We start from the raw sequence: 72,089 nt of genomic DNA, 5'->3' as shown, positions 1-72,089 counted from the left end.
CACCCACTTCTCTCGTCAGCCTCACCACTACGGAACCCAACATTACATTCCAGATAACTGAGACGCTCACACCGCCCACGCCCACCTCCGAAGTGGACACCACGACTGGACCTGGTGAGCGTGACTACACTGCCAGTTTCAGTGTCAAGGACCCTGTGTTTGACACCACGTCGCAGACACCAATTCAGCTTCCCAAGACTACCACCAGTATGACCCCTACGACCACCAGTATGACCCCCACGACCACCAGTATGACCCCCACGACCACCAGTATGACCCCCACGACCCCCAGTATGACACCTACGAGCCCCAGAGACCTACACACTGTAACACAGCCGGGTGCGACCATCGTTACGCCTGTCACGCCCACGGAGACTCAAAGTGATCAGCCGACAGCTGTGGCGTGTGGGACCGGCTTCTGCCGCAACCGGGGCGTGTGCGTCCTCCGCGACGGTAACTACACTGTGAGTATAGCCGCCGCCCTTACCACCTGCAGGGTATCTGTAGCTCAGAATAGATACAAGTAAATTGAATGACTCACGACTCAGCTAAGTGTTCACACTGAATTAATATGTTGTTGGGAATGATTGTGACTTAAGAATTCATTTTGTATACTGTTAATTAAAGCAAGTTAATTAGTGTTTTTAGTTTAACAACTTTATTGGTAGAACTTGGAGTACAGTTTACCTATTCTGAATAATTCAGTCAGGATTTAACACTGCGGGTGATATCACTGTTCACTGCCACGCAGGACAGAGGTTCATATACATTAGAAGTCATATTCTGTTTGAGGACTAATAAGTGTGGACCAGCAGCAATTTTGGATAAACCACAAGAATGTCCTCAAGCACTCCTGATTCAATGTAGTAATTACATAGTTAATTAAGCACGTTATTGCTGTCGTAGCTGTCTTGTCTTTCTACACATTTCGTCTCTCTCTCTCTCTCTCTTGATCCTCCGCACACAGACATGAAAGAGAATTCCAGATAATTCAAACAGAGACTTACTGAGCCCCGCTAGCTACTCTTCTAAAGTATTTTTTGGGGTCGAGTCAGTCAGTGAGTGAGTGAGAGTTGTGAACTCTTGAAAAAATCTGCCGGAAACCGTTGTGACGGCACCGAGTGTGAGAGTGTGAGTTCTTTCAAGACCAGACTTGACCAACACTGACGCAAGTACAGATATATTCAGGAGCCAGTACATGTCCAGTACATGTCAACAGTACGTAACAGAGACGTGGCCGACCATCCAAGCCGCTAACGAGCCGATCAGTGGCGAAGAAAATAAACCATAAGAACACACCTCCCAGGTATCGTTAAGATGTTTAATCATCAGGTGAAATAACCTTGGGTGCCTAATCTTCACGTGATCTGACCATCTGTATAAATATCTTGCCTGAGAATGTATTTGGTTGTCAAGATGAAGTTTGATCTTGTAGACAACGAGATGCTGTATACAGAGACTTAAAATGAAGACTGGTGGGTAGCACTATAGGTAGAGACGAGGAACGGGAGATAGGGCCTTGTAGGACACCAGGAATCATTCAGTTCCGGGCGTCACTAAAACTGTCTTTAAACTGAATCATCTTAACTGAATATATAACAAAAAATGCGGACTTCACTGGCTGCCTTAAGCTACAACACAGATGGATTCTCAATAGTTCGTAGGTTGATTTTTTCCTCGTAATTGGTAATTAAAGAACGCAGCTGACTGACTCGCTAACAGATACCGCTTGAATGACATCCGAATTACACTGGGACTCTACTTGATAGCGTCCTACATAGAACCAATAAAAGACAGAAAAGAGACAGGAATAAGGGAGAGAATAAAGAGAAAAGACAAGAGAGGGAGAGAGAGAGTGAATTTAAAACAGACAGAAATAAATAGACTTAATTCCTATAAGAGTAGAGAGTGTGTGTGGTGACTGCACAGTTGGAATGGCACCTGGAGGAAACCCATCCTGTGTGGTAATAGCCTCGCTTATCACCATCCCGACTCAAGGTACGACTGCATCTCAACTCTTTCTTATCCATGAAAGATAGATAACGTGACCAGGAAATAAGATATCTAATAACTTTTCTTAGATATCTTTGCTCGAATCTGTTTTAGTTTGTTTGCCTGTACTGTCTCTCTTGGTTTGTTGTTTGATCTGAAGATGGCTCGTGGTGGTGGTGATTGATGGTGGTGATAATAATGGTGGTGGTAGTGGTTGATGGTGGCGTTGATAGTGGTGGTGGTGGAAATGTAACCTCTTAGCCATACTTACAAACTTTAATACTATTATTATTTTTTTCTTGTGATCTACGATTTATTTTCTTCTTTTTTTAATTAGAAGGATAACATCGGGAGCCTTGTTAAATAAGGCAGATGTTAAAAACGCGTCTTATTTATCCCAAAACTACGTGAAGATTAGACACCCGAGCTTATTCCACCCTAACGTTACCTGAAGGGAATGGGTTAGATTAGGTTAGGTTAGTAGCGTTTGGGTGTTTTAATCATTAGGTGAAATAACAAGGGTGTCTAATCTTCAGGTGATCCATCCCCCCCCCCCTCCCTATACACTCAACACATTGACTCTTGTTCGTCCGTCTCTTGAGGGGGGGGGGTGTATTGGGGTCAGGGGTGTATTGGGGTCAGGGGAAAGGGTGACAGCTATTCCACTGATAAGCTCTATTGACTCACTGATGATTCATACAGGTTATCGAGGTGTTGAATCTGTGATATTGGTGATCTGTCAGGTGTTACGATTGTCCCAGGTGATGGTGGTGATAGTGGCCCCCTTTGAATAGGTTTTACTGATAGGCTTATAATAACATCAGTAAATTAGCTGATCCACAGGTTAATTGATTGACTCCGAGTGACCTGAATGACCTGAGCCATCAACTGAATGACCGCCATCCTCTCACCCCCCAGTGTCAGTGTCCCTTCAACTACCGAGGAGCCTCCTGTGAAGTCTACGTGTACATCAATAAACCTTACTTCGTCGGGGCCTCCTTCCTCGGGATCAACGTTGGCAATATGTCCTTATATCAAGGTGCTCAGGTAAGTAAGGGAGGGGGAGGGTGGTTAGTGGGAGGGGGGGTGATGAGAGGTAAGTTAGGTTAGGTTGGGTTAAGTTAAGTAATCTAGAGCCTTTAATTATTCCGAGTCAATTGTTATCTAAATATGCCTTTATTGTTTTAAGTCAATTGTTACCTAAATTACATCAGGATTTTAATATTTAAAGTAAATTATCACCCCAAAAATATTTCCTGGGGTGTGAAGTGTCCAGGCTCTAATGGGAGTACCTCTGGGTTCCTTCTTCAGGTATACGTGCAGTTCACCTCCCAGGAACCCAATGGCTTAGTGGCTTACAGCGAGGGCCCCAGCGACGCCTTCTTCATGCTACTCCTCAGAAACTCTCTCCTGCAGTTCGTCTTCTCCTGTGGCCTCCAGACAGTATCTTTCCTACAGGGCAACGAGAAGCTCGCCAGTAACCATAGAACTGATGTCTCCGTCAGGTAGGTAATATAAGTGGTATAGGGCGAGTGTTTTGAGGGGGTAGTTTTGTGTGTGTGTGAACTCAATGTCCTCGTGCACCCATAATTTAAACCAAACCTAACCAAACCTAATCTGACCTGACCTAACCTAACCTGACGGAGTGTATTTGTGTCTCTACAGGATGTGGTGGACGCCCTACAGACTCGACGCTCCCTGGGGCCCTGGCAAGTGTAGTGCTTCGATGCAGGTGAGGTTTAACTCTACCAAACAGGGCCGGATTAAGCTTAATAGGGGCCTGAGGGACAGATCAACTTCGGGCCCCCTACCCTCAAGGTATATATATATATATATATATATATATATATATATATATATATATATATATATATATATATATATATATATATATATATATATATATATATATATATATATATATATAACAAAATTTATCAATGATTTCATCAATATTAAGCTTCTGCAAAATAACACATCCAATGTTCATAAGAGACAAATAATTGAGACGTTGCTAGGACATCGTTGAACGAAGTTCATGTTTTATATGCTTCAACTTCGAGAATGTTTGGATTTGGGAGCCCCTTAGAGTCGGGGGGCCTGAGGCCAGTGACTCAAGTGCCTCATGGTTCATCCGGCACTGTAGCCAACTATGGGTTTCCCAGGTGAGATTTTGGTGTTTTTGTGTTATTCTGGAAGTAATAAATTGGTTAAACCCCTCAAATTCCAATTCCGAGAGAAAAGTCTATTTTGGTCAAAATTTACTAAGGTGTAAGACTTGTGTTTTTGGCCAAAAATTTGATTTTGCTGAAAATCTCAGTATATGTACTCCTGAGCATGCTGATTGCAAATCTATGATCCTCGACCACTTGATATATCCACTGTATACTTTACCTAAGTACTGAAGCTTGGTATGTATACTCTCCTTGATATGTACAGTATATAGTGTTTTCAGACTAGACTTAACTACGTGATTATATAAGACTCATAACTACGTAATTAGCTTCCATTGTATACAAATTAGACTCATAACTACGCCATTTTTCGTCTCTCAGGTGAACGGGTCAGCTCCTATCTACAGTGAACAGAGAGCCTCAAGTCGCTGGGTACGGCTGGGTTTGCTATACCTTGGGGGTCTACCTTCCTCCTATTCCTCCCCCCTCGTGGTCAAGGCTGGCTTTCTCCCAAGGCTTAAAGGCTGCGTCTCCTTACTCGAGGTATAAGTCACACGAGTTTAGACGTTTTTTTTCTTTCTTTCCTTTAGACCTTTTGTGTTCCTGTGTTTTATCTCCCCCCACAATCAGTCAATATTTCATCCCCTTCTCGTGTGTGTGTGTGTGTGTGTGTGTGTGTGTGTGTGTCCCCTCAATCTACTCTCTTCCCTCACCTATGTTTTATCGACAGGTAAACGGGCGGGAGATCGACATATGGTTATCGAGTGTGTCAGGGGAGCGTGTGGAGGAGTGTGGGACGGCCCCGTGTCCTCCAGGGTCCTGTTACAACGGTGGATCCTGCGTGCCTGGTCCTGCCCTGTGGTCCTGTAGGTGTCCCCCGGGGTAAGTCCTCCTCATTACAGCAGCTTATTGTCACTTCCTCCTTCTCATTTCCTTCACAGCGGGTTTTGGGGTATTAGTTGGTCTCTCTCTCTCTCTCTCTCTCTCTCAAGTGTTGATTGTGGTGTTGCAGGTACCAGGGAGAATTGTGTGAGCAGGCTGATTGTGGTAGTGGTGAGAGAGACCCATGCCACAGTGGGCAGTGCATTCCTCCTACCCACCACACACACCCACTCTGCCTTTGTCCAACCCATCGTCATGGGCTCTACTGTGAACTAGGTGAGTTGATTATATAAATGACTCATACAACCTCAGCATGGATGATCTACGATGTTATACTGTTATAGATGTTCATGGGTCGTATCATCAAATAGGTTTAATCTTTCTTCCTTATCGTGTGTGTGTCAGAGCGGGTTGTGGAAAGACCTTCATACTCTGGTACCATCGAGGGTTACAGCTCATACTCTGTGTACCGCCTTCACTATGATGTCACCCACACCACGGCGCTCAGGTACCCCCAAATACTCCCTTTATCATGGAAATACACTTAAACTTGTATTTATTTATTACCCAAACTTGTAGTATATCGTCTATCATTTGTTTTCCCTCACATGCGCATTGGGACACTCATTTGTTTTTTTGTGTGTTGGGTCAGGTTGCACTTCACGACGCAGGCGCTGCAGCAGGTGGGATTGATAGCCTATCTAGGTAATAACGTCAGGAGTGCTCGCCAGGACTTCCTCGCCCTTAGCCTCGTCAGGGGACACCTTATGCTCACCTGGGATCTGGGAGCCGGTAAATATATACTCTCTCTCTCTCTCTCTCTCTCTCTCTCTCTCTCTCTCTCTCTCTTATTACTGTATTATCGTTGTTATTGTTTATCACTATTATTATTTCTTCAGGTCCACGAAGGATACTGACGTCAGAAGCCCTAGACACAACATTACACACACACTCGGCGCTGATTGGTCGAAGAGGGCGGGAAGCTTGGCTATTGGTGGACTCCCAGAAAAACATCTCGGCCAAGGCACCCGGTTATCTCTCCTCCCTTAACACCAACAACATGCTATATATCGGTAATAGTCTCAGTGTCTGTCTGTCATACATGTATCACCTCAGGCAGGTTGCTAATTGATATATGTTTAATCCACAAATTATATAGCGGGTGAACAGGTTAGGTCAGGTCAGGTCAGGTCAGCATTAGAGTGTTTAATCATCAAGTGAAATAAACTGAAGTGCAGGTGACCCAAAAATTAAGCTGTGTTGGGGTGGGGGGGGGGGATATAAACAAGTCACTGTTACCTTTGCTGTCTTGTGACCTCTTGACCTCTGTTGGTTGCGGCAGGAGGTCACCCATCGTGGAACATGAGTCATCTCCCGGCGGACATGTGGCGCCATGAAGGATTCCGGGGGTGTGTGTTTGACCTGCGTGTGGCGAGTAGTCCTGCGGGGCCCTGGACGGCACTCAGGATCTCCGGAGGTGCCAATGTGAAGGAGTGTGGCCAGGACGAGTGCCACCATGACTCTTGCTTCAATGGTGGCACTTGCCTTCCCCTCGGTGCCACCATCAGGTATGTTGGCACTTAGTCATTCACCTCCACCACACAACCCTCCACCACCCACCACACAACCCACCACCACACAACCCACCACCACACAACCCACCACCACCCACCACACAGTTCCTCATCTCGAAAAACTAATGATATTCTAAGCTATAATTATTTTGTTTTTATAGGCCTATTAATATATATATATTTTTTAATTAGACAACAACATGGCCGACTGTTTTCGGAGTACAATTCTAAAATCTGAAGGCCTAAAATTGAGGTATTCAAACCTTAACAGGAAGTGGGTAATTAACAGGTACCCAATTAAATCCTTTACCTGCCTAATTAGTACCTGAACATAGAGCCTAATTAGTACCTGACTGCCTGTACACATCCAGTAACTTAGACGAATAAAACTCCTAAGTAAATCACATGTTTCTCTCCTACAGGTGTGAGTGTTCTGTCGGGTGGAAAGGGCTGAGGTGTGAGGTAGCGAGCCACTTGTGTGAGGGCGGAGGGTCGTGTGTCCCCGGCTCGTCGTGTCTGTCAGGCGGGTCACTAGGGACTCAACCCACATGTCTCTGTCAGCTGGGCAGGACGGGGCCGCTGTGTGAGAGAGGTAAATATACTGTGTACACTGATTACTACCTGAACCTCACCTAACCTAACCTAACCTAACCTAACCTAACCCTCTCTCCTACAGTCATCAACATCACAGACCCTCAGTTCTCGGGTAAAGAGTCCTACTTGAGCGTGAGAGCCAGGAACCTTCGTCGGGAATCCCATATAGAGATCTCCTTCAGGCCCTCTCGTCTCGACGGTATCCTCCTTTTGGCATTGCCCAGGACACCCCCGGGAGATTTCATGGCCCTGGCAATTGTCAACGGCACTATGCAGTTCACCTATCACCTGGGTAAGACTGAGGGAGAGAATGGCGGGGTAAGAGAGAGAGAGAGTGAGTCAGATATATAGATAGGCCATGTGCATATGGGGTGCGGAGAGAGAGAGAGAGAGAGAGAGGGAGAGATCCATCACTAACCCCTTCAACATTCCCCCTATATCTTGTGATCAGGATGGCGGGCGCCTGGTCTGGTGGTGGTTCGATCCGAGGGCGTGGTGAAGCTGCAGGAGTGGCAGACGGTGAAGGCATGGCGGCGGGGCGGGGATGGAGCCATTACCTTCAAGGGCACCACCACAAGGGCTCACTCCCCCGCCCCTACACTCACCCTCCTTGATGTACACACCGAATTGTTCCTTGGTCAGTTGTACACGTCATTTTCTATATAAGATCCCTCTGCATATACGTAGTCATGCTTGAGTCTTTTATGCGCATCATCCCTCCTTATATAACGAACCCTTTACCCACCTAGTAATAGTCTATAAAAAAACTAAATTACAAATAATCTTATATTTTTTTTAAGTTTTTAAGTTTTACCCAGGATGAACAACGCACGTTTAGTCAGCTCAGATTCCCATATTTGGTAAACTAAACTGAACTAAGAGAATTTAACCTCCATAATAGCGAGAAATTTAAACAAACGAAACGTAAATTAACTCATATTCTAAAGTTATCTGGCTGTGTCTTTCATCCTGTGAGGAAAAAAATACTCGGGAATTGAGCAGTATTTCTGGGTGAGTTTGTTGACATTTCCTATTGTGTTCGTTGTGTGAGAGATAGTGACTGTTATTGATTTATTTTTGTCTTTTACATTAAAGAATTCATTAACGACGTTTTGATATCATGTGTAAATACAAAGTTGGTTGTGGATAAAATTTATAAATAATATATGATAATAATACAAATAGCAGCTTTACTAATAATAACAATAATAATTTTAATATTAATAAATTCGATAATAATAATAATAATTTTTATAATATAATAATAATAAAAGTAATAATAATGATAATCATAATAATATATTTTATTGAAATATTAATTACTGTACGGTCAACAGTATTTTAGTATTTTAATCTCGATAATTAATATATCCGCTATCTTAGTATTCCGATATATTGTAACCTAACCACACTAACGGGGGTTAGGTTAGGCTGGGTTTGGTTAAGTTGGGTCAGATTAGACCAGTTGTTTTGGTTGGGTTAGGTTAGCGTCAGGTGGTTTAATCATCCCATGAAGTAAGCTTGGGTGCCTAATGTTCAGGTGATTTCCACTAAAGTTGTGTTGTGTGACGCAGGTGGTGTGCCAGACGCTTCCCTTGTGCCTCCTGCTGTGGCTCCTTCAGGCAGTCGGGTTCCCTTCCATGGCTGCTTCAGACAGGTAGGCTCTCTCTCTCTCTCTCTCTCTTTTTCTCTCTCTCTCTCTCTCTCTCTCTCTCTCTCTCTGAACACCTGTAGAGTCACCTTTCCCTTGTAGGTGAAAATCAACGGTGTGGAACGCGACCTGCGGGTGCCTGGTGGGGAGGTGGTGAGGGGTGCCGGGTTGAGCGACTGTGATGGCACCGCGTGTGGCAGTCAGGTGTGTCTCCACGGTGGCACCTGTACCCCCGCCGGTGATACCTTCGTCTGCACTTGCACCGAGGTAAACCACACTCCAGCTGTTTGATCTGAATTAACCTAACCTAACCATAACAGTCTGTGGGTTGAAAATGAAATATCCGTATTAATCACTTCCTTCAGGAATACACAGGAGCGAGGTGCCAACTCTCCCGGGTTTGTCTCGACAACCTGTGTGTCAACGGAGCGACTTGTGTGCCCTCCCAGACCTCCTTCGGTAATAAGAAGAAACGTCGCCACTCTGTGTCTGGCGAAGAGGGAGCAGCCGGGGTAGACACACAGGTCGTAGGACAAGGAGTCGTGAAGGAGGAACACTTTATATGGGAAGATGGAGAAGAAAGTGTGGACAAGAGAGAAGGCGCTGAGTGGGAAGAACTTGTAAGGGAGAACGGAGACTTCATCAGTAAAGATGGAGGCTTAGCTGTTAGCAAGAAAGAAGGGATCGAGAAAGAGGAATTTATCACAATGGAGGACGATTTCCATAAGGAAGAACTTGTCAAAAAGGAAAAGAGCGCCATTTGGAAAGACGGAGACGTTGTTATAAGCAAGAAAGGAGGCATTGAGAGGGACCAGCCTTTGAGGAGACAAGAGGGAATCGTCATACAGGAGGAAGAAGCTGTCCACGTGGATGAAGTGTGGAAGAGGGAAGTGGGAGATGGCAGCTACTACTGTGTCTGTCCTCCCGGGTACTATGGCAGTCGCTGTCAGACAGGTCAGTCTCTCTCTCTCTCTCTCTCTCTCTCTCTCTCTCTCTCTAGAATAATTACTTAGACATGTCAGTTTGTACAGCTGCTTTATATCCGAAACTTTGAAACTTACTTATTCAAAGAGACAGACTGATCAATACTAGCATGAACACACATAGAAGACACTAATCCGGCCATAGAGTACTAGATACTGTTGTCGCCTGCAGGAGGGGAGGTGGGATCTGTCAAGTTCTCTGGCGGGAGCTTTGCCTTAGTGCCTGAGGGACCTTACGGCAGCCCCGCACCGGACACTGACTCCCTGGCACTCAACTTCTCCACCACCGCCACACACGGCCTCCTGCTCTGGCGAGGACAGGTGAGCTCTCATGTGCGAAATATTTTTTTTACCATGATATACGAGGAAGGTTAAGGTAAATAACACTGCGTCTTCCTTCGTCGTGTTGCATTGATTCCCTCCTTCTGATTGCTCACCACATGTCTTACCATGGTTCTCCCATTGTATTAAACTTTATTACAAATTCCAATGTGAATGTTTACACTGTAGCCTTTTGTCGTTGTGCTGCAGGTTGACGTGCCTGGGGAGGACTTCCTGGGCGTGGGCATGTATGGTGGGCGTGTGAAAGTAGTGTGGCATCTAGGTGGGGGCACCCTCGGTCACCTCACCACATCTAGTGAGTCACCTATCTACCTGTGCCCTTGTCAGTCTGCTATCCACACAAGATTGCACAAAAGTCATGTCATCAATGCAGAGGAATATTTTAATTAATCTTATCCCCGAATTGTTGTTAAGAGACTCGAGTTACATTACAGATGCATTGTATTTTTTATTGCCATTTAGAATGATTATGTATTTTAGCTTAATTAATCCCCTGGGTTTTATTATGGACATCGAGTTAACCCTTGAGAATCTGGCCCCAGTACCTTCACCACTATCTCTCAACGCGGAGTGTGTAAGATACTTCTGTTTATGTGTTGTGGTATTTTTGCATCAACTTCCTCTTAAAGTTTCTGGTAGTTAGTTTGGTAACATACTATACTGAAGGAAGTCAAGTGACATCAAGCCTTGTGACATCTCTCTTAAAGTTTGGAGGTGTTTCCATGCGACAATTTTAGAACATTTCTTAAGTAGGTTCCTTCAGTATATCCATGTGTCAGCAGGACCTCCCAGCAAGATAGAGACTAAACACATCCACCCTCATGTTATAATGAATCCCTGGAGGGCCCTTACCTTCCCTTAACGCCCTGAAGAACTTCCTCATAGTCTCCTCCAATATGACATCTTCCATAAGTCAGCGTTTCCCTCAGGGAGTGTGAGGGATGGGAAGTGGCACAGCCTGGTGGTGTCGCGGACGGGTGCCGTGGTTACCGTCTTCCTCGATGGCCGCCCAGATAAGGCCTCGTCGCCCGGCACTTACACACAGATCAATGAGTCTCAAGGTCTTTACGTCGGTAAGTTCTTTATAATAATGATCCTAATAATAAAATAATATATTAACTTCTATAATGACAATAATAGTTTCAATTTTTTATTTTTCATATACATCTACATATGAATGAATGACACAGAAGTACATAGTTTAATAAAGTTACATTACAGGTGGCTTCCCCGCTGACGTGTCTGTCTCCTACGGTACAGAGGGACACTTCGATAGGGCCTTCGTCGGATGTCTAAAGGACCTTTTTGTTCACCAAGGCTCTTCACCTATTAGGTTCTCTTCACTATCCCAGGGTCGAGACCTTCAACCTTGTTCATGAAGAAGTTATCCAAGTGTTGTTAAGGAAACCAATATATACTTGGGTGAAATTTCCATGTACTGTACTGTACTGTCCTGTGGTACAAACAGATGTGTGCGTCACCTTAGCGAAGTTTACTTAATTGTAAAAAGTTCTTTATTGACATTTAATTTTTTCCGTGTTACTGCAACTATTGAAAGATTTATTTAAAAAAGATGACTATCTTAGGCTTTCTTCTATATGTAATAAAGATACTGTTTAAGGAAATATATTTTATCAGCAATAAGTGAACTATGCAACCAATTAACCGTACGCTGTGTTCCAGTGAAAGGTACAGTGCCTATTTCAATGTTACCTACCGTCCATATGTCGGAGACCAAATTATAGAAGCATGTTTATTTCCTGCTTACCTTATTCTAAATGAAATGGAGGAATATTTTGAAAACTTACCATTAAATTAATATTCATAACATCAGAGATATTAAGTTATTGTTAAATGTTCATCACTATAATGCTCTCGACTTGTTGATGAATGCACTTGTCTCATAAAAAGGCATAAATCAAAGCATCAGCAATCCATGTACTGTACAGTGAATTAATGTTAAGACTAATGGTTGTCAACAATGAATTTGCGGTATACCGTATGTACACGTAGCTAAAACAACTATCTGTAAAATTTCGGAGCATATCGACCCCCACCTGCACAGATAGTTGTTTTAGTTACTACAGTACATAAATATAAGGTCATAAATAATGGAACCTCGACTGTTGTGAGGTGGGGAGAAGCTGTCCTGAGAGACTTGAAGCAGGGAGACGCCTCGATATTTTCAGTAAATAGTCAAGGAAGTGTTGACGAGGTGTTGTGGCGGGGAAACCAATAGCAACTGCTGTGAGTTACCATCTATACGCCTAACTTTCTGTCTGGGACACCTATAAAAGGCTTAAGTGTTTAAATATGCGTAGAATGCACTCGAGAATTTGTAGCAGTACACTGATTTCTGCTGCTAGTGCTGGCCGCCATTTGTCACCTCAAGCAGTAGGTGACAAACTGAGTCTCCCCCCTCCATGTCTCTGGTAGCCTAGTCTCCAGCCGGGCGGGACCAATTACTGTGTTCACCCATGTTAAATGACCTGTATCTTAGATAAATTTTTATATTCTGAACAATTCTCTGATTCCCGAAATCAGTCTTTCAGATTTGTTTGGTCTTAACTTTATGGAGTAGCTCTTTAATAGTCTGAGGGTACAATGGACCTATTCCACTGTATCAGGAGTCGGTCTGTCAAATGATTGACGATTGATTACATTAATATAGTTACGTCTTTGGAGACATTACTTCAAAGAATTTTTAGGCAGATATTTCAATCGTAGTTCATGGAACCTGAACTAAACTTGGTTCCAGCGTCAATAATTTAGGAATGGCAGCAGACACACTTGGGTCCGGCTCGCAATTTACACGAGTATTTCGTAACCTGAGTATAAAATAAATGGCCTTCACATAAATGAGATCAAATTCATTAAAGTACACGCACTACGTGAAGAGTAGTTTACAATATACAGTAGTTAAATTTAGGACCGGGCCTGGGCGCTAGCCACAGTCCTGACAATTTATCGTTGAGATACAAAATATTGTATATTTTATAACATTATGTAGCGTTATACTATTAGAATAGATTGCAGGTCTTCATGCAACGATTTTTTATAGCATTGTTACGATCTTTTATAGCTTTATATCCCAGGAGCTGGAGACAGTCTGACTCTTGTCCGTAAAGTTCAAAACATCACTGCCATCTGAGCCTATACGTGTATAGTGATCATTCGTGTTATGACTTTTGTTGTTGTGTTAAATTGCTGTGATAGATGAAATTATTTAATGCAGTTATACTTTGTTAAATTTGTAAAGTTGTTTGTCCGTTACATGAAACAAATACATAACTGATGTAGTACTTTTAAGGTGTTCAACTTTACTGTATATTTCGCCACCATTCGACCTTCAGCCCTACAGTGTCTAATAGTCCCTAACAGAAGTTGATAAAAACAATGTAAGTCATCATGGTGTCCATACAGCATATGGTTGTGTTTTTTTGTGGTAATGAGGTATCAGACATTTACTGTTACAATAATAATAATAATAATAATAATAATCAGTAAAATTGTCATACAGGTTTACAATTGCATCAGTTTTTTATATAAACTATGCAGTTGTACAGTGCAGCTTGAATATAGACAGTACAGGTATACGGTGGAGGTAAGCCGTGGGGGTATACAGTTTCCTGTGTGCCGAGACAGTTCAATTAAACAATGGTAAACAGTAAGGCATATGACTAAGGATAGCCAACAAAGCTGCCAGGTGCTTATTCCCCATAACAAACTCTGTAATGTGTATTGAGTTATAAGTAACAAAAGGATGAATTTTAAGGTTTTTATAAGAATTTGTTATGAATTATTACATGTAGTGTTATAAACAGTGGCTATTACCTTTAATACGCTTTTTATATAAGGTACACAAATGTGGAGGAAACATTCTTACCTTACGGTGCCCTGTATGAGTGATTGAGTGAATACACAAATTAGACAATGAACATGACGAAAGTTAACTTAACCACACCTTTGTTTGGGCACCGAATTAGCTAAGCACCATTGCAATCCAAAGGCAACGGGAACAAATTCATTTCAACGTTTTAATCGTCCATTTTGGTACATAGATTTATGTCAACGTTTATATCATCAAGCGGTATCTCTTGTGTTGACGTAGATGATCTAGGGATAATCAACATGCTTTTAAACTTTACCTTCCTAGTGAAAGAATTATCCTAGTGTATGACTTTTTTTTAGATTTTAATGTTACTGAAGAAAGTTTTCCAAATGTGTTCCATCTGAAAAGTTAATTTCCAAAACATGAGAGGCGGCATTTTTATCTGTTAATAACAATATTAGGAATATATATTGTTTTCCGACATAACGGATTAATTCCTGTCTTGATGATATGAAACGCATATCCTATCATGGTGAACCGCATCTTGGAAATTAACTCTTCGGTTTATAACCTGACAATCATAACACCTGAGGATGAGTATGACGTCATTAGAGGAGGGGGTCTGGGGTGTCAATCAAGGGGTCTGGTTGTGACGTCTAAAAGGAAGGTCATGACATAACACGTGAAAATACAATTATGACGTCACAAGCCTTGGGGCCTTTTATTTAGTATAACTTGTGCCAAACTTTTCTTTTACCCTAATAAAACTAAATAAAAATGGCTTACGAATTTTATTAAACAGATTAAATACTGCTTGTATTTTTAATAAACGAGGATTTTTTGTGCTTTGGCTTTTCAAGATCCTCTTCTCCCCCGCAGTGTGAAAGATAAGTTTATTGTATATATATATATATATATATATATATATATATATATATATATATATATATATATATATATATATATATATATATATATATGTGTGTGTATAACCTAGAGTCCTAGACTATATCAACCCAATTTATAAACTATCAGTCCCCAGACATAATTCAGTACACAGCTACCAAACTCAATCACTAGCAACTCAACCATTATCACAAACAGTCAACTACAAATGCACAAAAAAGCCTACATTACAAAAACAGAAAAGCTGCACGAGGGTGCCTGAACGTTTGCCTGCCAACACAACAAGTTAGACGATAAAGCACATCCAGTGTCGTAATGTAGAGATAACATTGACGGGTTCTTTCTCACCCAACAAGCCTCGTTGAGAAAATAGTGTCATTCAAGATTTGCATCCACAAAGTAAGCTTATTTTGAAAGGAATAATAAAAAAGTGCAAATCCTAGTTGCTATTCAGATGACCTAATAACATGTTATTAGTTGTTGACAGTATTTTTCTAAGTGAACAGCAAAAGGGCACATAGGCTTGAGACGAAGGGCCATCCCTCCCCCCTCCCGTTCAGTCACTGGTTTTACGTGTAACTATGTAATCTTAAATACCAAAGGAATGTCTTCTTTACCGAGAATCTAGTAAATGTCCTGTCAACTTACCAAAGGAGGATGGACTTATTACAAGTAAATTTATCAACAGTTGAGGATGAAAATACGATTCTGCTGAGGCATGATGGAATTTTAGTACAATACTATTTTGACCGCTGCCCTTGTTAGCCAAAGTTAGCCAGACAGTTATATCCGATCACACATCTATGTATCAGGACTTTATTGTCACTTAATAAACACTCATTAAGTTTATAGTGTGGTTGCCGCTGTTGGCAGATTGTGTATTCATAATTTAAAGAATTAGGTTTCACAATACAGATAGTGTACTGCTTTTATTTATTGTCCATTCAGTGTGGGAGATAAGAAAATGCATGCAACAACTAGAATGATGCTTGCACTAAACACATCAATGTAAGTTAACTTTTAAATTGTTTCTTGTATGATGTAAATAATTTATCCCATAATTCAAGTGTCCAATTCCCATAGGTTCATAAACTGAAGTCGCCTTTCAAGTGGATATATAAGACTGTAGCTGGATAACTCGACCTAAAGCTTAGCAAAAACTATCTAAAATGCCTTAAAAACTGCATAGTTTTTAAATCATTTTGAAGTGAAGCCAGTAAGTAGCCCTCACGTTGTAGTATCAGGTACTGTTCTATAATATGACATGAATGGGGGAATATGTGGACATGCAAGGATTATAGCTTACAAAGTAAAGGAAATATATGACCTGGCTCTATGATCTTGGCCTTCCTCCAAAATAAATTCAGTTCCATTTACGTTACAAACCAATCTGTCAAATTTCAACAATCAGTCGCTCTCTATCCATCCAGCTCTCACTTAAGGTCCCCAAGTTTTATGCCTATCTCCTCTTCATCCTTCATACGTTTACTTTTGTTCAAACATATCTATTGCATCATTTCTTTCTTTTTATTCAACTAATTTTCTTCACTCTGGTGGGAGGAAGGGCTCCATACCGAAGCTCCTTTGTCTATAACCCTACAAGCCTAAATATGTTAGTAAAATGTTCCTTGTCTTATATACAGGAATATTGAGGTGTATTTCATTTACAATACTTCGAAATAGAAACGTCAAATAATCCGATCTAAATATTGAAGATAAAAATTCATATGCACGTAAGTGGTGTTCCAGTTTCTTTAATTACCTTAATTGTAAATGGTGTCTTTTGCAAAACTCCCTAAATCATGATCTATTTTTTATACAGAAAACTTTTCCATATATATATATATATTTATGTATTTATTTATTTATTTATTAATATTTTTTTAAATCGATAAGAGAATACAATTTCTCAGCACAGGAAAGTTTTTTAAATTGCTATGTGTTAAAAATATTCTTGTAGATATGTAGCAGTTTATAAATATTAAAAACTATTTTTGTGCATTTACTATAAATATTTGTGTATATTTTACAAGTTTTTCTCACAAGTAAAGTAAACAGTCCAACAGGTTTAGGGTCGTACTCGTTGTTCCTCTAGAGCCTGTCAACATGTCGTCCGGGCGTGCCAAGAGAGAAGCCGACAATGGCCGTTGTAATATCAATGTGGTGCAGCTGGAAGGCTTGGTGAGTCAACTTATAATTATCTTAAAAGGCTGTGTGACGATTTGAATGAGAAATAAGTCCACAAAAATGTAATGGTAAGGTCAATATGTGTCGTAGCCATAGGTGATCGTCCAGATGGCATTTAATTTTGTATTTTCAGAATTGTTCTCTTTAAATTAAGGACGGCGGCCAAATTAAGGAACATTGTCATGAAGGATGAGGGAGATTGCGGGGTAAAAACACGGTGAACAGTGATCTTATGGCTTTATAATGCCACAAAACATTTTCTTACCTTTAATCTGTCCTGCTTCACAATTTCCCTGCCTTCACCATAGTTCATTGTTATCAACCTGAATAAATTCTGTTCCATTACTCCTGATCCTTTTAATAAAATAAATACGCATCTTTAATAAGTTTAGAATATGTTAATACCTGTTAATTCTTCTTTTGTGTTTTTATTTAATGCATTCTGTCTTCTTTTCATATCATCTACATATAAGCAATAAATGATGTAACTGTGCCATACTTATACTTTTACAGGATCTTTTACTTTTACTTATTTACTTTTATCCTCTTCACCACTGATCTGCTCATTAGCCGCTTGGGCAATCGGTCACGTCTCTGTCACCCACTGTTGGCAAGTACTGGGCATGTACTGGCTCTCTGTTACGCACTGTTGGCAAATACTGGGCATGCACCGGCTCCTGAATGTACCTGAACCTGCTCCAGTGTTGGTCAAGTCTTGTCTTGAAAGAGCTCACACTCGGTGCCGTCACAACACTTTCTGGTAGATTGTTCCAAGAGTTTACAACCCTCACTCCGAAAAAGTTTGCCCTCACAGTTTTCTGGACTTGCGGCTTCATCAATCTTGAGCTGTGACCCCTTGTGGGGCGAGCGTCCGCCGGCTCCAAGTAAGGACACTCGACTGAGTAGTGCCCCTTGAGATGCTTATACACTTCAATTAGGTCGCCCCTTGCCCGTCAGTAGTATAAGCTAGGCAAGTTCAGGCGCTCCAATCTCTCAGGGTAGTTGAGGTGCCGAAGTGCAGGCACCAGTCTGGTGGCCCTCCTTTGAACATTCTCTTTTAATGGTTTTCAATACCGTTAACATTCGTCACAATTCTCTATTAACTGTGTCTCCTCGTACTTATACGCCCCAAGGAAAGGGATGGTACAGTCAGCCAAAGATGCACCGACCCAACCCTGGGTCTCGTGCTCACAATTTTACCTGGCAATACTTGGTAAAGGAAGGCTGTATGTAAAGGTGATTGGTGGATCTGTTTTCGGCTGTATCACTGTCAGGATAATTATTAAACAAACAAAACGTAACTTCTTTATAAAAATAAACTATTCATTGCTATTTAAGGTCATGAGAAGTTCCAAATGTTTGTATATTTGCTTAAATAATGAAGAAAATTATATTATGGCTTGGCAACTCAACTACAACCACAGCTGCCACAAGATTCTCACATCAAATTTTCTTCATTATTTAACCTGGGACTTGGTCACAATTGTTGGTGTGATTCATTTGAATTTGACCTTCATTTCCATCAGAAATGAGTCATTTTGAACTTGTCAACCCCCCCTTCCTCCATAGCCATGACCTAACCTACCTAAACCCCCTCCCGTCTCAGTAACAGTAAGTTCGCCCATGGCAGGTGTTAAGTTATGCTAGGTTTGGTTAGGTAAGTTAAGGTTAATTTAACTTTTAACTTGAACTTTTAAATAAGCAATTTTTAACACATGTAGTAGGCACTTATCAAACAGGGAGGCACTACCGCCTGGGAAGATATTGGAAGCATAATGTGTTGTCTAATGGTAGACCCTGCTGCCATATGGCATCACAAAAATTGTGACCAAGTCCCAAGTTGCTGATCTGACTTTCTGCCTCATTTACACACAATTGCCAGGTCTCAATTGTCTCTCTTACTTTTGACAACACAACATACATACAGTATATTGTTTCTCACTTTTGATTTTTTTTTTTTTTTTGTCTTTCTTTATGGTTCTTTATTTATTTATGTTAGCCGGATCAAACCCGAAACTCCGAGCCGAAATTGAAATTATCTTGGTTTCCCAAAACCGGTATTTTCGAAAAATTACGGCTTTGGGATTTAGAAATTCGGAGGATGGGGGAGTTTTATCCGGGTTTGAGAGATGAAAACTGGGCACATTTTCCTTAAATTCTGAGAAAATTTTTCCGTTACCTAGAAAATTCTGGGAATGGGGGATATTTTTCGGGTTCAAGAGATGATGTAATGGGCAATTTCTAGAACTTCCAAGAACATTTTTCCGTTACCCGGAAAATTCTGGGGATGAGGGATTTTTTCCATCTTTGAGAGAGTCGTCTTGTTACCCGGAAATCTCATTCCAGAAGTGCTCTGCACCAATTGTTCCAGCTAACAGAGATTTCACTGTATTATTATTATTATCAGTGTTATTATTATTATTATTATTGTTATTATTTTATTTTTAATTTATCATTTTTTATTATAAATTTTATTTACTATGAACTAATTATTATTATTATTATTGTTTTTATTATTACATTTTCGCCCCCCAGGCCCCAATGTGGGTCAGTGACCTGTGTCTGGGTGGGATAATCCCTGTGAAAAAATAATAATTCGACAGTGTTCACTATAAAACATGGTGATGCTGATGCATTTTTTAATTTGTTTTTTGTGAAAAATCAGCAGCTGTGAAGTTGTAAATAATTACCCCAAACCTCACCTAACTTCTTAGCCGTCCCCATTATATTAAACAGAAAGTACAGTACTTATATTGATATTTGGTACCAATGAAAGCAACTTTGTTGAATCATTATTGTGTAATTTAAAAGAAAATTTTGGACGTGAGAGTAAGCTCAGACTCAACAGGTCGGTTGTAAACACGCGGTGACTGCAGATTTACGTTAATTTCTCATGTGACTTTACTTTCTCAGTTAATATCTATTTGCTTTTTTTATCAAAACCTTAAAACTCCATTTGGATATTTTAAATATACGCTGAGCAATCAACCAGCCTCTTCCGTATATGTATGCTGCCTTACAATTTTTATAATTAAAAATTCTGAATAATTACTGTTACCCTGTATTTGATGACCCTCGATTTAATTAAGCACATTTAGACAATGTAAAACATCAATTATGCTGAGCCCTTAAGTTTTAAATCACCTTTATATACATCTTCTCAAGATTGTAGACTAACTTCACCATGTAAACACATTAGTACTTTTCACTTTCCAGAAAAAATGGATATTTGCTGTTCAGAAAATCACCTTACTTATTACAGTATATTGTGATTAAACGCAGGTGGCTAAAATTTTGATTACCTACCAAATGTTCAATCTGTGTAGCCTATCAAATTATGGTAATTTGTCTGTGAAGATCCCCCAAATAAATAACAGGGCATAAACTGGTGTCTACTTCATATTTGCTTTCCTCTTCCTGTTAGAGAAGGTTTTGTGTCTAGTCACTGCTATGCTCACGGTTGCAACATTGAGGTGTGATTATAAATTTCTGTTCTTTTCATTTTTTAGGCTTTAATGAAGATCATTAAACACTGCCATGAAGAAGGTGCAGGAAACACAGAGGTGGCACAGGGTGTACTTCTTGGCCTTGTGGTGGATGAGAGGCTGGAGATCACCAACTGCTTCCCCTTTCCACGTCATGCTGATGATGTAGATGAAGGTAAGTGTCCCCTTCACTATGGGGATTCCACTTTTAATATTTTATTTGGCCTACCCGGACAATTTTATTCAGCAGAGAGGGGACCTTGTATGCTGTATCTACAAGTGGTTAACCATTAAATTTGGACCCCAATCCTAATGGTGATATTGGACCCAGTTTGGCTGGGACTGGTGCACATTTAGCTGGCAATCCTTTCTTTGATATACGGGTAACATATTATTCTTTAACTCTCCCAAGTCTTCTTGCCAAAATATATCCACGTGATTTTTTTATTTAATTTTTTTTAACCCATACCATAGTTGTTGTCATTCAATTAAGTGTGTCATGTAGTGCAAGTTGTGTTTGAATGAATAAAAATGTCACATGAATACAGACAGTAAGTGCTATTGAAGTGACTACTGATAATTGATATGCAAGCATCCTCCTCATTATGGAAATTCGTGCTTAGGGATTTTAGAAACTATGACCAAACTATAAAGTTTGTTCATGTGGATTTCTTGGTGGTTGCTACAGTACGGTGGAGGAAAGCGCACCCACGCCAACGGTGCTCAGTTTAATTTCAAACTCTAGCTTGTTCGGCTTTGCATCGTGTTCAGATGAAAGCAGTGGTACTAAAAGATCACTTGAAGGAATTATGTTGGACACTAAACTTAATTTTTTCTGGAGGTAACTCCGATCGCACCACCTCATACAACACTCAATATTGTTTATAGTGAGTTAAATACAAGGGTTGTGTGCATTTATTATAATGTTACGTCATGAAGTAATCAATGTATGTGCTTAAAGATGTTTATTTTCATGTGTGCTTCTATTACATATTTTTGCCAAAAATATTTCCTTGGAACGTATCTCCAATTATATAATGGAAGTCAATGGGAAAATTGGTCCCACATTACGGAAATCCGGGCTATGAAAACATTTTCAAAGACACATCCCTTTCATAACCTGGGGGATGCCAGTACGAGCTAGAGCAGAAGAGGGTACCGTAATGATAATTTTTTATACTGTATGTTATTTTTATTGAAGAAAATTAAATAGTATGACATGAATATTTGATCATTGGTTTCATGAAGTGTTTTGGTACTTTACAAAAAGAATGAACACTGCTTAAACTACTGGTAGATATTGTGACTTTAATATAATGTTTATTTTAGATGTCCTTGAGGCTAACAGGAGACCATGCACAGGGAAGAATTGCATACAATAATGGAGGTCTGTGTTGGTTAGTCAACTTCTTAAACAAAGGGAATACTCTACCTGTACTTATATAAAGACCACTCAAGCCTTGTAGAAATCTTGAGGTGGGGTTGATTTACAGTATTGTAACTGTAGATGTACATTTGGTAAGATCGCTTGAAAGTACAAAAGATAGTAAATTAACGGAAAGTGGTGGCATACTGCTTCCTACTGGGTGTCCATCTTGGACTTTTCTAGTGGATATTTGCCTCTCTTTCTTACCATCTAAATCTGAATTACTGTATACACATTTTACTATTTCACATCACAATCTAGCAATTGTTTTATTATTTTTCTATTATTTTTCTCTTGGCAGAGGATTATCAGCTTGAAATGATGCGTCATTTGCGAAAGGTAAATGTGGATCACCTAAGTGTTGGCTGGTACCAGAGTACTCAGCTTGGCAACTTCATCACCACGCAACTCCTCGAGTCACAGTTCTCTTATCAGACTAGCATTGAGGAGTCTGTCGTCCTGATTTATGGTAAGTTTGTCTCCTGCATCTATCTTAAATCAATCCCCAATTCTTTCCTGCACTTTCTTTGAGGTTTAGTATCCCCAAATCTGCCTCACAATTATAGGTGGAGAGTTCATTATATTTTTTTTTAAACAAATACAATTACTTAGATTGCAATCAGACTGAAACGCTGTACAGTAATAAGATTACAGAACTGGGCCCACTACGATTCTTGATTATTACATCTCATAGTTTTTTATGTTTGACAAGGTGCAACTGTGTTTGTTTTATTTCAGTGGGTGATATTAAGATAATTTGGTTAGGTTAAAATAAGAAAACTAAATCAGTATCTTGCATTTTACCATGGGTGGACTGTTACAGTCGGCAAATCTTAATATTCCAATCTTATTCGGCACATTGCAACTACATTTCACATGCTCTTTATATGTTCTCGGTCATCCATTTTGAATTCGTCTCAGAGTGGGGAAGGGTGTTTAATTTTCCATCAATTCCAGATCCCATCAAGACAGCACGAGGGTTCCTGTCTATTAAAGCTTATCGTCTCACTCCGGAAGCCATCAACACAGTTCAGGAACGTGACTACACCCCTGAGGCCCTTAAAAAGATGCGTCTGGGATTTGAATCTCTGTTTCAGGAGATCCGTTTGGTCGTCAAGAATTCACACCTGGTCAATACGCTCTTGAGTGAATTGTATGAGGTGGGTATGTTTTTTTGTCTGTTTTAGGCACTTAACATCTTTTGAAGGGGTAAATGAGCATTGAGCAAGGCCTTTTACTTTTTCAGCCTTATTAATTTATCTTGACTTTTCCTTTGTTCTTTGTAGGGATCTCGGACTATTGCCCCGCATTGCCAGTGAATCTATATTGACATTTATTGTTTATTGTGGGGAAAAGAATGATTTCACCAATAATTGGCATAAAATATGGAAGACTGAATAGACTGGAAAATATAGCACTCTTATGAATTAATGTTTTATTTTTTATGTATGATAGTGATTATATATACAAAATGCTCCAGTCACACAAAAGTTAATTTTTAACTACAAACCTCCAAGAAAACTAGAATTAGTACAACGCTGATAAAAAGTTGTGGATAAGTGTAAAAAATTGTGGATCAGTCAAAATCAATATTTAGAAAATTCACTGGCATACATCACACACTTAAATGCAAGCTGTGGGCTATTCCCCTCAAAAGGCTCAACACATGGTGTTTCTCAAAGTCTCGTACGATGGATGCTATTCTGGCTGTCGAATCTTTATAGCGTTTCCAGCTAGGTGGTGCTGGATCTTCTGCAGTCTTCTGATTGATGGTGATGTTGGTCAGTGCCTGCTCCTTCGTCAATACTAGAAGAAACTTCCAGATTTTTGGATGGAATGAAATAATGTTTACTAGCATATGGTTATGCCATCCTTGTAAGCATCCAATGTATGTATCTTCTAAGTAGTCTATGACAGGATCACCTTCAGTTGGCTGTGTCTCAAATGCGTCGACCACTTCATCTTGTGGGATGAAGGCCAGAGCTGGTAGCATTCGAATATTCAGGGCAAAATCAGCATCAACTTGATATTTTCCTTGTAATCCCTCGTATTGTACCTTGTCATATATGTTTTGTGATAAGTGGTAGAAACATCCCTTGACAGATGTGTTAGGTAAGACCTTTTCAGTGGCACTCCTGGCGGCTTGTTCATAGTCGATGAGAAAAGTCTTTGGATTGAGTATATGTTGGTACAGACTCACTGATAGGGGGAGGAGGGTGGGCATTTGTCCGGGAGTTTATTATCCTGATACCTTTTGTAGCCTATAAACCACAAGAATGCAAACACTACTCTTTCCCATCACATTTCCCTTCGTTCTTTAAAAAGTTATGCTTCTGAATCCCACTTACAAGCGGAAGAAGAATAAAGAAAACATCTAAGAATTACAAATTCTGTTCGTCTTAATATGTTTCATTAAATGTTCCAGTTGATGCCCAGCAGTGAGGGGAAACAGTTCCTGGACCTGGGAACTATGTCTACCCTGGATCGTCAGTTGAGGTGTCTCATGGATTATGTGGATGACCTTAGTCAAGAGGCCAACAAGTTCAACAACTTTCAACGTCAGAATGCTAAACAGTTACAGGATAAGCATAAGTTCATGCAGAAAAGGGTAAGGTTAATTTTGAACTGTCTCATTTATATAATAATTTGTTTTTGTTAAGAGGAAGACTTTTTTCCCTCTCCTCTAACTCTCCCCATCATTAGTGTGATAGGTATACCCAGTAGTTATTGTTGCTCTCAACACTTGATATTTTTTATTGTTTGAATATAGATAAATCTCAACCCAAAGGATTTGAAAAATAGGCGGCATGACCTAATGTAATTTCTTTGACTGGCATAATTTTCAAATTTAGCATAGAAGTAGGTGAGTAATCATTGATTTCTAATGGAAGTTGTGACCCTTCATTGCCAGTTAAGAGGGCAACCAGTAAAGCATGTCATCTGGTTATCATATATTTTATAATTTTGTAACAATGGCTTTGTGAAATTTTGCCAGAGATGTAATTACCACAATCAATCTTTGTGAACTTCATACTGCCATGTACAGGTGTCCCTCAAAAGGTGCTGTTCCTGTAAACCATGTCACTGTGTATATATGTATATATACAGCAGGCCCTTCAAATTCGCGGGGGTTAGGATCTCAAAATGGCCTCAAATCGCCAAATCCGGGAATAACATTTGCTGACCAAGAGGGGGGGCACACTTGTGTAAAGGAATGTATATTCCTTTATGCTTGCCTTAGGACACCATTTTTACTTGCATGTATATATATATATATATATATATATATATATATATATATATATATATATATATATATATATATATATATATATATATATATATATATATATATATATATATATATATATATATATATATATATATATATATATATATATATATATATATATATATATATATATATATATATATATATATATATATATATATATATATATATATATATATATATATATATATATATATATATATATATATATATATATATATATATATATATATATATATGTGTGTATGTGTGGACACATACATAAAACACAAATAAATAAATAATACAGCTAATTTTATTTATTTATTTTTTGTTAAATGACGTTAAATGGAAGCACAACCGTATTTTATTTATATACAGTAATGCCACTAACATATTTAATTTATACAATGCCATAAACTCTCATTTTATTTCTCCTGAATATTTCCACAGGCTGCCGAAAATGCTCAACGCCAAGCACGTGGAGAGCCGCAGTTACCCGATGAAGACATTAGTAAACAGTTCAAGCCCATTGCTCCCTTGCCACGTCTAGATGCTATGATCACCTCAGGACAGATATCAAATTACTGCAAACAGATCTCTCAGTTTTGCAGTCAGTCTCTTGGTAAATTGTATGTTGCCAAGGCTCTACAGCAAGAAAAGAAGTAAATCACTTCAAAAAATATATTATATATAAAAAACCTGAAATCTGTTGAACCAAAACTTTCCTCCAATTTTTTGTTATTATGAAATTTGTCATCTGAGGTATTTCAAGTACTGTATAATATTTTAACATTTCTCTTTCTATTAAATACTGTACAAGACATCATGTTTAATCCTTAGTGTCTCCTTAACCTTGGTGTTCTCAAATATTCTACCATGACAGAACACTAAGAAGGGGTAACTATTATATTTCATCCCATAAAACAATTATATTTAATGTCTTCACTTGTTTTTTGTAATTATATTTTATAAGATCATTGCATTAAATTGCAAATATAAAATAGAATATGGCATTAAAATGTTATTTGATTATTACTTTAATTAAGTATGTAATTACATAAATTCATGTAACTCGCCAAAATGGTGGCATCCCAAAGTTATATAAGAAAACTAGGCTTCAGGACATGGGCGAAAATTAACCACTCATGCGACTTTTGTTTCTTGCCTCTAGGAAGAAGAATAAAAAGAAGGATTAGTGTTTTGATGAGAGGAAGAATAATAAGAAGGATTAGTGTTTTGATAAAAAGAAGGTTTAAGAGGGTAACTATTATATTTCATCATAAGAAAGAAACTAAGAAGAGGTAACTATTATATTTCATGTCAGAAGCCTTAAGAAGGGGTAACTATTATTATATTTCAAAACAGAACTCTGAGGAGGGTAACTATTATATTTCATCCCATAAAAATTATATTTAATAATTTCACTGGATTTTTTATTGAGAAAGTATCTTTTTATAAGACCATTGCATTAGTGGATTAATATAAAATAGAGTATGCTATTAAAAGCCTTTTTTGATTATTCATGTAATTAATGAGTAATTACATAAATTCGTGTAACTCGCCAAATTGGAGGCATACTAAAAGTAATATAAGAAACTAGGCTTCAGGGGGTTGGGGACTGCGTCGAAATTAACCACTTATACCGACTTTTGTTTCTTCCCTCTAGACTTTTCAATCTTTCCTTGTGTTTTCGATGAGAGGAAGAAGAATAAGAAGGATTAGTGTTTTGATGAGGAAGGGAAGAAGGTTTAAGGGGTAACTATTATATTTCATCACAGAAAACAAGAGAAGGGGGTAACTATTATATTTCATGACAGACCTCCCTAGAAGGGAGTACTTCAGTATATTTCATCCATAAAGAGTATATTTAATGATTTCACTAGTTTTTGTGAAAGTGTCTTTTATAAGATCATGGCATTAACTTGTAATTATAAAGTAGAATATGGCATTAAAGTGTTATTTGATTATTACTGTGAGGTGGTGCTATAATTACATAGAATTCGTGCAACTCGCCAAAAGGTGGCATCCTAAAGTAATATAGAAGTAAACTGGAAGCACCGGGGGGCAGGGTTGGGGACAGGGGCGAAAAAAATGACCACTTCAAATTTTGTTTCTTCCATCTAGCTTTCGATTTTAAAATAGCCACTTCGAATTTTGATTCTTCCCTCTAGCTTTCGATCTTTCCCTTGTGTTTTGAGAGGAAGAATATTTCACAAGAAGGATTAGTGTTTTATTGAGGAGGAAGAAGAAGAAAGGTTTAAGGGTAACTATTATATTTCATCATAGAAAACTAAGAAGGGGTAACTATTATATATTTCATGTCAAGAAAACTAGAAGAGTACTATTATATTTCAAAACAGAACTCTAAGAAGGGGTAACTGTATATTAAATCCCATAAAACAAATATATTCAATGATTTCTCTAGTTTGTGTGAAAGTATCTTTTATAAGATCATTGCATTAATTAGTAAATATGAAATAGAGTATGCTATTAAAGCCTTATTGATTATTCATGTAATTAATTAAGCAATTACATAAATTCATTTACCAACTCGCCAAAAGGTGGCATCCTAAAGTAATATAAGTAAACTAGGCTTCAGGGGGCAGGGTTGGGGACAGGGGCGAAAAAAATGACCACTTCAAATTTTGTTTTCTTCCAATACAGCTTTCGATTTTAAAATGACCACTTGAATTTTGATTCTTCCCTCTAGCTTTCGATCTTTCCCTTGTGTTTTGATGAGAGGAAGAAGAAGAATAAGAAGGATTGAATGTTTTGATGAGAGGAAGAAGAAAGAAGGTTTAAGGGGGTAACTATTATGATATTTCATCATAGAAAACTAAGAAGGGGTAACTATTATATTTCATGTCAGAAAACTAAGAAAGGGGAATTGCTTATATTTCAAAACAGAACTCTAAGAAGGGGTAACTATTATATTAAATCCCATAAAACAAATATTCAATGATTTCTCTGGATTTGTGTGAAAGTATGTCTTTTATAAGATATTGCATTAATTAGTAAATATGAAATAGAGTATGCTATTAAAAGCCTTATTGATTATTCATGTATTAATTAAGCAATTACATAGAAATTCATTACCAACTCGCCAAAAGGCATCCTAAAAGTAATATAAGTAAACTAGGCTTCGGGGGCAGGGGTTGGGGACAGGGGCGAAAAAAATGACCACTTCAAATTTTGTTTCTTCCATCTAGCTTTCGATTTTTAAAATGACCACTTCGAATTTTGATTCTTCCCTCTAGCTTTCGATCTTTCCCTTGTGTGTTTTGATGAGAGGAAGAAAGAAGAATAAGAAGGATTAGTGTTTTGATGAGGAAGGAAGAAGAGTTTAAAGAGGGTAACTAGCCATATTTCATCATAGAAAACTAAGAAGGGGTAACTATTATATTTCATGTCAAGAAACTAAGAAGGGGGTAACTATTATATTTCAAAACAGAACTCTAAGAAGGGGGTAACTATTATAGTAAATCCCATAAAACAAATATATTCAATGATTTCTCTGGTTTGTGTGAAAGTATCTTTTATAAGATCATTGCATTAATTAGTAAATATGAAGTAGAGTATGCTATTAAAGCCTTATTGATTATTCATGTAATTAATTAAGCAATTACATAAATTCGTGCAACTCTTGGTGGCATCCTAAAGTAATATATAAGTAAACTAGGCTTCAGGGGCAGGGTTGGGGACAGGGGCGAAAAAAATGACCATAAATTTTGTTTCTTCCATCTAGCTTTCGATTTTAAAATGACCACTTCGAATTTTGATTCTTCCCTCTAGCTTTCGATCTTTCCCTTGTGTGTTTTTGATGAGAGGGAAGAAGAAAAGAATAAGAAGGATTAGTGTTTTGATGAGAGGAAGAAAGAAAAGAAAGGTTTAAAGGGGGTAACTATTATATTTCATCATGAAAACTAAGAAGGGGGTAACTATTATATTTCATGTCAGAAAACTAAGAGGTAACTATTATTATATTTCAAAACAGAACTCTAAGAGGGAATTGAACTATTATATTAAATCCCATAAAACAAATATATTCAATGATTTCTCTAGTTTGTGTGAAAGTATCTTTTATAAGATCATTTGCATTAGTAGTAAATATGAAATAGAGTATGCTATTAAAAGCCTTATTGATTATTCATGTAATTAATTAAGCAATTACATAAATTCGTGCAACTCGCCAAAAGGTGGCATCCTAAAAGTAATATAAGTAAGAAGCTAGGCTTCAGGGGCAGGGTTGAGGGGACAGGGGCGAAAAAAATGACGCTTCGATTTTTGTTTCTTCCATCTAGCTTTCGATTTTTAAAATGACCACTTCAATTTTGATTCTTCCCACTCTAACTCGATCTTTCCCTTGTGTTTTGATGAGAGGAAGAAGAATAAGAAGGATTAGTGTTTTGATGAGAGGAAGAAGAAGAAGGTTTAAGGGGTAACTAATATATATTTCATCATAGAAACTAGAAGGGTAACTATTATATTTCATGTCAGAAAACTAAGAAGGGGTAACTATTATATATTTCAAAACAGAACTCTAGAAGGGGTAACTATTATATTAAATCCCATAAAGTAAAATATATTCAATGATTTCTGAGTTTGTGTGAAAGTATCTTTTTATAAGATCGGTACATTTGAGTAAATGCAAATATGAAATAGAGAGTATGCTATTAAAGCCTTGTGATTATTCATGTAATTAATTAAGCAATTACATAAATTCGTGCAACTCGCCAAAAGGTGGCATCCTAAAGTAATATAAGTAAACTAGGCTTCAGGGGCAGGGTTGGGGACAGAAGGGGCGAAAAAAAATGGCCACTTCAAATTTTGTTTCTTCCCATCCCACAGCTTTTCGATTTCAAAATGACCACTTCAATTTTGATTCTTCCCTCTAGCTTTTCGATCTTTCCCTTGTGTTTTTTGATGAGAGGAAGAAAAGAAGAATAAGAAGTTAGTGTTTTTGATGAGAGGAAGAAGAAGAAAGAAGGTTTAAGGGGGGTAACTATTATATTTCATCATAGAAAACTAAGAAGGGGTAACTATTATATTTCATGTCAAGAAAAACTAAGAAGGGGTAACTATTGCCAAAACAAGAACTCTAAGAAGGTAACTATTATATTAAATCCCATAAAACAAATATATTCAATGATTTCTCTAGTTTGTGTGAAAGGTATCTTTTTATAAGATCATTGCATTAATTAGTAAATATGAAATAGAGTATGCTATTAAAAGCCTTATTGATTATTCATATGTGGTGAATTAAGCAATTACATAAATTCGTGCAACTTCGCTTAAAAAGGTGGCATCCTAAAGTAATATAAGTAAACTAGGCTTCGGGGGGCAGGGTTGGGGACAGGGGCGAAAAATGACCACTTCAAATTTTGTTTCTACATCCCACAACTTTCGATTTTAAAATGACCACTTCAATTTTGATTCTTCCCTCTAGCTTTCGATCTTTCCCTTGTGTTTTGATGAGGAGGAAGAAGAATAAGAAGGATTAGATGTTTTTGATGAGAGGAAGAAGAAGAAGGTTTAAGAGGGGTAACTATTATATTTCATCATAGAAACTAAGAAGAGGCTAACTATTATATTTCATGTCAGAAAACTAAGAAGGAATTAACTATTATATTTCAAACAGAACTCTAAGAAGGGGGTAACTATTATATTAAATCCCATAAAACAAATATATTCAATGATTTCTCTAGTTTGTGTGAGAGTATCTTTTATAAGATCATTGCGTGAGTAGTAAATATGAAATAGAGTATGCTATTAAAGCCTTATTGATTATTCATGTAGTAGGTAAAAGCAATTACATAAATTCATTACCCCAGCGCTCGCCAAAAAGGTGGCATCCTAAAGTAATATAAGTAAACTAGGCTTCAGGGGCAGGGGTTGGGGACAGGGGCGAAAAAATGACCACTTCAAATTTTGTTTCTTCCATCCTAGCTTTCGATTTTAAAAATGACCCACTTCGAATTTTGATTCTTCCCTCTAGCTTTCGATCTTTCCCTTGTGTTTTGATGAGAGGAAGAAGAAGAAGAATAAGAAGGATTAGTGTTTTGATGAGAGGAAGAAGAAAAGAGGTTTAAGGTAGCTATTATATTTCATCATAGAAACTAAGAAGGGGTAACTTATTATATTTCATGTCAGAAGAGAAACTAAGAAGGGGTAACTGTATTATATTTCAAAACAGAACTCTAAGAAGGGGGTAACTATTATATTAAATCCCATAAAAGAACTCTGATATTCAATGATTTCTCTGGTTTGTGTGAAAGTATCTTTTATAAGATCATTGCATTAATTAGTAAATATGAAATAGAGTATGCTATTAAAGCCTTATTGATTATTCATGTAATTAATTAAGCAATTACATAAATTCGTGCAACTCATAAAAGGTGGCATCTAAAGTAATATAAGTAAACTAGGCTTCAGGGGGCAGGGGTTGGGGACAGGGGCGAAAAAATGACCACTAAATTTTACATTTCTTCCATCTAGCTTTTCGATTTTTAAAATGACCACTTCAATTTGTTGGTTCTTCCCTCTAGCTTTCGATCTTTCCCTTGTGTTTTGATATGAGGAAGGAAGAAGAAGAATAAGAAGGATTAATTCAATTTTTGATGAAGAGAGGAAAGAAGAAGAAGGTTTAAGGGAGTAACTATTATATTTCATCATAGAAAACTAAGAAGGGGTAACTATTATATTTCATGTCAGAAAACTAAGAAGGAATTTAACTATTATATTTCAAAACAGAACTCTAAGAAGGGGTAACTATTATATTAAATCCCATAAAACAAATATATTCAATGATTTCTCTAGTTTGTGTGAAAGTATCTTTTATAAGATCATTGCATTAATTAGTAAATATGAAATAGAGTATGCTATTAAAAGCCTTATTGATTATTCATGTAATTAATTAAGCAATTACATAAATTCGTGTAACTCGCCAAATTGGTGGCATACTAGCTTTCAATCTTTCCTTTTCGTTTTGATGAGAGGAAGAAGAAGAAGGTTTAAGGGGTAACTATTATATTTCATCATAGAAAACTAAGAAGGACCCTCCCAGGGTGCGACTCCACCAAGGACCCTCCCAGGGGCGGTGACTCCACCAAGGACCCTCCCAGGGGCGGTGAGTCCACCAAGGACCCTCCCAGGGGCGGCGATACCGACCCTTCCAGGGGTGATACCAGACCTCCAGGCGTACCAGGACCTCCCGGGGCGCAGGACCCTCAGGGGGCCACCAGGACCTCCCAGGGCGTGGACTCCAGGGCGGTGAGTCCACGGACCCTCCCAGGGCGGGATCCACCAGGACCTCCAGGGCGGGGACCACCAGGACCCTTCAGGGGGTGATACCACCAAGGACCTTCCAGGGGACACAGGACCCTTCCAGGGGCGGAGGGCATACCACAGGACCCTCCCAGGGGTGGCGACTCCACCAAGGACCCTCCCAGGGGCGGTGACTCCACCAAGGACCCTCCCAGGGGCGGTGAGTCCACCAAGGACCCTCCCAGGGGCGGCGATACCACCAAGGACCCTTCCAGGGGCGGTGATACCACCAAGGACCCTTCCAGGGGCGGCGATACCACCAAGGACCCTTCCAGGGGCGGCAATACCACCAAAGATCCTTCCAGGGGCGGCGATACCACCAAGGACCCTTCCAGGGGCGGCAATACCACCAAGGACCCTTCCAGGGGCGGCGATACCACCAAGGACCCTTCCAGGGGCGGCGATACCACCAAGGACCCTTCCAGGGGCGGCGATACCACCAGAGATCGATGCAGTTGTAGTGCTCCTTAAGCACCCTATACCACGAGCCCAATGGCATGCTCGGTCTTCGTGTCATATACATTACATACTTCCAGCAGTCCCTTACTTAACTGTGATTGGTGGACAACTTTTTTAATCCACCAAATTGCAGCCAATAGGAAAAGAGAGCAGACAGTCAGCACAACACCCCAACTTATGTTTTCCTGCTGGATTGTGAGAGGTGTGAACGGTGATTGAGATTTCAGCCACTCCAGTCTCCTGCCTGCAGTAAACTATTGCCAACTGGTAGTGAGGTATCTTGTTTTTTAGTAGTATAATTAATATTTATTCCTCACATTTAATGGTACTACAGCACATACGCAACCTGGTCCCTAAACAGCCTTGGAGAATGAGGAGTATATATCGAAAAGTATTTAGTGGAACCCCCCCCCCCCCCCCCCACATTTATATTAATTATGGGGAAAATTGACCCAATATTTGCAGTTTCCTTAATCGCAATGACTTTTAGGAACGCCTGCCTTGCAATAACCGGGGTAGTCCTGTAGTTCACATCCATGTACGTATTATATACTGAACAACCAAGGGGACATAATGCACCCCTGTCTAGCACCCACATTTATTTTAAATGTTTCACTTTTCCCATACAAAATACTCTTATTGTTGACCTGCTGTTCTTATACAATGCTTTTAATGCATTAATAGCCTTCCTCCCACCCCAAACATTTGTAATACTTCCCACAATGCTTTTATGTTCATCCTATCATACAACTTTTCCACAACTACTATAAATCATTAAAACCATCTTTAAGTAATAAAAACAAAAAATAAAAAATTTAAACAAATAAAAAAGGCAGAGATTGAACAAAAATCTCATTACAGTGATAAGTAAATGTTTTAAAATAGTGCATACACACATTAACCTTTGAAGGCTGCTGATATTCAGTTGCAATCATACACAAATACATATTGGAAACTTAGAAGTCAATACTACTACAGTACTGTATAATAAAATTCAAATTCTTAAACAAATTTATTAATAATCTTGCATATTAACACATACTTCCAGCCCTGACACAAAGCAACCAAGAGCTAAAACTTACACTGGTAGTGGAGGAGGAAACTTTTAAAATTCATGGTTTATCCCTAACCTTAGTTATTTTTACTTAAATTTACCAAAAATTAAGTTAAACAGATTGCCCTCAATTATAATAGCTTTGCAACTGAAATCAAATACAGCACACACAATTTTACTTTTTTACCAATCAAATTTGCACATACAGTAGAATCTCAGTTATTTGGTATCCGGGCAACTGGCAGATTCAACTAACTGGCACCAAAATGAAATAATACCAGTAATAATAATAAAAAAAATTCTCCAAAATCAACTGGAATTGTAAGTTTGAATACCACACACAATGGGGATGAACTGCCATAGTTATTGCTATGATAAACAATTACAATAGCACATATTCAATGTTTAAAAATAGCTCCTTTCACACTCAAACCATCCTCTGGGCAACGCGACACAGTTCAGGCAGTCAACCAGCTAACTCACAGACGTGTAGCAGCCACACTGGCTATGTGTATGCCGTGACATCACATCAGGAGAGAGCATAACCACCCAGTTATAGCCAAGGATAATATACTAGTGAGGATAGTTCACCAAGCACTTGTTTTACCTACAATGCACATCTCTGCGACGTCACTTACAGTATAAACATGCATCATCTGGTGACCTCCATGTGAGCCCACGTCTGTAGAGTGGAATAAGTACTAACGAAGTCCCTTTTTCCGAGATACAAATTTGCGAGGTTTGCCTGTTGCATTGTGCATTACAGGATTTATTGGGGGATCATATGAATGAGTTTCAACTTAACAGAAAAACTATCCAGCACCTCTCAATCTCCATAGGTGGCAGATAACTGGGATTCTACTGTACAAAGGTTACTCTATTACTGTTTGTGAAGGTCCAGTCACACAAACTTCCTAGGTGACAAAGGTCAGGATGAAAGGCTTCATTGAAAATGACGTATAATAAACAAGTAAGAGTACATGTTACAATTTACTTCTGGCTACATTTGTGTATTATTTCAAATTAAATAATTGAATCCCAGAGAAAATTAAAAAATACCTGTACAGTACTACTAATTCCAGATGCATTTTAAATGAATACCTAAGAATTATCCAGAAGGAAGGAGAGAGAGGTGATGCTGGGGTCCACACCAAAGCTTGCCGCAGTCTGCCAATTAAGTAACCCAGGTACAGGTAGTTCTGCTATAACGCGATAGTAGTGTTCTTGTAAAACATCGTGTTATAGAAATTCGTGTAATAGAAATAACAGGGCTTATGGAGAAAATAGGGTTAGGTGCAGATTACTCCAAATCGAAAAAAAAATTCGTAGTTAGCCTAACACAAAGGATAGCACAGTCTAAATAAATGTTACATTCATATCTAATAATGAAATCATACAGTAAATGTTACACTTTACCTTGAAAACATATGAATATAACTTGATGGGGGAGAAGGGTGATGTTGAGGCTGAGGAGTCATGAAACATCAAGCTTTTCTTCAAGTGTTATAGCCTTTCTTTTACGATCACCACCGGAAATGCGATCACCAGAGTGCTTCCCAGAGATATTCTTCTTTTCCATAGTCACAAAATTGGAGAAAAAGTAATCAGAATTCACTGAGGACACTTAAAAACTTCACACGTGTTTCAAACAGTGTGTGGAGTAAACAGAGTGCGCGGGTCTAAAACGCTATGTATTTTGTTTTTCTCTTATTTAAAATTTTACATTTTACATATACTGTACAGGTATACTGTATACATAAATATTACATAAATTATTTCTGCAATTCTTCACAAACAAAACACAAATCAATTGAATATGTGATGTCGAACGTGAACTGTAAACACTGCATAACCCCGCGCCAAGCCACAACACTGTACTGTACAGTACACTTTAAGCGCTACGTATTTAGTTTTTCTTTTATTTAAAATTTTACAATTTACATATATATACCTGTATAAGTAAATTGTAATTTACATATTATTCATATTATGCTAGAGCGCCCACAAAACATAAGAAACGTTTGAGTCCCCCAGTAGAGATGTCCGTTCTCTATCCACTCCAGGATGTCTTAGTCGTCCGTTTTCTTTTTGTGTACTCGCTCAGGGACTCAAGTATTTCTGTATATGACACAAGATGATAAGGGAATTTGAATTTATTTGTTTATTTATTTATATATAATATACTGTAATGTATTATATATACTGCAAGTATTTTCTTTAATTTATATACGTGTTTCGCGAAAAAGGGAGGCTACATTTATGGTGATCGTTAAGGACCAAACTCCGAATCCATGACGTGACTTCTGTTCATTATTTATATCCTAAATTTACCACTGTAGGTAGTTTCAAGAATTAATGCAGTCATTTACTGAATATTCTTTGCAAAAAAATTAATTTTAAATGAATTATTTATAAGAATTAAGTATTATGATCAGTAAATATACAGATATGCATTACTGACCACCTCCGAACACAAAGACGGCTAAAAATAGCCACAGGCGGTCACAGTCAAGGTCACTTTCCCTTTCTTGTCACTGGCAAATGGGGGGGGGGTGATAATAGCAGCTGTGTTTATTACAGTATGTTAGACTGGTTTATACTACATTTTTATTATTTTAATATACTGGTAATCTTCATTTTAATCCAGCTTCCCAAACGTAAGTTTCAGTATAAAATAATTAGTGGTACTGTAGGACCTTATGAGTGGTTTACTGTATACATAAATATTACATAAATTATTACTGCAATTCTTCACAAACAAAACACATAAATCAATTGAATATGTGATGTCGAACGTGAACTGTAAACACTGTGTGTGATGTAAAGAGAGCGCGGGTCTAAAACGCTATGTAATTTGATTTTCTCTTTTATGTAAAATTTTACAATTTACTTATAATATATAGGTATACTGTATACATAAATATTACATACATTATTTCTGCAATTGTTCACAAACAAAACACATAACTCAATTGAACATGTGATGTCGAACGTGAACTGAAGCCACAACAACCGTTCGAGTGGAATCGGAATCGCGTTAGAGCAAACGAGTTCGCGTTTTACAAATATCGTTCCTCAATTCATAAATCACGTTCCAGCAAATTCGCGTTGTCAAAACACGCGTTATAGCAGAACTCACTGTATATACAGGTGCTGTACCAAAGTAAGGTTTACATATATTTGGCTGCACAGCACGCTTTTCATCTCTGCGTTGTGTGCTGCAAAAGAAGCCACCAGAACGCAAGCCATTATTTCTGTTATTCCCATAATACAGTACTTGGCTAAAAGGGTTTTATCCATCAAACATTAATCATTCATATATCAATAAAAAAAAAGCCTGGATAACAGCACATTTTGAAGACTTGTTTAATAACTGTTTTTATGAGGAAGTGAAGGCACTACTGCCATGACTCTCATTCTCAGTTTCAAGGCCTTGTTACACCTCAAGGATGTTGCAAGCCACCTTAAACATCCAAATGAGCTGCATGCTAATATATGATCAATTTCTATCTGTCCTAAACCACTTACTTATTATTCAACTGATGAATCAAGGAATGACAGCAACATTTTAAAATGTATTATTTGAGGTGGACATTATCCCACTTGAAGCTACTGACTGGCCAAGTAGTTCTCTACAAATGCCTATTGTCAGCCTCTCCTCATGCACAAAACAACAATGTACTGGTGAGCAGAGTATACACATTTATATAAAAGTTTCAGTGATTTGTTATTAAATTTGTATTAATATATGCCAAAGAAATTAATACAGTACACAATGACCAAAAGCGGACTTTGACTGTGGCTCGGAACATAACCTCCCTCTATGGAAATCTGTGTACAGTACTGTATATTGATTTTGCAAATGAAGAATCATCTAGAAAACACCACCCTGTTTAAATGAGGATAACCTGCAAATTAATGTTTACTAAACAAGTCTGCATGCCTCAAACTAACTGAAATATGAACCTACAGTGATCCTGTGTAAGATGACCAACAGTAGAAAAACACCACTAACAGGATCACTAAAATATGAATTCTTTTTTAAATCAGATAACCAGAACAAGCAAAACAAATTTAACCTAAAAATCCAAGTGTAGTACAGGGGTCTTTGCTTAATACTGTACTTGCTTTGTTGAAATGTGCATCTTAACGGTATAGTTGAATTACTGTACTATATTGCTAAAGTTAAGAAAGGTTTACTTGGTTCATCCTCTGATAAACAGATAGTGCTGCAGTCCTGTTTGTAATATTTTACTAAACAATGGCCATTTTGTTTATCCTCCTCCTTCAATAATGCAGAATAAGTCAGGATATCTTATTGCACATAAATATTATCTAAAAAACATCACTTACACTACCCTAAATGTGGTACTACCCTCAAAGATCACTAAGGTCAACTGCATCAACCATTTCTTCTAGTCCCTCTTCTTCAGCCTTTTCATCAGCTTTCTCGTCATCGGTCTTATTCTCAGACATCTGCTCTCTCTCAATATTCAAGGTGCGCCAGCTTGATGGTTCAGCTTTCCGTAGCTTGATTTCTACCTTTGATGCTGCTAAGCTTACACTGCTCTGGTCTATGTCAATCAACTGTAAATTAAATGTGTCACTTAAATTTGCTGGACAGTTAATTATAATGGGCAAAATGAAGTGCTGAGAACAAACACGGAAGTACAAAACTCACTCTGGGGATATGAGCAATTATGTGTGAGTATATTTAATTGTTTTCTGAGACTTTTCTTGTCACTTTCTACCCTACATTGCTCCATTTTACTTGAATATTTCCTCCATTGCACTGAGGATTCTGTATCCCTCGCTCAATCTTGCAGAAAAGCGGGATAGAAGTAAAGATAATAAATAGACTGAACTTACTGTCATACATCCACGGGAAGTTATGGGCACTGCAAATTTTACTGAGACACAAAGACATTAACTACTAGAGCACCCTGCAGATTAATCATAATTACACTGCAGGTCTTGAGACAAAAATTACCAGTACAGAACAGTATAAAACACCAGGTCAAGACAGAAGACTGCTGAAATGAAGCAAACGCAGTAATATATATACCCATATTTAAACTTTCTTCACTGAAAAGCAGATTTTGATATTCATCTTTTCTTATAATTATTTCACCACTTAAAATACCATAGAAACTTACAATGTCTTTTTGAGAGCATTATTACTCTACTCATTATGACTAAGCAATGATTTTTTCTTTTAAAATAAAACTGTACACATGGATAACCTATTTTGTTCAAGTTGAAACAAAAAAAGCACAAAAAAAATACAAATCATACACAATACAAACACTTAAGATAAGCAGATTATAATCATTGAAAAACCACAGAAGTTAAATTGGAGGACTGATCCTGAGTTCTTATTTTCTAGCATAACTTGTAGCCAGGCACCACAAACTACACCCTGACCTTGTCCTAATTACCTAACAATCTCAAAAATAATTTCAGAAACCTTGATGAAAGTTTATTAACCTGGTAAAAAAAAATACATTGTACTTCGTTCACTTAACCCAGACATCTGGAGTCTAAAGATGTTGTGAAAAAAGCTACAGATTGGGTGATACAAGAGTGGAGAGCTTGGAACAGTAATACTTTGTATATTATGAATATCAATTGCTATACTGAGTAGCTAGTTTCAATCTGGAATAATTTCTGAAGGCAAAGAGGTGAAAATTAGCTTAAAAAATAAGACGGTCACAAGGGTGTTAACGATCAATGTTATTACTCCATGATTGAGAATGCCACTCAGGTTAATTCTAAGGTTTCCTCCGGAGTCAGACCACTGGCAAAGAAACACTCACGTTCACTCGCCTTGTAAATTACGGTTTGTAAATAAATTGTAATGATTTGTACCCAAATTATTTGTGACTAAATTGTGAATGTACTATTAATCAATAACTATTTAACATATTGCTGAAAATGACAAACCCCAAGGAATTAAGAGACAGCAAGTGGACAAGGGCGGAGAAAGAGAAACGAGCTCTGCGCCTGAGACAGTGTTTCACTAGCGGTAAGCAGTTGACTAATAGTAGGTAACCAAATTGATTCCATCCTCTTCACACTCCCACCCTCCTTACCCCAGTCGTGTCCACCTATCATGAACGTCCTTTTGTTCGTCCCAGATGTCTACGTTAAGTGAACAGAGTATACAGTAGTTTCAAATTGAACATTGTTTATAGTGGACAGATGGTAGAATGGTAGTGAAGGAACCACGACTAAGAGATGAAGCTTTATTCCTGACATTTTGTCCTTTGGAAAAGTCTTGTGACAATACATCAGGAATAAAGATCCATCTGTTAGACGCGTTTCCTTCACTACCGCTCTTAGCAGTTTGAATTTCCATACTGGGCACCATAGCTGGCCATTTGATTCTCCTCCTTATTGCCTTTTTGTATCTATTTATTCCACCAAGGCTACTCATTTACAAGTTCTATTTCTAAAATATAATATATTAAAAGCATCAGCATTTTAAACTTACCCCACGAAGTTCAATATCTAATGTAAATACATTTGCCTCGCCAAAGACAATATTTGCATTGAGTCTGATGGGGTTGGCTTCCACAAAAGTTACTGCTGGGTCAGAGAGCTTTGCATATACCGCTACATACACGTGGGTGGCAGTTTGATGCCAATCGTAACGGCAGGCAGCCACTTTCTTAGTCTCCTGAAAAGTGAAAATTAAAAAAGATTATTACATCTATCATTTATATTCAAGTAAGACTATAAAGAGTCAAAAGTCAGGATAACAATCTGAACACTTCTTGCCTAAAGTAGGACAAGGAAAAAAATATCAGTTTGCCATACAAGGAAACAAGTCACAAATATTCTACTACTGGTAAATACAGTTTATTTCAACATATCTCAAATTTTAAGTACAGTACTAAATTGTTCTCTTTGTAAGTTGTCATGTTTTCTAAAATGAATAAGTTTATAGAATCTAGAACAGCACGCACGCACACACGCACACTCTCTCTTATTCATTCTTTCTAACTACTCCCAGATATATCCTATGTTGTTCTCCTCCTCCAGCAAGGCTTACAATATCTATTTGGTTCACCCATTACTGCATTCCATAAATTACCCCAGCATTATACATCAGACAATTATGTCAGAGTTAATCAGAATAGAGAAGTTCAGAAGAACATGACAAAAACTCTTCATTTTATCAGTGAATAATCACAATATTACATACAGTATTATAGTAAAAACAAACCAAATTAACGTATCTTGCCAAACTTTTCCCATTACTGATTCTAATACAAGGTGACAAGAATAAAAAAACACACTTTCCCCTCTTTTTCTGTCATTCATTCTCTCGAACAGCTTTAAAAATATGTTATGTTAAGTGATCTCCTTTCACACGGGCCCAAGAAATCCATCTACCAGTAGTTTATTCCTATCGTTTCACACAACCCAACTTAAATCAGCAGCAGCCATTTTTTAAACCAGTGTTTTTTGTATCTATCAAATTCTCTTTCAATACCAGTGTCAGATTACAATATTCAGAACCAGGAGCTATGCAAGGGAATCAATTTACTGCCAATACAGTCCCTAACTCACCTCCTTAAACAAACACCTTCTTTCACTCTCTCATTGTTCTATCTTCCACTATATTCCCATCATTCTTTCTCCCATCACATATATTCTAGCTACAACAAAGTACATCTCGTCATTATAAGGCTTTACCAGATTCACCATTGCATACCATTGTCTGGAATGGGAAAAACCAGGTATAACAACACTTTTGCCACAGCACATCATTCTCCCATCCCTTCCCAGTACTGTACAAGCCCAGATATCCAAACTATGGCAGCCACTTAAGAACATGTGAGAAGTTTACCTTACAGCACATCATTTATTTTTCCTACATCTAAAGTACACCCAAAGGAAGTTTAAAGTAATCGTCACGTTCATAAACATTTAACGTTACCACATGAACTGCAAACAATGAACTACGCCCTTGATATAAAATTTCCCTTTGAGGCATATCATTATACGAATAGTCTTCAACAATCTACGCCAAACACAGAGAGAAATGCAAAATGTATCTCCAAAAACATAAAGAATCATGGTGTTCAGTGACTTTTTAATGTAAGCTAATTGTCAGGTCAGATATTGTACTGGATAGTTGAAAAATGAGCTGAATATCCAGTACTCCTGTACATCAATAGTCTCTGGAGAGATTATACATTCCTATAGATGACAAGGCCTAACACAATAGACTCAATTCTCAAATGTCTGAATATCCAAACATTTAAAGAGATTGACATAAACACACTATGTACAAGCCTGAACATGATTACTCAATGCTCAAATGTCTGAAGTACCAATATACTTGTGGGGCTACCATACACTCAGTAAATAAAAACCTGGGACCCATTAACAACAGGTCCCATTAAAACTAGGGCTCACTGCTAATGGTTTGGTAAGAATGGGGCCTGTTAGAACTGGCAACCATGACACTAGTCATCATGTATGGGTACTAAAGGATATGGAACAGAAATACTGTATATCTATGTACAAGGAACGAGGACAAGAAAAGCAGCAACTCAGTGACGAATATGGTATATACTGTACACTATCTGATTAAATAAAGTCAACCCAACTACTATATCAAAACACAAGTGTCTCCTGAGAATGAAAAATATTATTATCTAAAGGTTGGAGCTACAGCCTCTATGAATCAATATGCTTTTATGGTAATTCAAATACAAACTACTTACAAATTTTACTCATCCTGAATCCTACAATCTACCAAAAGGGAAAACCTTTCTTCATTTTTTTCCTCGGAAGACAAAATATAGTTGTGCCTGCGCTTGTAAAAATTTTGTGGATGTACATGGGAAGCACACTGCTTATGTATGAAAAATTATATTTCTTTGTAAATCTGCACACAATTTCTTACACATTTGCAACTCACTTGGCACAGGAACTGACAGGATCCTCGGGATAGAATTCCTGCAAAAACACAATGTTACTGTTAAATCTCGACCGCTTTCATTCACAAAAAATCTAACAAAAATTTGGGCATTCATTATGCAGTCTCTCCAGAGGATCTTTACAGAGAGCACCATAATTCTAACTTTAAAGTTGCAGGAAGCAGCTGGTGTTTACTTTTGATGTCCCATTTCTACACACATGAAATTAACACCAATCAAAATTTATAATCCAGTTTTGTGTTAGCCATCTGTAACAGAGATCACTGTTACATATATGTAAACTCTGCAGCACAGTCCAGTGTGAAGGTAAAACAGAATATTTTATACTGTGTAATGAAAAATGGACATGAAAAAGTAAAAAAATGGCAGTGCAAGTGTTTTACAATGATGCACAATTTTCAATAGACAGCAAAGTATCTGAGAATGGCACAACCAATCATATTCTAGGAATTGGTGATCACTGCTATTCCAAGATGAGTATTTTGAGTTCAACAAGAGCATGTTCCGTGGCAATAAATAATACCGGATTGCAAACTTTTTCCACTCACTCCTTGGCGACTCTTGATATTGTCTGCGAGCACAAAGGATATAAAACCTACCTAGGTTGTGTACAATGTCTGATTAAGTACAACGACTATCAGTTAATTGTTTCCTACCCTTTCTTAAGGATTTAGTATATGATTCTAATACAGAATGTCCAGTCTACGATAACTGTGAGATTTTAAAGCTTCCAGAGATTGTTAAAGACCCATACTCGCTTCTTTTTATATACTGTACAAGTTTTACAAAGCAGCGAGTTTCAGGGGACCGAATCCAGGCAGCATGTAAGATTAGATTGACAGTGGTTCCCTTTAAGTCAACTTGAATAATGTCAATGCCTGATGTGATAAGCTTTGGTAATGAATCTATTTGAATATAAAACTTCCATGGTCTATATCAGTCAAATAACCAAATATTCATTTGGTTCTTAAGAATATTTCTCCCTTCTTTATCATCTACTTACATAGGAGAAATGCTGGAAGCTTGTTTCTCAGTTGTTGTTTTTTGTCTAATTCATGCAAACTTTGTATTCATTTTGCGCCTCCCTAAAACCAATTGATAATATTTGTGTCTACGTCTCTTCTCAAGATTCACTGTATGCTGCTTCAGGCAATTAAGAATATGAATATGTATGTGGGTATTTCTACTTGTCACTTTCTTGCATTACTCCCCTTACTATTTTCTCCATTTATTTGGGTTGTCTGTTCCTTTTGTCCACCCCATAAAAATATGAAAAAAAATAATAATATACAGAATGTTAACCTCAAGTCTGTAAAGGTAGTGCTATTCACTATGATTTTAAACTTTTTTTTTCCACGAGTATGATTTTATTACACATTTTGTACACTTCAGTATGTTTTCTTTCCTTGATACACCCAACACAAAAATGGGAATGACAGGAGACAATATAGTTCTGAATTATAATGGATATCTACAGTACAGTATATATATTCTCTGTGAAGATCATATCAAGTGTCCTCTTTTCTTGCCAATATATATTAGCTGCTTGTGGGTAAATTCATCACACAGGCTTAATAGATGGAACCCAACCATAGCATTGGTCAAGAGCTGAACAGTGAGAAGGGTTGATGGGGATGAAAAGTAAGTAAGAATCTTCTCTCAGTTAGTCAGTAAGGAATGATGCTAAAAAAGCCGACTATTGTAGATACAAAATTGTGAGGAGTGCACGAGTAGACATTAATTGAAGTTTGGAAGATGTGGTGCATGGGTAAGATGTTAGTTAATATTTAGATTTGGTGCATTAATAGGATATACATTAATTTAGATCTGAATGATGAAGTGAGTGGGCTGCTGCATAGGGGTATTAGACATATCTTTTTTCTTTCTTTTTTAGTTAAACTGACAAGATATTTTGGGTGGAAAATGTGGCCACAGCAGTTCTGATGGTGAAGTTCAGGTGATCGTGGGGGCAAACTGTGATTTTCATATGGAGAAATTATATTAAACAAAGCAAATTAAAAAAAAAAAGTGAAATACTACAAAATAGTCTTAGAGTTCCCAGTCCCCAATACTATACCCACAAACACAAGCCATTAGGCCCCACCCATTCACTACCATAATGATCATTTTTTCTTGAAAGTCTTTTCCCACTATGATAAAGGGTGGCTAAAATCATGAATAACAGACACTCCCTCCACTCAACATCATTCATTCTCTCTTAACAGTCAGAGTAACTGTGTTCCATCTACCAAGGTATTCCTCTTCCACGAAAAAGCCTTAATGCATTCATATGGTTTTACCCCTGTCTATTCCCACACATAACTAAAGCACAATAAACCTAACAATATATAAAATATATTGATAGGGTGACATGTGGCTTACCAACTTCACCCAGCAGTGATGACCTGTGGAGCAGCCTAATTGCTCCAAAAACTCAGTGAAGTCGGTGGTCTTCTTTCGGCAGCAACTCCAGTATTTGAGACCTTCGTGAAATATAGGAATTCCAGGATGGTACTTACACATGTCCAGGTTACTGTGTTCACCCTCATAGCTCTGTAAATAAGCAAACAGTATGTATAAGGAATTATCCTCTATTTGAAGTAAGACATTTGTAGAGTTCTTAATAATTGTTTTGGTGCACGGCCTGAAGAGGATTGAGAAGGTAGCATGTCAAGGAATCCTTGATAACCCCTCGGCCACTAAGGGTTAAGGAATACACTGTAATATAAATTTGTGGGGCCCTTACCTATACCACCTTAGAAAAGCACACCTTGAAATCAAGAAGCAAGAAAATAAATAGTTTTCTAGGCTCCCAAAAAATTCAACACGTGCCAGTGACCAGTAATAAAACTTGTACAGTACTTTAAGTAATACAAATTGGGCAACCTTCGACTGATTTTCTCTTTGATAACACATCTTAAGATTATGGGGATTCAGAAAACACAAGGTGTTTCCTCCCACCAAAAGCACACAAAAGGTAAAGCAAGCATCTGCACAATTACCATGAAAAGTCTGTAAGGCAGTATACATACATACATTTTGTTCAGACACCCTATATATTGTCTTTATTTAGGAGATATAAAGGAGACAAAAGCAGTTAACAGATACAGTTAACAAATTTTCAGATGGTATGGGTCAAGACAATAACCTCCCCCTGGTCGAGAGGATGAAACAAGTCTAAACATACAACTGTCCTCCAAGAAAACTAAAAAAAAAATCTACAATATAGTTATGTGTTGTGGGAGACGAAATCAACCAATTAATGACAAGACTTACAATTTTACAGCCGTTGTTTTGACAGTTTTCTCCAATCTTCACTCCACATATGTTCTTCTCGTCTCCATCAGTCTTATTCTCTGTGTCTTTCTGACCTTCTGTCTTTTCTAAAGCCTGCAAGGGATAAGATGCAACATTAGTACAATATGAAGGTTGGCCAAAACTTAAAAAGTACAGAATAACATGTAAGACTTGTTTAATCATTTTCAGACTCTCCATTTGCTCCTTTCTAGATCACAGACCCATTTTAATTAATTATCTGTGTTTCATCTTGACACCTGACCTAATTACTTATGTTTCAGCACTTAGGGTAATACTATGGATTTTTTCAGAATTTATACAAAGGTACAACTTTACATTCTGATTAAGGATTCTTCCTTTTCTTGCAGGACAATTTTACAGCATTGGGATGTCCCCCTTCCCACAAAAAAATTACTACAGCCTTCTGCCTCTTCCAACAAGTACCATACATACCACAGAAACGAATTACATAAATTTCCATTACAGTACAAAATGATCAGACAAAATCTAAGCTTTTATCCAATCTATTATCTCTTTTCCTCTCCTACTTTTAAGTGGTGTGGATGAAGGGGAACTCAGGCCCCCAAATAAAAGAGGAATTGATAGAAAAGTGGTGCAAGAAACGAGCAGGATGTGATAGGTCAAATAAATAAAGTCCTACACACATTGTTCTTATCATCAAAGTTGAACACAAAGAATATGAAATGAACCTTCAGCCCCTCAACTGATTCATAAGTCAAATACACTACAGTAAGTTGAGGTGACAAATCCATTCACTTTAATCTCTTTGCACATTCTCTTACCTGTTTCAGTGACTGGGAGACAGTTAATGGAAGTCTTTTCAAAGGGGAATCAAATTCTGGTCTAGGGAGAGCAGGGGCTTGTTTAGATGACTCAACAGTTATGACCTCATCTCTCGTTGATTGATCAATCTTGGGCTTCTGTGGTTCGACTGGTTTGTCCGGGTTATGTCTTCCTTTTGTGCAGCCCTGAGAAAAATAATGAACATCTTCAAAGATAAATTCCTTAAAATTTTGAACAAATATTAACCAAAACAGACAACACTAATCTCAATCATCACCATCAATGTTTTACGGCCATTTTCCACACTAGAGTGAGTTAAGACAAAAAGAAAGAGTTAAGCTCCTTCGCTGTATTAAAATTTTTAATTTTGATAGGATCTTTATAAATATCATTGGTCTAATGCAAAAAATATAAATCCAGAATGGCTGTAAAAAAAAATTTAGCATGAAAAGACAGATGGGTGGGTAGGGCAAATATTTCCCATATGAATTACCAAGATCCCCTAAACCAATCAAGCCCAAATGAGGTCCTACAGCAAAACCCATTTACAGCCGATTATAACATTAATAAATACTGTAATTATACCACAGCTCCAAGTACAGATGTTAACAAAACTGCTGCACTTTGTATGGAGAATTTTACCTTTTCAAAACTTTACACTCTTTCTTTCCTTGCTCCCCAACCAGACTTATATTCTATACAATAACATACCCAATAAAAAATTAATAAAATTAAAGCTATACTGAACACTTACAATCTCTAACAGTGGAACATTTAGGAATTTCATTAAAATTCTCTCAACACTGAAAATGTTTTAATTATCATAGTTAAAATATGCAGCAATAATTCTCACCTTTGTATTAAGAAATGTAGTAAAATCTGTACTTTTCTTGTTGCAGCACGACCACCCCTTGTACGCATCATGGAATATCGGGGCGCCTGGGTGGTACTCACATGCATCTGTAAGCATGACATTTGAGAATTCCTTTTCATATGCTAATCTGGTTTCAGTTCAGAAAAGAAGAAAAATAAATAAGTAAATTAAAAATAAGTAACACTTCCCGTCTCAGTAACAGTAAATTCGCCCATAGCAGCTGTTAGGTTATGCTAGGTTAGGTTAAGATTGGGCTAGGTTATGTTAGGTTAACTTGAACTTTTAAATAAACATGTTAACAGTTGCCATAACTACGACAGTGTCGACTATAAAACACAGTGAAATTGCAGCAATTTTAAATTCGTTTTCTATGAAAGATCAGCGGCAGTGAAGGTGTAAATATATTTACCTACACAAGATTCGTTTTGTGGCAACAAGTAAAATATTACCCAAAATTCGTCAGAAACTTTAAAGGCAGTGGATATTTAGCTGTGACCAGCAAAGTTCCTACTAATGCCATTTTACCGTGAGTGCGCTGATTGGCAAATCATCCATTACCAGTGAACAATGTGAGAATGATATGTGACCGTGACTCTGGCGGCATTTAGCATTTATTTTGCCACGAGTCTATCATTGTGTAGCTGTAAACATATTTCTGTTGTGCATGGAAACTTATTATAAGAGAGGAGACATGTACTAGAACCTATATAACCAACTAAAGAAACCTACCTAACCTTACCTAACTTCCTAGGGGTTGGGGTCATCTCGTACCCAAGACATCTCATACCCAAGACAACTCAAACCCAAGATAAATTATACTCAAAAAAGTTGACTCGTACCAACGCCAACTCATACCTAAGATAACTCGTACCCAACTCACGAGACAACTCTTATCCAAGATTACTTGCACCCAATTCAAGAGATAATCCATACCTATTAGTATATATACCATGCATAGGTAGCTGCTGTCACAGCGTTATTATAGCTTAATACGAACTATTCAGGGCTGGATTAAGGGACGGTGCCCCCAAATGCAATAAAAATAGAATTGAATTTAACCCAGTTTGGTAGGAGTTATATAAAATTTTAGCTTCATCTATGATTACAAAAAAAGATTATGTAAATCTTGTAGGAAAGTGCAGTCAAATAGTGAAATGTAATGCAGCACTTTAAAATGGTTGCATCTCATTACATAAGTATCTTGTTCCGTCACACAAACATTGCACTACAAGTACATATTTCACATTATGTGGTTTAGAATAACTTTAATGCAATTCACAGATTTCAGGCTAACAGATTTGGCAGTTTCAATTTATAAGCTGGGAGATGTAAACGTTTAAAATAGTCATAAATCAACAAAAACATAGACATGGAGGACTCTAAACATGCATAAAAACAATTAATTTCCAGCTTTTTGTAAACAAATCAGTTAGTATTAAAACTAGTCCGGTGACTGAGATGCTCGTGTGAGTTATACAAATCTGAGATTGATGGATTTTCAATGTTGGCCTTAAATCATAGTTGATTTTTTATTAGTAGTAATTGTCAATTAAAAATTAGATTTTAATTTATTACAACTCATATTCGACAAATGATAGCAAGAGCTTTACAGAAATTGGTGAATATTCACAAGACATTTAGATTGTTTGGGGATCTGACAATTTCTGTTATGTGCTTTCATAGTTTTGTATTACCCCTCTGTTGTATTGTTCCCTTATGTGGTTTTCTCCTGCACATTCACATCTAAAACTGTTAGTGTTTTTAGAATAGTAAGGTTTCTTGTGGTAGTGAAATGCTGTGTGATCTCTTTCATTGTCATGCTGTCAGAAATTTGTCCATGCTGGGTACGAACTGTCTAATAAATTGGGTACGAGTTATCTTGTAATTGGGTACAACTTGACATGTTTTGATGGGTACAATTTGCTTGAGTATGAGTTGTCCAGCACCGACTCCCTAGCTGGGGGGCAGACCTCCTCCTCTCAGAATAAACAAAGTATTTAGGCAATCAAAGTGCACCTACAGTAAAATAGCGTTAGTAAGAACTTAGCCAGTCACAATAAAATATCCACAGTTAATAATGACAACTGACCCGCCAACGCGTCATTTATTTTTATGTTTATTTTCTAACTATATTTTCATCAGTGAGTTCTGATATGATAATTTCTTGTGTAAATGCTTTGTTTGGTAGATAATTAGATGCCTAGGCGGGCACTACCGGATAGTTTGTCTTCTTGGCCTGTAATAACTCATCCCAGGATGTAAACAGCCAATCATATTGACGTATTACAAAACACTCTGCCGCCGGGAACCGGATAGACTCAGATGCTCAATGTATGCCTATGAGCCATTCAGTACAGGCGGCTGCTCTCACGTTCACAAAAATTTTTGAATTACATCATATCATAGTAAGTTCTTTCTGTTTAATATACCAGGGGCTGCGCGGCTAGGAAGTTAGGTAAGTTTACGTAGGTTTGTTTGGTTAGGTTGGTGAGGTCTTCTAACAATGCTTTTGTAGCTTGTTTGGTAAATTTGCACTGTCACACCGCACTGTTAGAAAGTAAAAAATATATTTTTCTAGTGTATTTGTGTGTGCTTAGACCGAATATGACCTTCATTTCTGACGGAAATTAGCCGGGTTTTTTTTTTATAAATTTTTTTTGTTGGACGTTTTAAAAAAAAATCATGGCAAAATACACCAAAAAACACTAGAAAGACAAAAACCAAACCTAACCTAACTGACTCTCACCATATGATGGAATCACCTATTTCTTACCTTATTGGCCTGGTTCTTGTTCGTCGTTGGATTCTGAGATTCTTACACAACGCCACATATGTTGGTCTTTGCGATATTTACATTCAGTCTTGCTCTTAGTACACTTTACTGAGGTTGGAAGAACACCATGCGATCGAAAAAATGCTATAGTTTCTTCATTTTTCCCAAAAACTCGCAATCAGCTCCACATAATTTAAGTGACACGCACCGCAGACTTCCATGGTCGGAACTGACCTTGAATTTTGAAATATGAGACCCAAAATAAAACTCGAATTTGATTGGGCCAAATATACCACAATTAAACCTAAAATCATTTTAATTGGTTGCAAAAACAAAACCGCTTTTGATTGGCCACGTGATGTGTACGGGAATGCATGCGCGTGATGATTTATGAAGGAGACGCAGGAGACACGCAGTGTTGGAGGTGAGGCAGGTGATAATGGCGGAAGATTAATGGAAGAAAATAGAGAAAATTTTGGATATGCTATCTCCGTTATTATACATTTCCGCCGGTAATATAATAGATAAAAATTATCTTATAATTAGACGTCTTATTAGAATATGATAATAGATTAGTGGTAGGAATATGCGGTGCGTAAACGCAAAAATACCGCTTGTTTTTCTTATCAACTAAGGTAAGATTAGGTTTAATTTAGAAATAACGACTTGTTACACAAACTACGAGTGTCCACTATAAAACAGTGACGGCAGCGTTTTTATAATCGTTTTCTATTAAAAATTGGCCGCAGGTCAGTAGTGAATAATTACCATATCCACTAAGAAACATTAACCATGAGTGTTGATCAAGGCAGCATCATGAACATTTAACGACGTAAGGCTACAACGAAAATTTGGTGTCTCAATATATATCTGTCCATGTATTTCATCTTCATAACAACAATATACATCATTTCTTCCTACAGACAATTAAAATTCGACGAAAGTGATGAGATATATCGGTGGGGTCAGCTCTTTACTCACCGTCTGTGTTTTCTTCGAGCTTAAACTTTTGGCCACAGCCTTTATTATAACACTGAACTGTGGCCATGGTCGATATAACTCAGGATAGGTGTAAATTGGTATAAATATCGAGGAAATGACACCTTGATTAGAGGTGACTTGGGTGTGTTGTGGTCGGGGATGACAACATTGGCCACGCTTGTCTTGACTCGTTTTCCTTAAGTCTTCTCGAAATTTCTTGTCTTTTCTCATTTTAAAACATAATATAACTCGAAAAATATTACAAATAAAAGTTAGGTTTTATTTTACAGAATAATTTACTTGTGAATCAACAATAGTCGAAGATAGAGCCATTAAATGAACAAAATAAATGCCGACTATTGAGCGCAGCATAACACGAGAATATTCTTAATTAATATTCATGGAACTGCATGGTTTATCATTATTTCAATAATATAAAAATAGGTAAATATCATAACCTTTCATTAATTCAACAACATTTGAACGTGATTTTATTATAACTAACATAAAGAATAGCACGTGGACGCCCCAGTCTCGGCAAGTTTCTGATATCTTTGAACACACATGGCATGGTGGCATATTAAACTGGCGCCTATACACAAACAGGAAGCTAGTGATCAACAACAGCATCGGGTTGGCAGAATCGCTAGCCAATGACAATGCAACCATAGTTTTATCATTTAAATCAAACATGGTGAATATAGAATTTGTTTTTAACATTTCGTGCTTGCCAGGGAAGCGACCCAGGGGTAACCCGAGCAAAAATACACGTGATCTCAGTGGTAGACTACTGTAGGAAAGCCGTGGTAAAAGATCATCCGGCTAGTGTAACCACAAGTTACTGTACAGTACTATGCATGTATACGCACGCAACGTCATACTCTGTGATTTATGAGAAACAAATAACCTTCATAAAAACGTCCCCCTTTTCTCACGGGGATGGGGAAGCACTGTATACTCACTCTCCTTACCTGACCAATCTGTACTAGTACCACTGTTGAAGAGATCCCATTTCCGCGTAACGCGACAGACTGCCCAGCGGCTAACGAGCTGACCAGTGGCGAAGAGGATAAGTAAAAGTAGGATGCTCTTCTCCGGAAAGTCAGTAACTTAAACAATGGATGACAGCTTGCGAAGCATATTATCAGACCTAACAATTAACAGTGTAAGCTTGTCATAGTACGGTTAAACTACCGTGCCAAGCACATAAGTAACCTGTGATGATCATCTGGTAGACGTGAGAAGTGTAACAAGACAGTCTACAACCCATCTTGTGTAACTGGGTGAAAGACTTACCAATGTAATATCTTGTGTTGAATGTCGATCGGTTGAGTGGTACTTTAGTACAAGTCTTTGGGCATTTTGTATTCACCACAATACCCAAATACAGTACTTGTGTTAGATTCGTCTAAAATTGGGTATATGAAAGCATGGGTGCTTCTATAGCGTGCAGTCTACAAGATATTTAAGTTAAGTTAGGCTAGGTCAGGTCAGGTTAGGTCAGGTTAAGTTAAGTTACATTAGATTAGGTTGAACTAAAGATATCTTTGCAGACCGCACCCTAACAGTAGCACCAAAACATGTGTGAAAATATGCTTTAGCGGACAACACAAAGATGGCAGTTTGCGTTCTCTTATCCCCGTTACGAAGGAGAAATAGAGGCTACCAATCAATCCAACTATTATTTTTGTTAAAGCTAGGAATTCATAGGCTTTGTCAAATAGCCCACACACGAGCCACCCACACGAAGTCAATTTCGTCTTAATGCGCATGTGAAGAGACCGTAAACGCGACAGAATATCAACCAGACCAAGTTAAGACCTCTGTAGATTAGGTTAAATAGGTCTGGTTTGTTCGTTTTACATGTCAAGAATGATTACTTCCTTCTAACGAAAAATTAAGTGCCAGCGCAGTAGCGCACCCAGAAATTCTGTAAGTGGGGAGGCTTGGAGGTCATGGACGTAGCCAAAAATTCGTCGAGGGAGCGAAATTGCGTGGCCGAAGGCCCAGCTAGCGGGATTTTTTAAGCAAATTAGATGTGGGAGGCCCCTTAGAGTCGGGGGACCTGAGGCCAGTGCCTCAAGTGTCTCATGGTTAATCCGGCACTGGAAGCCACATACATAATTTTTATTTGCACGTGCAGTGTATTTGAACGATCCTCTGACTTAACGCACTTCACACACATAATTTAAGTATAAAACAAATGAATATAATCAAAATCATTAACTATAAATTAAATTTCAATCCAGCATAATCAGTCTTGACTGTTAGCTTAAGTTCCAGGGGTAAGAGACAACAATAAGGACAATGTGGGAGACACGAAAAAACATGTAACAGCGGCACCACTGTGGTAAGGAAATCCGCGTGACGTCATCTCAGAGGCCTGCCTTGGCAACTTAAGAGCGCGCGGGAGCCTTAAATTGGCAATTACTAGCAAATTGAGGTTTATTTTCTTTATTTTCAGACCAAATGGGACCTATTAGGCAGAAAAAAATCACTTCTGCCTGACCAGGGGGTGATATGTAGGATTCCAGCATCTGACCACGGACGGTTAGGGAACTGCGGGCCCATGGGGCCCGGGCCCCACGGGCCCACAGTTCCTTGAGTGCGCTAGTGGGCAGCCAGACCCAGAGGGGTTAAAATAGAAAATATTATATGGAATATAAAAAAAATGAAAATTAGAAAACATCCTCTCGCTCAGTTTTCTCTCCCATGTCCAACCAGGCACAGGTAAACACAACTATATGTTCCTCTCCCACCTCTCAGTACAATAGCCAGTAGGCCTACTTATCTTTCTCCCCTCCCTTCTATGTTTGCCTTTTCTCGTCTTCATCTTCTGACACGTTATCTTCTTCGTCTATTTTCATCGCCCTCTACAATTTCTCCATTCTTGTTCTTCATTTGTTTTATGGCTATTTTTTCAGCTTTTATCTCTCAAACCCCATTCTCTTCTACACTTCATTGCTTCTCATTTTCCCTTTCCCCATTCTCATTTCTTCTTCTCTTGTTACCTACAGAGGAGTAATGACCCCCCTCACACACACAATAAACGTATATAACACATCTCCCCCAGACACACACACACATCCCCGAGTTACACACACTTGCGAATCCAGGAAAAAAAGTCACAGAAAAAAGTCACAGAAAAAAGTCACAGAAAAAACCTAACCTAAGCCAACCTAATCCAACCTAACCTAATCTAACGTAACTTAACCTAACTTAACTTAACCTAACCTAACCTAACTTAACCTAACCTAACCTACGTGCAATGCCATCGTATACATAATGTGTTGTCAATGTGTACAAGTCATGTGACTTTTCCTCCTGTGACTTTATTTCTGTTCACCACACTTGCACCCCCCACGCGCACACACAAACACACAGTTACACAACAGTCATCCTGTATTCCTGTGGCAACTCAACAATGGCTCCACACACACATCAGTCTAAGCCTCAGTTGTGTGCTTACAGTACTGCTGGCCAGTCGTGACCTGCTGTGGACCGTAATCCTTAAAGGTTAGTAGGATAACTTTTTGTCCCCCATAATTGGTGGCGTGGTAACACATTTAATCTAACCTCTTAAGATATACACAAAGAGATTCTCAAATGTCTGTACATTAATTAACGCTAAAATGAATACGTTAAAATGTGGATTCTCACACGTTCGCACATTATCAACTAGATATGTACGGAGACTGTTGTAACTGGTTCATTTTTGTATTCCTATTACCAAGCACTGGCTGTCATCAGTAGTAACGTGGCCATCAGACTGTGGTTAGTAAGTTATAATAAGTCGGGTTAGGTTAGGTTAAATCAGATTCGGTCAACTCAGGCTAAGTTAAGACATATTACGCTAAATTAAGTTACGTTAAGTTAGATTTGATAATTATAATCATCGTCAAGTGAAGAAATTATGAAGCAATTAAGTATCATGGGCTCCTTATTTCCTTGTTATTTTCTAAATTCTCAAATGCTTTATTCTTAACAGACACCTATACTAGTTCAGGAAGTGTCTCAAAGCAACTACTGTGTCATATTTAGTCTGTCTTTGAAACCATAGTGAGATGCATTCTCAGATCACTTCCGGAAAAAATTAACACACGTACCTTTGGGAATCCTTTGCCAGTGTGATGGAGTGTTTTCAGTGGTTTCGGCTCCTCTCAGTTTAATTTGATGTGATGCATGTGTGGTGATAGTCTCCACTTAATGTGATGCATGTGAAGGCATTGTTTGACAACTCTGGTAATCGTTTACATCTTGCTTCCTGCCACCACGTCGTATATATTTCAGCCAGTCGTTGTTCAGGGGCGAATCCAGGAACATCAAAAGGAGGGTCAAAGAAGTTGTAGGTGGGGGAACATGGCTTACACAGCTAGTCCACCCGGCGGGTTTTTTTTTTTTTTGAAAGAAAGAAAATGAAATATGACCAATATCACGGGCATTAAATGCCCCCCACACACACACACACGACTAGTAAGCTGATAAGTGGCAAAAAGAAACACTCACTACATCATTCATTTTACACTACCGAGATCCAGATTCTCATATATTTTACTTTTTTACTTTTATCCTCTTCGCCACAAATCGGCTCGGTTAGCCTCTTGGGCAGTCGGTCACGTCTGTCCTCACTGTTAGCAAGTAATGGACTATGTACTGGCTCCTGAATATGAATCCATGACAAAACCCCAACGGACAAAACCCCAACCCATGATATGAAAAGTGGACAAACCCCCAGTCACGTATAAAATAGTTCATTATAATATTTAATTGTTCATTATTTCATAGATTTGTCAACACAGAAAAAAAGGCACGGAAAAAATTAATCTAACCCAACCCAACCTAACCTAGCCTAACTTAACCTAACCTACGTGCAATGCTATCATATATACAGGTATAATGTGTTGTCAATGTGTACAATTCGTGTGATTTGTTTTTCCTGTGACTTTATTTCCGTTCACCATTTTCATAAGTGGAGCATAAATTGTACATTGAAAGTGTCAATTCCCTACAAATGTTAAAGGGTTTTGTGGATAGTGGAGTGTGAAAATTAAATGTAGATATATAATGTGTGTTTGCAAACAAACATAAAAGTGTTATATTTTATATTTTATATATGACTGGGGTTTTGTCCACTTTTCATATAATGGGTTGGGGTTTTGTCTGTATAACCCCTGAATATATCTGTACTGCATCTGCGCCAGTGTTGGTCAAATCTGGTCTTGAATGAGTTCACAATCGGTGCCGTCACAACACTCTGGCAGTTTGTCCCAAGAGTTTACAATTCTCGCTCCGAAAAAGTTTGCTTCAAGTTAAAATTTCCCCGAAAATAGCTAGCCTGCGTGCACACAGAATAACGTAAGTCAATGTCCTTTCTCAGCCTCAGTTAAAGGACTAGAGGGAATATTGTGTAATCATTGTGCTTCCTCACAGGATGATCACTGTGTTGCCTATGGCCACACATCCCTCGGATAGAATTCTTAAACTATTATATATATATATATATATATATATATATATATATATATATATATATATATATATATATATAACCTCAAGCATATATTCTGGGTGCGACTTCAATTTCTGTTCAGTCACCTGATAAATACTTAACACTCGTTTAATGGAACCATCACTTGAAAGGAGTAGGTGGAAAGATTCAGTGTATATGAGGTTAAGATTAGGATATAAATATTATTGGGAACTTGGAGCTGAGAGAAGTGAACAGGATAAAGAATGTAGAGTTTGTAGAACATCCAGATCCCATACCCTGCCACATTATATACTGGAATGCCCATTGCTTAATGTATATAGAAATGCCCATATAAATAATGTCTCCAAGCAAATAGAGTGGATGTTTGGAAATGGGAAAATAGATGAAATATTAAAGAAATATAGAAATTTTGCATCTAGAATATAACTATGTATTATAACTAATTATATGAAATATTAGGGATTTATGTGAGTCCTGAGAGGGACATTCCTGGACTGGGGTGAGGATGACTTATGTCACTTCATCCCTTTGAGATGTATTAATGTTTTTTTGTATCTCAATAAACGTATCAATCAATCAATCACTTGAAAAACGCGGTACTTTAATGCACCATGTGAACCTTTACCTGTAAATACCTACTACGAATATTCAATCATCTACGAGTATAACTACGGAAGTTTGGTATCCCCCTAGCAAAATACCGCACTGTATTCGCTCCTATTGCGATAAACTGGGACATTGACTAATAGCAATTACTTTTACTCTCTTCTAATGGCTATCACTGACCTTTCAAGATCGGAATATTAATTATGATCTATTTTAGAGCGTGCGGTTAGCACATAAAAGTGTATTCAGCCGTAATTAGGAACTGAATATTTCACCTTTTTTTCTGAATGCTGTATCTTTTAAATTCCTTTGATGTATGAGGAGCTACTTAAAGAGTTATAAGACAACGTGGGTAGTGGAGTAAACAATGAGCCATACACTGATAGCGTCTGGGTGTCTACTCCACGAGACGATGCAGCTTATATCGACCCCATCTTCACTCGAAATCAATACAGAACACGTGCTACTCCTTTTTAAATGAAATCTCTCATACAGTATTGGTTACTAATTTACTGGGATTATTCTGAAGTCGCAAAAATTACCAGATAACTAAATATGGCAGGTAACACAGACCAACTCGGTGGTAAAATGTAAACACTGAGAGTAAGGTTGGTTGTCGACTAACTGGCAGCCCCACCCGGTGTGTCGTTTCTAGGTAGCTCCTTCCCAACACGTACATTGACGCAAAGTCTACTACACCCTCTCTTGGCTTCCACCATTTCTGTAACTTAACCCATAGTTAATGACCAATGTCACGAATATTCAATGATTTCGTGATATAAGGAAGCGGCAAAACAAGGGGAAAAGTGAAAAGTAAATTCCGGTAGGTTGTCTCCTCGCCGTTTGGCCTCAGCTGTTTCGTGTAAACAAACCGACGAACTCTTCAGGTGAGACACCACTAACACATTATTATCAGAAAGTGAACTCATACATGACACTGTTTTTAATTCCCGTATTGTATATACCTTTGATGGGTGAGTAATAAATCTCCGTTTATCGTAGTGCAACTGATTAACTCACAGGGTCGGCAGATTTACCCAAGGGTTAGCAGCAAATCAAGTGGTATCAAGATTATACAGTACAGTATATGTTTTACCAAAGAAATTTTGAAATTGTAAGGTTTCGTGACACGATTTCCGATTGAACAATAATATTTCGGGCGGTGATTAAAGAAAGTAAATAACATCAATTGAGTCATATTTATCTCATCAAACAGTGTTCATTTGCTACAATGATGTGGAAACAGCCATGTGCGATTTCGTAACCAAGTGTAAATTGATTCGGATGACTATATATGACTGACTCAGAAAGTATTACTGTAATTAAGTGTGATATCCAAAGTGTGTATATTGATAAGGAAAATATATATATTCACTGTTGTCAGATTATAAGCCATGATAACGTAATAGTTCTTTATTTTATTATTACGTGTATTTGTCTATACAGTATGATGTAGTAGAAATTTACAAAGCTGTACGTAGATTTGCGCAATAACTGAATCGTGTAAGTGTTAAACCAACAAACCTTAAGTGTACTGACGGGGGGACTGGCGGAAGGGAGACAGTTGAGAAAAGAGAGAAGGGAGAGGGTTGAGATAGTACTTAAGATTATGAGCACGACTTTGTCAGATTTAGTCTTAACTAAAAATATGATGGTGTACAAAAATTAAGATGCTGAGAAAGAACACCCAAATTTTGCAATAAGGTAGACTGAAGAAATGTACAACAGATATGTTGCTCCTTGGTTTCTTTACACCAGCTATTTTCTCTCTCTTTTTTTTTTACAAGGATTAGCCCACCCGGGCACAGGTCACTGACCCACATCGGGGCCAGGGGGGCGAAAATGTAATAATAATAATAATAAAAACCATGAATACAATGCAAAAATGAAAAAAAGATCGAGTGAGAAACGATATATGTATGTTATCTTGTAAAAAAAAAAGAGAGAAACAATTGAGACCCCGCATTTGTGTGCAAATGAGGCAGAAAGTCAGATCAGTAACCTGGGAGTTAGTCACAACTTTTGTGAGGCCATATGGCAGCAGGGTCTACCATTAGACAACACATTATGCTTCCAATATCTTCTCAGGTGGTAGTACCTCCCTGTTTGATATTTGTCTTAAAACACATAACATACACACACACACACACACACACACACACTACATCCTTGACCACCGAAGGGTCAAGACGTACCTGGCGCTCCTCTCGGAGCAGCCAGGTCAACTGTTTTGTTGGCCCATACCAACTCCCTCCCCTGAACCCTCCTCCCCACCGGAATATCAACAAGTTCACGCCAGAAGTTACTATTTCATTTAGGAAAGAAATGGAACCAGTGTTAAACAGAGGTGAACAGTGGTGAACAGTGCTTAAGTCAGTGAGAACAACTCAACAGTAACAGTGGTACCCAAGTTGACCTTTCACACAGTGAGGTCCCAGGTACCCAGTGATAACGGCCCGTGAGACCCAACTACCAGCGATGTGTTAATCCGTCTACGATAGGAAGGCCTGGAACCACACCTCACTCATATAACACCATCTGTGAGGGAATTACTACACCACGTGAGGCCCCTCATAACACCATATGTGAAGGAGTTACTACACCACGTGAGGCCCCTCATAACACCATCTGTGAGGGAATTACTACACCACGTGAGGCCCCTCATAACACCATCTGTGAGGGAATTACTACACCACGTGAGGCCCCTCATAACACCATCTGTGAGGGAATTACTACACCACGTGAGGCCCTCATAACACCATCTGTGAGGGAATTACTACACCACGTGAGGCCCCTCATAACACCATCTGTGAGGGAACTACTACACCATGTGAGGTCCCTCCTAACACCATCTGGGAGGGAGTTACTACACTACGTTTTTGCTGTTCAACACTTACATTAATCTGTATGTTCACTGTATGTTCCTTCACCTTTCTCTAATGAAGGCTTTTGTTAAACCACCAATGTATGTAATAAGTCATTTATGCCCAATGTATATTTTCAGCCTTCGGGCTGCAGAACTTTTTCAATAAACTAAATTTAATTATTCTTATTATTATTTATTATTATATATATATATATATATATATATATATATAATATATATATATATATATATATATATAATATATATATATATATATATATATATATATATATATATATATATATATATATATATATATGTGTGTGTGTGTGTGTGTGTGTGTGTGTATATGTGTGTGTTTTTCATAATCAATTTACATGTAGGGTCTTGCACAGGTGTGATGCGGTGAAGGGTCGCTGCCATGACACTAGGTGACCATGAGGACAAGGGGCCACCTGATGTACACCTTAATGACGATAACCACGATGACAAGTGTCCCCAACCACTGGAGTACGGCTGTGACGCCTGGTGGCACTGGAGTCAGCGACACAAGAGCCCTGAGGTTCTCCTGTACGCCCGCACGGCACTCTTCCACCCGAACTGGTCGCACGGCACGGCGGCAGTGAGGGGCTCTCAAAAGATCAATGGTGGACTTCATTACTGGGAAGTGCAGGTATCCCAACGACTCTTTGGCACGGCGGTGATGTTCGGGGTGTGCACGGCATCGGCCAGACTGCACGCTGACAGCTTCGTCAGCCTGGTAGGGGAGGACGAATTTGGGTGGGGTCTGTCACACAAAGGTCTCATCTGGCATAATGGCAAGTGGCGTCACTACACCGAACCATTCCGGGAGAACCGCGCCACCACCATCGGCATATTGTTTGACGGTATGCGAGGTACTCTGGGGTTTTATAAAGATGCCAGGTGGCTGGGTGTGGCCTTCACGGGGCTGGACACTATTACAGAGCCCCTCTACCCCGTCATAGCCTCCACCGCCGCCAAGACAGAACTTACGTTAGGGGCGACTAAGCGAGGGTGGGTAGGGCTGCAGGACCGTGCTAGACACGCCCTCCTAGCCGCCCTGCAACAGCCACAACTTCTCTACACCCTGCCTCTACCGCCTGCCCTCAGGCACTACCTTGAGGATGACCTACCGCCTGACGCTACCACTCCCTGCAACACTCTTCTTCCCACCAATAAACTACACATCCTACCATCCTGATGACCACCAACACAATCTTCGAAGGAATGGTTGCCGAACTTCCCGCCTCCAACACGCACATGCTAAATCAAGTCTCGCTGCTTTCACTGTTGTGAACATTGCGCATTTTGAACACCTATTAGCAAGAAACTATAGTGTGATTTTAACACAGTTATCAAGAGCATGTACTGTAAAATGCCAGGTTGTGGAGCACCCATTGTCTAAACAATTCATGTTTCGTATTTTGGAAGTTGCAATGATATGTTTTTATAAACAAGTTATTGTCAAGCATCATATTGATGAGACCTAGAAAAAACAAACTTTTAAACTTTAACAAATCCAAAATTTATCATTATAAAAAAATAAACTAATGTTTTGTCCGCTTTATATATATATATATATATATATATATATATATATATATATATATATATATATATATATATATATATATATATATATATATATATATATATTTTAATTTTTAGAATCAGTAGTTTAAAAAATTTAAGACACTTTTTTCTTCTGTAGTGTTTCTGTTTGAAATTTTTATTTTCTGACTAATTTAATCGGACAAAATTATCAACAATATTACTTGTTAAAAGAAAATATGTTTTGTATTTTTTGAAGGTTAGGAAACGTTAGGTTGTAAAAGTGGTACTGTATGTATTAGTTGTCAATTTTCAATGTCTATTGTCTCTTTATATGGGCTCACAAACGAAAACTCAATAATGTGTTTTTATATATATATATATATATATATATATATATATATATATATATATATATATATATATATATATATATATATATATATATTGTTGTACAGTGCAGTGGGTGATGAGTAGTTTGCTCAGAAGTCCTGTTGGGCGAGGAGCATTCTGAGGGGGGTCCGACTAATTACCCAAATGTAGCAAAATGTAGCCGCAATGAAGTTAAATAATGGTCCTACATGAATAAATCGGACTGCCAATCACTTCTCGACTAGTATTTGGTGTCACAAAGTAAAAAAAAAATTGGAAAACGTAATTTAATCTGAGTTAATAGATCGAGTGCATGTACCTAACCTAACCTAACACAACTCAGATTAAATTAAGTTTACCAATTTTTTGTGACTTAATGACACCAAATAATAATCAAGAAGTGATTCACAGCCCGATTTACGCTTGTACGACCATCATTTGACTTCATTGCGGCTACATTTGGGTAATTCCTCGCTCCCTCGGTACATGCAAGCGATCTATTAACTCAGATTAAAGTAAGTTTTCCAATTTTTTGTGACTTTGTGACACCAAATACTAGTCGAGAAGTGATTAGCAGTCCGATTTATTCATGTAGGACCATTATTTAACTTCATTGCGGCTACATTTTGCTACATTTGGGTAATTAGTCGGACCGTTCTGAGGGAGCTGTAGAGAGGTCTTGCTGGTCCAGTAGGTCAGAGGAGAATGGCCTCCCTGGTTAGTTCAAGTTTAGAAGCTCCAAAAGTTGTTGGTAGCGAAAGTCAGAGCGGGGAAGATGACAGAGGTTAGGAAGGGAATTGTAGTGGGAGAGATAGTGCCGTGGCTTTACACGACTGCGTTTATTTGGTTAGCTCATAGTGCACGTATTGGGTTTTGTCTGTGTTGGGTGTGTGATCCTCGGGTCACCACTCCGGATTGTGTTAGTTCAAGTTTAGAAGCTCCAACAACTTTCCCTGAATACGAATTCGCAAACTTTCGATTTACAACAGGTACCTACTTTACTGCTAGGTGAACAGGGGCCAAGGGGGCTAGGAAGAGTGTCCAAACAACTTCCACTTGCCCGGGAATCGAACCCGTGACATCTTGCTTGCGAGGTAAGAGTGGTACCGCTTCTACCACAAACGCCCTCCCTGGCCAGCCATGCCCGTATTTATACAATTCTGCCAGATCAGGAATCGAGGCGAGCGTAGCGCGGGAGCCAATCACGGAGGGGAAAGCAAAAGGTACCAGACTCTGTGATCCTGTAGCCTCTCCTGGAGTTGCTACGTGTGCGTCCGCACTGGGGAGTAGGTCTATCTACCTACCTTGGGTCTATCGGCATCGCTGGCTGTACGCTGATTGGCTGGTAAGCGCGCGGCAGGGGCTCAGTCGGCAGTTGTAGGGGAGAGGATCTATTACAAGGTCAGGTTTAAAATATATTTTTTTTTTTATTTTGGTATCTTACCTATCTTACCCCACATTTCCCCTCTTCTTCAAAGCCCTGCCCACTTTAAACAAGTAATATTGTTGGTAATTTTGTCGATTAAAATAGTAAAAAAATATAAATTTTCGACGGAAATGCTGTTGAAGAAAAGTGTCTTAAAATTTTTTAAGCGACTGATTCCAAAACTTATAATCCTTTAATTCGCTGGATGAATGAAACGATAATTTTACCATATACTAGTATATTTTTTCCACTGCATAAATAATTAAAATGAATTGACTGCTTTAACGCAGAATATTAAATATGTACTGCATTGTTACTGGAGTGACAATTTGCATCACTATTATTGCAAAACTGCAGGAAATGTTCACTCATTTGTAAGAATTTTCGGCCCCGGTTGTTTATCTTTACATTTAATGATCAGGATCCATTCTCAAAGGTACGTACAACGAATATCCCTGATGAGGATGCAACAACGCACCTAAGCACATCCAGTCACAGCATCAAAATTACACTAAGGTTATCCTAACGAAATACCGTACCATTACTTAACACAAGTTAGGAGACAAATTTAACTGACAGAATATTTGGAAAGATTCTGCATGTTAATTTTTACCTTTGGACGTTATATTTGTGTTTGGATTAAAAATAACCAAGATAAATGCATTCCAACATCTACTATGCAGATGATTCATCGAAGAACCTTGAGAATCTGGACCACCGATCTCACCCAACTTGCTTACTTTTGGGCCCGATATACGTGTAAGTGTATACAGTATTGCACTGTATAATAATGTTACAGGCAAGCTGTAAAATCTGGCAATCTGTAAAGTACCTGTGAAAATGTCCCGTTCCATTTGGTGTATATGTACTGTACAGTATATCGGAAAAGTTAGTTTAGGTTAGATTATTCAAAGTTCACATAATCTAACATATCCTAACCTATGCTATACACAACATGTACTGTATATTATTATACATTTCACAAATTGCCTGATTTGATGACTACATGTAACATATACAGTACTGAAAATATTTTGATTTTCTAGTCCAGGACATAGTCTTCAATATTTGAACGTTAATTATTCTTCCTAATTGGAAGTAAGGGAACGAAGCTTTAATTGGTTGAGTACTGGAGTCTAAAACTAATTTCGTCAAAATTTTGGCGATCTTAAATCTCCAATTTTGAGGTAAATTATTCCTTATCAGTGTGTAGGGTGTGAAGAATTCATTAGTCAATTTTGCCATAGCACATACTGGTGATTATAAAAGTGGAGATTTTAGCTAGGTATGTCTGTCTGCCTGTCTCTCAATGCAACAGTACAATGTCATATAATTTACATTTAGTTCATTAATTCCTCATAAGAGAACAGCTGGCTTGCCCGTTTAAAAGCCTCACACAGTAAATCAGATTACTGTACTGTAGTACAGGTATATTATAAATTCAGATTGTGGTTTAATTTGTCTACTTAAATATTGCTCTTCACATCTGCATTACTTATTTATTTGTTACAGTAGCTACATAAATTCTTAGACAGTACAGTATGTTTTTTGGTTACTTATGTTCTATGACAGGCAAAACAAATTTATTTTACGAACATAAGAGAAAGTTATTCTATATTCTACAGCATTGTTGTTTCAAAACTGGTCAGTGCTGATATACCAGTACAGTATATGTTATCTTACTTTTACAGTACAGTATATATATTTAAAAAATTACCGTGTAAATATACAATGCACAGTCCTGATTCATGAAGATTCTCTATGTTAATTTTCTTCTTATTGGAGTAAAAAAAAAACTAATTTAGATACAGGGTACAGTAATATACAGTACAGTACTGTACTGTAGTTCTAATGCACTAGAGTGCCATTGTGAAGCTCATGTTTGTACTGTATTTAATTTAAGTCAGTTAGGTGCATTCTAACATCTCCAGCTATGGGGTAAATTAAACTCAAGAACCTTTGAGAATCGGGCCTCAGATTAGTGCATTACTTTTTACCATATCCTGAGTTCCTTAGTCGCGGACACTCGAGGTCGATGTCACAATGTTGCGAAACGATGGTTGAGTGCCCGCGAGGTTGAATCATTAGTGCATAACTTTGTGATGAGACTATTTTGTACTTAGATATTTATTTTAATTAAAGAGTACTGTATTTACTTATTAAATACCTCATTTGTCTTTAAGATGACCATAAAGCAAATAGTGTAAAACATATTTTTCATAATATTTTGTTCCTTTATACTTTGTTTTCCTATCCTTAACATTTTCAGATTGCAAATGATTTTGATATTTAAAACTGAAATTAAGTTTTTCTGGGCATATTAAACTTTAATGTATGGACAAGCAAAAAATCTTCAAAACTACAAAGCATGACTGTGTACATATGTAAGACTTGTTGGGTAGTTTTCAATTACATTCAAATAACAAAGTACTGTAACTTTTACCTTTGTGAAACTCGTTATATGGTGACCACAAGAGTAGAGTACAGTACTGTATTAAGGCAAGGATTACTCATCTCCATAAAGCTGGACCATAACTCTCTAAAATAATGATGGAATATACCAATCAAAGACATCCCAAATCTTGAGTAACATCCACACACCAGTTTCATCAAAATCCATTTCAGATCTTCATGTACAGTATATACAATGCACAAAGACACACACACACGGTGTCATCCTACTTAGACGATCGTCTATTATATGCAATTTTTACCAACTTGGTTAAACAGATTAGGTTTGGTTAAGTTAGTTTATGTTTGGTTGTTGCATTAAATTGCATAAAACAGACAATCGCCCAAGTGGGATGTAATCACACACACACAGACAAGAGAACAATCACACCAACATCAAGTCCTTATATTAAGAGATAAAACGAAAGTGTTCATTATCAAATCATTAACGTACTGCTTTAGTAACTGTTCTATAATGCATAATTAATTGGTTGACAGTACTACATGAGCTCTGATTCACCATAAATAATGGCAAGAGTTCTCAGTTTTATACACTGGTCAATGATTCTTTCACTCCTCTTTAAATCGAATACGTAGTTCCTTTTATCTCTCATAATTAGCCTGTTTGTCAGTAGTTTAATTCAAGGAAGAGAGATGACTTGCCTTTTTTTATCCAGAACTGTATCATTAAATTAACTATCATTGCTAATAAAGTCTTGAAAATAAGCAAGGATGGATATGAAGTACACCACAACTTTCAATGTAAAAAGAATCTTGACAATGAATTCTGACTCCGAGAAGAAATGCCACTCAAATTTGACACATACATATTTTAAACTTTTCACATATACTATATACTATATTCTGGTCTCAAATACCCATGGTAGCTATATGTTTGTCTCACGTTTATATTTTATATGCATCGGTGCCTTATATTTTCACACATCACAATGACCTGTATTTGTAAACTTGACCCTGCACTGACCTGTTTTTATACTCATGACATGATGCACACCGATAAGAATTTTCATACAGTGTGATTTGACCTATGGATCAGGTCACAAAGCAATGGCACAAATTAAGTACAATACAATACAGTAGAGTACTGGTAATTGCACTTTGGCAAATAATAAAAATCTTGAGATGAATATCGAAGTACAATACAGGTATTGTATTTTAAGTTTTAATGATGGAAAAGCTGATATAACTATACTGTACTTTACATTTCTAAAAACTAAAAATACTGCACTGACTGTATTAAAGAGCTATTGTTCTGAACACTGAATTGAAATATCGAGGAGACAGCTCAAATGGGCCCCACGCAGTCCTAAAGGGCCCTAACCTAATCTAACCATTGGGAGAGGCACCAAAACCTAATAGACCCTGATCCTCATGGTTAGGTTTGGTATCTATTAGGACAGAGCTCATTTGACCTACAACCACAAGTGACATGGCTGGTTATAGTCCAGATTCTCTAAGATTCATTTGATAATTTTACTCCACAGAACTGAGAATTAGGGAATGTACTGAGCATCCATGTGTACATTTATTACTATTTTAACTACCATCTGTATTGTAACTACAGTGATGAAGCCAATTTTTGTGTTCCTATGTCTCTATATGCAGAAGAAAAAAAATTGAAAATGTAAAAGAAGGTTTGCATGTACAGATATGTAATATAATAACAATGTTATTTCCTCTGAATAACTAGAATAAATTTCTGTGTCTGAATCTTTAATTACAAGAAAATAATTATCAAAGCTTAATTTCTCTATAGACATAAGAATGGATACAGAGTTCACGTCCAGTCCTCAGGTTCCTGTTTTGCACCACACTGCCTCCTTTGTATCAAACAATTACTGTAGTACAGTACTACAGTATATACAATACAGTACAGTGTGCACAGTACAGTATTCAAACTGTCCTTTGTGGGCCTAGGAGTTGCTTTTAATTGCAGTGGTAGAAAATTTTTAAAATTGTCAATTAAAGAATAATTTGTGGGCAATTGTACATTGTATCATTGAAAAATTAGTTTGACACAAGAAAGGTATTGTTCCTGTACATGTACACTATTGGCAAGTCACATAAAAAATTTAATTCCCATTTTCCCAGAACAAGTCAGTAAGCACAAAGTGACCACACAAACTTTTGCCTCCCCACACACACACACACACAATCTTTGTGGTTCTGTATATCTCACTTGTATCAACACATAAACTTACATTTTAAATTTGGGAAGCTGTACATTCCAAATACCTCTTGGGTGTTTTATTATTTTATTTCTTTACACAATAACTTCTAGATCTGAACTTTTAAAATTTCACCAGTATTTCGTTTTCTTTTAACTTTTGTAAAATAGGTAATACAGTACAATACATATGATATAAAATTAGCAATAAAAAAGTTTTTCCTTGTTGGGAAGTTGTTCAAATGGACTGTACTTACACACAATCACAGCCTCACTTAACCTAAATTAGCCTAGCCTAATCTAACCTAACCTCTTAAGATCCGGACACCAGTTCTAAGGAACCGTAATCTTCATGTTTTGGCTGGGGTCTACTGGGACTAAGATAGGCTCATTTGACACACAATCTATTGGTAGTATACTTCACTACTAATTAATTTTCGCATTTATATAAAAATAGAGATTTGCAATATTGTGCTAAGACATTTTATTTGATCTAGATATGGAAATAACAACACATAACTACCATGTAAGTACAGTAGTGCAAAGTATTCTTCTCCTAGGTGGGGGAGGAGGTTGGGGGAAGGAAGGGATGTAGGGGAGGAAGCAGGAGGGAGAGGGATAAAATCCAAGTTTCCAAAATTTACACTAAAAACATTGCACTGGATATCTACTTCTGTTGAGGAAGCACTAAATGACAGTTGTAAGGCATGAGTAATCAGAGTTTGTGGTCAAATATGACATCTTTTAAGACTGTAGTTGACAATTTTTAGTGGACATGTGTATCAATTTGAGCCATGGTCCTGTAGAAGAATACTTTGTATCAACGGTTGACGATTATGAGATGGTGACAGATATATTCTAAATAATTCTACCTTGTACCCTAAAGATCACATTATGTTGTAGAAAAATATACAAGAGTTATTTACATCAGTATCTTGTGATTAAACTGTATCTGGATGAAACAAATGTACTTCAATACAGCATACAGGAGTCATATATTATTGTAAAATGTGTTTTACAATTTAAAACTTATTTTTCTAATCAAATAATAAAAAAAATTATTTATGAATTCACATTATTTTCAAACAGCATTAATCCTCTGTTGACACAACTGTGATTTATCCTTTAATCTTCCTGAAGAAATTTCTAGTGCTAAGAATGAAACCTTCATTCTTATAATAAAATCACAAAAAAAAAGTATGTTGGAAATGTAAACTTTGTCTTTGTCCTATTAGGGAATATAAAATAGATTAGACACTGATAGTTTAAACTATGGAAGACTTTTATATTGGTTGTACAGTCGGGGTCAAAAGATCGTTCCATCCCAAACTGAAGCAATATGAACCCAAATTAAACAGCACACTCGCACCAGATGACAGTCAGCGTAAATAAGTTCGGAAACTCATTCCCGTATTTCAGTTTTACCACAAGGAGCGATATTTTGTCTGCGACTGTACAGCAAGAAGGAAATATGAGTTGTAAATTATAAAAAATAAATAAAAATAAAGGAGTTTCAGCATTACCTATGTAAACAATTTTGAAAAATCAAAAGTGTTGTCCATGCATTTCGGGAGATTAAGAGGAAATTACTTCACTCAGTTACACACACTTGTTTGTAAGAGTCCTGGCAAGAGAGGTAACTTGAGTATCTAAAAAGGAAGAGTGGAATACAGCATCGTACACAACAAGAAAGTTACACATTCAGTTACTCAGTACTGTATATCATGCAGATGACATTACCCTATACGTAGTTGAACATAAAACATATCATAGTTTATTCAACACCATGATTCAATTTAATAGATACAGTACACCATTCACAGTATCATCTTATTTTTTTCTACCACATTGAAGGAACTATTATGTACAGTTCAGTATCTTATAAAATACAGCTGCTTTTGATATATTTCAGTTCTATATACAGGGTATTTAATATTACAAGTGTTTCAGGACATTAAAATGAATGCAAGAGACTTTATCTCACATTAAGTGTTATACTGATCACAGGAAGGCTACCAGTTACACTGTACAACTGAAATAAACGTTTCGTTTGAATAAGGATGACCAGTTGGCATGGAACATTGAAAACTTCTGAAGAAGTTCATTAATCTATAATAGCCATACAAAAATGTCAAGTGCCAGATGATATCTGAAATAATTTATCTTGGAAAACAATTACTGGTAGCTCTATATATGAGAGATAAGAACTCTTTGTTGATAGAAGCAAAAACAGTGATGAAAAATGTAAGAGGATGAATCTAGTGACATTGGGAGCTATTTTGTTGAATTCCTAATGTGTGGCACAAAAATTTAGCAGTTGTGCCAGTGAAGGACTAATGGTCCTCATTGTATATGTGGTTACATTCAAGAAAGTGAACACAAATGTCAGTATTGAGTTTGGAACACATCTGAAGCCTTGGATAATACCTGTATACAAGTACAAGAAAATAATTTAAAAAGCCTAAATTGTACTCTCTGTATGAACAGATTGACAGTCAAGGTATATGACTTGTTCTGGGGCCATAGCTTAGCTAATAATGGCCAAGGTTTATTAGCCTTCTCTACAATCAGGATATCTGGTATAAGGTCCCTGTATCTTTTGTTATCTGGACATCTATACTTCAATATAATTCCAGTTTGAATATTCCAAACGTTTTCTGGTCCCAGGATATAAGTTTTTCTGTTATCTAGATTCTACACCAAAGGAAGGTTATCTAAACAGACTTTAAAATGTTAACACTACTAAAACTGCAAGGGATGCTCATGACAGCAATGATACAAGAGGATGCTGTCACCATTGCACACTGTACAGTATTTATGTCAGTGAATGAGTCTGTGTTACTTCTCACTCTGGCCATCCTGAGACACATGAGAGAAGGGCTTGCAAAAGTGAAAAAAAAATATATATATATTTATTCATATAAATTTATTTATTTGCATGGTTCTTTACTTGGTTTACGTGGTAATCATAATTGGTCAAGTCTAAATACAAAGATAAATCGGCATAATCCTACACTGAAGAAACAGTGTTCAAGAATATTTGGGACACCGGTACAGTACTAGGCATGGAAAAATACTCAGTTACATGTAGAAAGGCACTAAATTTGGCTGTTAGATTGCATAGTATGCAAAAGAAATACAAAGTTTTATACAGGTACAACTTTTCCCCATTGTGTAATTTGTATGTATTTCAAGACTTCCCTTGCTTTATCCACAATGCCATTGTTTAACATATGCAAGGTTGCTTAATATATATACCACATTTAATTTTTGAAATATTCCTACTAAAATGGTTA

General features: G+C 37.6%; 5 protein-coding genes across 8 annotated transcripts in view; 3 read left to right on the top strand and 2 right to left on the bottom strand.

Moving 5' to 3' along the window:
- The window catches only part of LOC121879392 (protein eyes shut-like), a 23,700-nt gene extending 8,830 nt beyond the window's left edge, over positions 1–14,870 (top strand). Inside the window, 21 exon segments of the mRNA XM_042386010.1 lie at positions 1–464; positions 2,911–3,039; positions 3,304–3,497; positions 3,658–3,724; positions 4,548–4,709; positions 4,897–5,048; positions 5,179–5,324; positions 5,454–5,556; positions 5,701–5,840; positions 5,948–6,121; positions 6,391–6,616; positions 7,045–7,214; positions 7,299–7,508; positions 7,668–7,853; positions 8,791–8,873; positions 8,970–9,134; positions 9,233–9,821; positions 10,023–10,171; positions 10,382–10,487; positions 11,122–11,265; positions 11,414–14,870. The exon segment at positions 1–464 is cut by the window's left edge and continues 1,595 nt beyond it. Of these exon segments, the coding sequence (XP_042241944.1) occupies positions 1–464; positions 2,911–3,039; positions 3,304–3,497; positions 3,658–3,724; positions 4,548–4,709; positions 4,897–5,048; positions 5,179–5,324; positions 5,454–5,556; positions 5,701–5,840; positions 5,948–6,121; positions 6,391–6,616; positions 7,045–7,214; positions 7,299–7,508; positions 7,668–7,853; positions 8,791–8,873; positions 8,970–9,134; positions 9,233–9,821; positions 10,023–10,171; positions 10,382–10,487; positions 11,122–11,265; positions 11,414–11,571 (3,917 nt within the window). The 3' untranslated portion in view covers positions 11,572–14,870.
- Positions 14,871–16,998: 2,128 nt separating this feature from the next.
- On the top strand, positions 16,999–26,123 carry LOC121879394 (eukaryotic translation initiation factor 3 subunit H-like). The gene is made up of 6 exons (XM_042386013.1): positions 16,999–17,111; positions 20,627–20,777; positions 22,330–22,497; positions 22,986–23,188; positions 24,454–24,636; positions 25,753–26,123. Exons 1-6 carry the CDS (start codon positions 17,037–17,039, stop codon positions 25,966–25,968), a joined length of 996 nt encoding a protein of 331 aa, XP_042241947.1. The 5' UTR covers positions 16,999–17,036; the 3' UTR covers positions 25,969–26,123.
- An 11,049-nt stretch (positions 26,124–37,172) lies between these two features.
- LOC121879385 (cysteine and histidine-rich domain-containing protein-like) lies at positions 37,173–52,067 on the bottom strand. 2 transcript variants are annotated; one of them, XM_042385994.1, is made up of 7 exons: positions 51,944–52,067; positions 48,047–48,153; positions 47,193–47,378; positions 46,369–46,482; positions 45,475–45,645; positions 40,632–40,817; positions 37,173–38,725 (listed from the first exon to the last, which is right to left on the bottom strand). In XM_042385994.1, the coding sequence occupies exons 1-7, from the start codon at positions 52,050–52,052 to the stop codon at positions 38,516–38,518; spliced, it is 1,083 nt and encodes a 360-aa protein (XP_042241928.1). In that variant the 5' UTR covers positions 52,053–52,067; the 3' UTR covers positions 37,173–38,515. The 2 variants fall into 2 exon arrangements, with proteins under 2 accessions (XP_042241928.1, XP_042241929.1); XM_042385995.1 differs by having other exon boundaries at positions 51,822–52,021.
- Positions 52,068–55,275: 3,208 nt separating this feature from the next.
- Positions 55,276–62,364, top strand: LOC121879418 (SPRY domain-containing SOCS box protein 3-like). Of its 3 annotated transcripts, none has more exons than XM_042386076.1 (2): positions 55,276–55,337; positions 61,180–62,364. In XM_042386076.1, exon 2 carries the CDS (start codon positions 61,206–61,208, stop codon positions 62,004–62,006), a length of 801 nt encoding a protein of 266 aa, XP_042242010.1. In that variant the 5' UTR covers positions 55,276–55,337; positions 61,180–61,205; the 3' UTR covers positions 62,007–62,364. The 3 variants fall into 3 exon arrangements, with proteins under 3 accessions (XP_042242010.1, XP_042242009.1, XP_042242008.1); XM_042386075.1 differs by lacking the exon at positions 55,276–55,337 and adding an exon at positions 58,410–58,805 and having other exon boundaries at positions 61,168–62,364; XM_042386074.1 differs by lacking the exon at positions 55,276–55,337 and adding an exon at positions 58,411–58,805.
- A 9,338-nt stretch (positions 62,365–71,702) lies between these two features.
- Positions 71,703–72,089, bottom strand: part of LOC121879423 (ER degradation-enhancing alpha-mannosidase-like protein 1) — a 13,338-nt gene continuing 12,951 nt past the window's right edge. The window contains exon 10 of the mRNA XM_042386083.1: positions 71,703–72,089. This exon is cut by the window's right edge and continues 5,030 nt beyond it. The gene's annotated coding sequence lies outside the window, so the exon portion shown is untranslated.

This window comes from Homarus americanus, unplaced genomic scaffold, assembly GCF_018991925.1.
Source record: "Homarus americanus isolate GMGI-L3 unplaced genomic scaffold, GMGI_Hamer_2.0 scaffold30768, whole genome shotgun sequence".
Taxonomy (NCBI): Eukaryota; Metazoa; Arthropoda; class Malacostraca; order Decapoda; family Nephropidae; genus Homarus; species Homarus americanus.
This window is presented reverse-complemented; position numbering and strand designations above follow the sequence as displayed.

Coding starts and splice junctions, on each gene's coding strand:
- LOC121879394 (XM_042386013.1), top strand. CDS start 17,037: ATGTCGTCCGGGCGTGCCAAGAGAGAAGCCGACAATGGCCGTTGTAAT. Junction 17,112..20,626: donor TGGTGCAGCTGGAAGGCTTG/GTGAGTCAACTT, acceptor TTCATTTTTTAG/GCTTTAATGAAGATCATTAA. Junction 24,637..25,752: donor ATAAGTTCATGCAGAAAAGG/GTAAGGTTAATT, acceptor ATATTTCCACAG/GCTGCCGAAAATGCTCAACG.
- LOC121879385 (XM_042385994.1), bottom strand. CDS start 52,052: ATGAGAAAAGACAAGAAATTTCGAGAAGACTTAAGGAAAACGAGTCAA. Junction 46,483..47,192: donor TCTCCCAGTCACTGAAACAG/GTAAGAGAATGT, acceptor TATCCCTTGCAG/GCTTTAGAAAAGACAGAAGG. Junction 38,726..40,631: donor TAGATATTGAACTTCGTGGG/GTAAGTTTAAAA, acceptor TTTAATTTACAG/TTGATTGACATAGACCAGAG.
- LOC121879418 (XM_042386076.1), top strand. CDS start 61,206: ATGACACTAGGTGACCATGAGGACAAGGGGCCACCTGATGTACACCTT.